Raw genomic sequence first — 68929 nt, 5'->3', positions numbered from 1 at the left:
CTTCTTCAGCACCTCATTAAATTCCCATAAATTCCACCCCCATTCCCTGTTCATTGATACATGCTCTCAGTTCTGCAGTCTGTCACTGCTCTGGCACTAGGTTTGAGAAGCCACAGCAGGTCAGGTCAGTACATCTCTGAACACAGTGAGTCCAGTGTTGGAGAACTTTTCAAGAACTTCAGTAACAGAGTTAAATTATGTTTCCCAGAATATCTTTGTGGACAGAGCTTTATGAGACCATTTATAATCATGGAAGACACATCTTGGGCATGAAAAGCCATACCCATGCTACAGAACTATCCCTACTTCCCCAGATGCCATACTCTTGTCCACAAGTGTGGAAGAATTCAAAAGGTAAGCTGGAAACGGTCACTGACACTAGTCCATTGCTGTTATGGCAAATTTAGGGAACCAGATCAATGGGTCTGGAGTTACCAGATCACCTCCTGACTGTTCTCTAGAACCACATAGTATTACACAGCCATTCCACAGTGCTGCAGTACTAGTAAGTTGAGTCTGCAATGGGAAACTGCATTTCAATGTACTCAGTATCAAGGGGTGGAAGCTACCTGGATTATTATGTCTCCTAAATTCATCATCATTGTTTTCATGGGAAGTTGAGGCAAAACAGCATTTTAAAGCTAAAAGGGGCCTGGATTAAAAAAAAAACAAAAAAAAAAAACCCAGCTCTTTTGATTGTAAATAGTTATGGAGCATTTTCCTATGCTGTATTTTCCTTCTAACAGCATAATTGCTTTTTATTTATGACAAATGAATGAAGCTTCACAGCACAGAACATGTAGCCCATGCTTAGAAGTGGCAGGGAAAAGCATATTAGAAAAGATAGACAGAGGACCCCATGATTTGAGCGATGTCACACTATTCCAGTAGCAGCTCATACAGCCTGCTGTGTGTAATAAAACCCACCAAGGTCACCTGCATGATTAATTTAGTGTGGGAATGAAGGTGACAGAAGCAGCAAAAAATCAGATAGTAACACACCTAGCTCAGATATTGGTGGAAAAAAAAAATCACAGCTCAAGTCCCCCATTATTTTGGCTGGAAGATCCTGTTGTTGCACAGTTTACTGATAAGGACAAGAGTGATAAAGAGTACATGTGCTGTGCCCTTCTGAAGAACCTAATGTGTTTTGACACCATCCCACACTTTCCTCAGAAGACATGCCACCCAATCATTATTAAATGCACCATATGGAGTTGCACTGTAGTTATTGCTTTTATGATTTTATTTTCTTTTTAACAAATGACATCTTTTCATTTCCTGACAACACAGATGGCAGCAGAAATACTTCAGCTATACTTGTATTTTTTAACTTAAGGCAGACAACAGAAATGATACATTTTACCTAACAATCCTAGCACTCCCAGAGTAGTCTTAAATGTTGTAGTAAGGAAAGATAAAGAAGGAATAAAACTAACCACAACTCTGCCCCCTCCCCTTTACATAAGGAAATTTCTTACCTCAGTTTTCAAAAGCTATAGCCCAGATTATCAATCTGTTCAAGTTTTACTCAGGGTGAAGCAGGCTCTTCCTAGCATAAATTAAAACCTTATCAGCCTGCTCTCAATCTTCCTACCCTGCTCTGGGCATCAGGGAACCATTGTGTCAACTGGACATTATCAGAATGCGATAAACCATACCCTTGTCTTTGACCTGCTAGCAGTTTTCCTGAGACCTGTGGATCACCTCAAAGGTTTTGTTTTTCATTTCTTAGCATTCAGTCTTCTGGCTCTTAGTAACCCACATGTGATTTAAGAGATCATAATACATTATGGCAACTGGTGACAGTGCAGTGCATTTAAAAGAAAATTGCTGTAATGGAAGCATACTGCTAAGTATGATGATACTTTTGATATTAAAGGAACAATAGTGGATTAAGTATTGCAAGACCAGCTGCTGTGCTTCTTTATTACTTTGCCTGAGCTGATCAAACTTTTTTAGCTCATGGGAAAAGATCTGAATTGAAAAGTCTATAGCTTTCTCCTAATACTCCTGCCTACTGCAACATATGAAGTCTGGGTTTGGTTTAAATAGCTGTTTGCCCTCACTTCATAGAAAAAGGCATCTTACCTTGTTTTTTAATTGGAAACCCACATGTTTATATGAAACTCTTTGGGGTCTTGGTGTTAGACCTCTGTAAGAAATGGCCAAACACTGATACGTGGTGAAATGGAGCCCCTAAAGCCAGTAGCAAGAAGATATGAGTTTGATAGTAACTACAGTTTTTGTACACAGAAGAATCAAGCTCAGATTACTTTAGGTGTAGGATGTCATCAAGTAAACATCCAGGTATGTCTTCTGGAAGGTGTTACACAGTCCAGCTGAATGGGATGTTCAGCTAAAGGTGTGGATGGGAGGAAAATTTTGTTTGAGGACAGCTTGTAACCATTCTGCACACGTGGATCACCTACCATAGGAGGATAGACTGAGAGATGCAGGGTTGTTGAGTCTGGAGAAGCCTTCCAGTACTTAAAACGGGCTTACAAGAAAGATGAAAAAGTTTACCAGGGAGTGTAGCGATAGGACAATGGGTAATGGCTTTAAACTGAGAGAAAGTAGATGTAGACTAGAGATTAGGAAGAAATTATTTACCTGAGAGTGGTGAGTACATAATGTGGTATATAATCATATATATCCACATCAGGATTTACTGTGCGAGATCTGTGGTTTACTCCCCATTCTGAGCAGTGCTTAGGTGTGACTCAGTCATGCATTCCTCTCTTTGGTCTTCATTTACATGCTGATTCCATTCCTAGGACAGTATTCTGTGTAGTCAAAGATGTGTGGGGACTTCCCTGCAGATATCCTTCTCCCCCAAAATGGATTCCTACAATTGAGCAGCAGAACACTACAGGAGTGTGTTACAAAGAACCATCCTGCTGTGGTTAAGGATGGAGAGACAAGAATCACAATGATTTTGTAATTATTGTGATGCTTCCAATCTGTATCAACACTCTACAGAACTGTCCTGAGATGCTGTATTACATGGCTCTCATGTACTGATAAAGCAGTTTGAACATAACCTTTATGATCAGTTATAAACCCTCTCACATGGATATTTTGTTCATTTACACTGCCGTACTTTGTTCCAATCATATTCCTTTCACTGAAGATTCGGTAAAGTTTAACATGGGAGACAATAACAAGAGCATGTAGATGATGATAACATGAAAGATGAAGTATGTCAGGCTTGCTCATAGAGCCTTTAGAGAGATGACAGCTAAGTGAAGCAGCCAGTATGCTCATTTAGCTTACTCGTCTCTTGAAGAAAAAAATTTTGCCAGAAAGGACTTTGTCTACGGATGAATTAAGAGCATTTAATGTTATCATGTTCTAATTTAAATAATTCTGGTTTATATTTCTATATGGAAAGAGCAAAATAAAGTGCTGTAGACATGAATTTCAAATACATACATGTCTTAATAAAAGTGATCAAGCTTGAATATACTGATTAACATCAGACTGCATCCTAGTCTTCACTTAGGTTGTGTACCAACCATATTATGCCTGTTTGAACAATGAAGATTTATGCTTGTAATAGTGAATTTCTTTGAAACTAATTTTGAACCAGGGAAAAAAATGTGATGTGTCAATTCTTCATTTACTCTTCCATTCCTCTTTTCAGTTATCCTCTGCCATTAATCAGATCTATACTCTGAATGCATATGCTACATTTCATTCAAGAATTACAAAGTGTTACAAAAACAATGATTCATGGAGATTCACAACCCTCGTCAAGTTGGGTAAATATTTATGTAAATGTCATGCAGATTGGCAAACTGAGTCAGAGAGAAGTGGTGCTTGTGAAAAAAAAATCCACTAACTTTGGATACATGTTATTTTTATTTTATTTTTTTTTTCCCTACTCAGTTGAAAAACTTACAACTTCTGTTTTTCAGATGTGTTGAGTGTGCACACAGATACAGAGAAGTCAAGGAAAACCAGGTAACAAGAGCAGCAAGTGTTGTGACCCAAGTAACTGGCCACATTTTCCTATAGAAATTTTTAACATATAAATGGCTATTCTTCTTCCAAAGCAGGTGAGTCTATTGTATGACCAACAGCTGAGACCTCCTGAGATGATGCTTAAAAAGAGATGAAAGGACGGAGTCTCAGACTAGGGAATACATTATAATAGTCTCTCCAGTCTCACTGAAGGCACTGCAGATCTCACAACAGTAGTTTAATATTTACTTCTCTATGCATAAGCAGCACCATGTCTTTAAAAATTACATTTTTCAGATTGTGTCTGCACTACAAGCACTGTATCCTTAAAATGTATTGATTGATGAAGCAGACAAACTAACTGTTTCTGGTATTCCTTGACTGTTCTTAAGATACATTTATACCCTGAAGTTGTAAATGTGAGAAACCAGGCATAAGCAGGAAGCAGATTGCCTGCTCAGTGTAGATCTCAGGGAGGATCCCTGTGTAGAGTTACACTGCTTTCTAAATGCCTACCAAACCTTAATTGTTTGTGACAGAACTGGGTTTTGTCAGGTTAGTGTAAGATTTTGACTATAGGGTCAGAAGAGAATAATACAATTCAACCAGTAATTTAAAAAAATAGCATTTCCTGCCTTGCCATGGAAAACAATCATAAAGAGCAAGAAGAGAGAGTAAAGTATGTGCAAGAAGTGAGAGTAAAGCATGAGAGTAAAGAAGAGATGATAATTTTCAGGAAAACAGAAATATTTTGTTTGAGTCTTCCTAACAATGTTGCTTTCAAGGCTAAACTAAATCATGTGGTGGTAGGTTCAGTGGTTGGAGAGAAATTAGTATTTTGCAAGGTTGTTTCAGTACTTCATATTCTTTTTTTCTGACGCTCTGAAAAGTGTATGAGACTGGTACAGGAAGATCTTCCCTAGATTCTGCCCATATTGCAGAGTAAGAGTCACGCAGGCAGTAAAAGCTGCAGTTCAGCAGCGAGCCAAGAGAGGATTCAGGAACTTTTTGGAGAAGTGTTTCCAGCAGTGACTTTCAGATATAATAATCTCCAAGCCTCTGGTAGATGGTGCATAGACTATTGTATTTTCAAATAAAACTGTGATGATAAAGGTGCATACAAAAATCTGACAGTGGCCCATTGCTCCAAAATGTACGACCCTTTCCTTATTCTATACAGTGGAAATGCCAGTAGTATTCTTCAGCAGAGAAAGCATGGTTTTGGAAAGATTTAAAGCTCTAAGTCTTATAGATTCTTTATGACCAGAGAAAATTTAGCAAATGAAAACTGAAGGCAAAATGATTGCCTGCAGTATATGATTTGCTTAGCATTGTTGCATGCAAAACTTAGAAGGCTGGGAACCATTCAGTGAGAGTTTTTATGTGAGCAGAAAAAGCTATCAAGAGATGGCACACCAGGAGCTGCTGAAAGAGGAAGCTGTATCAGGAATAGTGTGGTCAGTAGAAGTAGGTAAGTGGTCGCGCCCCTGTACTCAACACTGGCGAGGCCACATCCTGAATACTCTGTGTGGTTTTGGACCCCTCACTACAATAAGGCCATTGAATTGTTGGACTGTGTCCAGAGAAGGGCAATGAAGTTGGTGAAGGGCTTGGAGAACAGGGCTTACAGGGAATGGCTAAGAAAACTGGGTTTGTTTAGTCTGGAGATGAGTAAGCTGAGGGAAGACCCCATTGCTCTCTCAACTACCTGAAAAGAGGTTATAGTCAGGTGACAGTTTGTCTTTTATCCCTAGTATCAGCTGATAGAATGAGAGGAAATGGATGAAATTGCACTAGGGCAGGTTTAGATTGGATGTTAGGAAACATTTCTTCAATGAAGGAGCGGTCAAGCATTGGAATAGGCTGCCCAGGGAAGTGGTGGAGTCAGTGTCCCTGGAGGTGTTCAAGAGACATGTAGACATGGCACTTGGACATGACTTAATGGCCATGGTGGTGTTAAGTCAACAATTGGACTTGATGATCTTCGAGGTCTTTTCCAACCAAAACATTTCTATGATTCTATGACTTGATCTATAGCTGTCAACTGCAAAACTACAATGTGCCTGCTCACAAAAATGTGTGTTGTCGTGCTAAAGAAACTTGCTCCACAAGAGAACTGTACCCTTTACTGATGGAAGTGAACCTGCCAATAACTCTGCATTAGTGCCACCAAACCAGTGCTACCAAATCTTACAATTTTATCATGAGATTTATGCTACTTAATATATTTCTTAAAGTTTCAGTACCCTGAATCTAGAGATTACAGACAATCTCAGCTTTTGTTAAAGGGAAAATAATGTACTCCAAAGTCTTAAAAATAAAAGCTTAGAGGTGTGAACAGAGTGTAGCTCAAAGCTTAGAAGTCAGAAAGCATATTGATATTCTTTATTTCAGTCTCAGCATTTGAACATCCCATTGATCTTACCAGAGCCTTGATTTCACATGTCTCTTTTTAGTCTTATACAACTGCTGTAACATTCTTAAACTTTTGGCTGTTTTTCTTTTTTTTTTTTTTTTTTGAAAGAAAAATTAAATCTTGCATTGAGCAGCAAAAAAGCAGAATCAAAATGACATGCAGCACAGAGCCAGCCTTGCTATCTTCTCAAAAAATATAAGCCTTTGGCATTGCAGAGGTTTGTTATGGACAATTTTACTATCGCAAGCAGCAGCAGTAGCACATTTTGAATTTAGGTCAACAGACATTTGTCAAAGTCCTTATCTATTACACGAATGTTATTCTAAAACAATTCATCTTGTGCCTCATCATTTACCGTGGTACTTCTCTAGTACTAGACATGGGTGATTTTGAGATGGATTTTGTGCTAAGAGGTTTCTTCTTATTTCTGTAATGAAGTGCTCCCCCAGAACGTATCCTATTTGTCATGATTCTTAAACTGCAATTTCTTAAACCAAGAGATTTGATATATCAAATCCTAGTATCTCCCAGTGGGTTTCTTGTAATTGGGTTTGAAAGTGATGGAAATTGAGTACGACCACATTAGGGTCTGTTATGTTATAAATGGGAGTAAGGTTGTCTTCCCATCTACGAACCAGTAACCTCTTGTTTTTTGCAAGAAACAGAAGTGTTTACTTAGTATCATATGAAGTGGCTTTCCAGGGACTGACAAGTGTCTTGACTCTCCCTGGGAATGTGACAGAGATAAAAAAAGCTAACAGCACTGTGAATATTGTAAATTGCTCCTGGGAGGGATCGACAGCATTTTATTTCTCACCCATGAGTAAATAGGAGCATGACATTCTGTTCTAGAAGACATGTTTCCTGGTTATCAATTAAAAAAAAAATAGAGCTAGAGTCCACATTTTCTGACAGAACTTTTTTTTTTTCCTCTTAAGAAAATGATGCAAAAGGAATTTCAAACTAGAATGTTTGCTGTATTCTAAAATTAAAATGTTATAATAAAAAAATATTGGATTTTAAAAAAAGAAACATTGAGATTTCTGCCAGAGTACTTTAATCAGGGATTATGCTAACATCTAATGTAAACATATTTGAGTCCTCACTTCTGTGAACTATTTTGTGGGTCAGTTAGTGACACTGCTGCTAACCATAGGGAGATGTGTCTTCACTTGTGGTCAGTAAGCACTGTGATATATCTGCAAGGGTTGTCTGTACCTGTTATCTAGCATAAGAAGAACCAGGGCTTAAATTATAAACAGAGTAACAGTTCTAGTCTGACCAAAATAAGCTTGCATTAAAGTCCCTGCAATCAGCCTTTAACTGCGTTCCTTTTAATTGGTGGAATTTCCTGTCTGTGCTACCATAATACCTTGCCACTCGCTGCGTGGGTCAAAGACGTAGTGAGATGTAATGCCACAGGATGCGGTGGAAGGACAGAATGGGGAGCACCTTTCTGACTGAAGACTACCTTCAGAGGCTGGTTAGATAGATGTGCCTGATCAGCCTTATATCCTTAGTGTGTGCTTGTAACTCCTGCCTATGGCATAGCTGTGTGGTGCATAGTATATGCTCCAAAAGAAAGAGATTTCTTCCCCCCCTTTCTCTGGGTAAGCACAGCCCTACCTAACAGCATAGGTAGACTCCTCCAGAGTGTGAATCTGGGACAGAGTTAAGGAGCTGGTGTCTAACTGCAGGTTTACAGGCTCACCAGTCACCTTACATACCACCCACCTGGGAATCCCGCATCTAATTGATCTTGAGAAAGGTTAAATACTCACAGGGGGCTGAGGGAAGGAAAAAACCCTAATCTTGGTATTTAGAGAGAAAAAAATCTGGATGAAAAAGAGGAAAAGCGCTATACATAGTGGCGTTGTTTGAAGCTTGGTTAGTCTACGACAGCAGAAAAAAATAAAGGGAAGACTTGCACACTGTATCTTTAAGGGATGACTGGTGTGGAAGTCAGCAAGTCGTGGAGGTGCTTCCTTTCAAGCAAGCTGCTCTCTCCATAACATGGGTTTACTAAGCAGCTTAGCGAGGGCACAAGAGAACTAAAGGGGTGTGGGGGAAGACGTGCGTCCAACTAGCGGCTTAGTCTTCGCGTGGCCTTGGACGCATAGTTTTGTATTCCGCCGTCCCTAGCGTTGGACATGCCAAAGGCAATGCGATCAGTGCTGGCTGTGAACGTGGCTTGCCAGAGTACGGGCTCCTCGGCTGAGTGCCTTTGTCTGAAGGAACCTGTCTTCAGCGGCTGCTGCGGATGCGGCTCCCACCGCCTGTTTTCCGATCTCCCACCGCTAGAGGTCCGTGCCCCAGACTGCAGCCAGTGAAGGAGCACAGCCTGGTGATGTGTTCGAGCACTGCTGTTTTTCTGTTGTGTGCGCTGGGTAAGGCTTTACTGATGGCAAACAGGATGACAAGGAGCTGTCTGCAGTAGAGAGAAAAAGTGTCACGGAGAGGGTGTGCAGGCAAGGGAAGCTTGGGCAGCACAGCGGGAGGAGAACTATGGAATGGCAGTAAGCGTGTGCCTAAAGCAGGAGGCTGCTGACGGCCGCTCTCAGCTCATGCACTGGCACATTCCCTCAGTGTTCAGAGCACGGGCCCTGAACCCACCCACGCACAGCCGTCCCTCCTCCGAGCGCATGTCTGACAGCTGCCGCATGCTCCGGGGAAATCCCTCCTAGGTCATCAGGAAATCCTGGCGCAGAGCACCAGCTGGTGTCAGAGCGACTCGGCTGCATTTGCCGCGGGGCAGACGCCGTGGCTCGCTAAAGCTCCCCGGGGAACTCGCACTCTGCCCAGCGCCAAAGTCCCACCCGCTCGGGGCGCGGCGCGGCGCCGCCGTGACGGAGGCCTGCAGGCGGAGCTTGCCCGCCCCAACATGGCTGCTTCCACCCAGGTAACGTGCGGCGCCGGCCCAGCTCGGGGAGTACCTCGCCTGGCTCCCGGTGGAAGGAGAGGGAGCAGGCGGGGTGCAGCGGGAGCGGGGGCTGCCCCTACTGCGGGATTACCTCCCCGCCTTGCCAGCGGCTAGGGGGCAGCCCAGGCTGCCGCGGCCTAACCCTGGCCGTGCAAGGTGGTATGAGTGGGCTTGAGGCCAGGCCTGACAGCTTTTATAGTCCCGGTTCCGTTATTCTTATTATCGTTAGGATTTTTAACGTGTGCCTAGAGCCCATGAATCTCGGAGGTGTCGGTGGCAAGTGTAAGTGCCGGCTGCCTGGCAGAGATGAGCTGAGCATAGCAGCAGGGTGGTACCGAAACCTTCAGACTTGCTTGGCCAAGGATGGAGCTCTCAGAGCTGCCCAGCGGGGCGCTTGAATTTCGTTTTTTTCCCCCCAGTTTTGATGTCTTGTGCGTACACGGTGTATACGTGTATGTGTACATGTCTGCTGCACAAAATTGGCTATCAGACTGCCAGACTTCATAACTGAGCGTGGTGCTCCCTCTGCAGATAGTTGCTGTTGAGCTCCAGTAACCATGCACTTGCCAGAAGTGCAGGTGCTTCACAAACCTTTGTAGTAATTCCAGGCCAGTTGTGTGATTTGCTATAACCTGAGTTAGTATTGCAGAGAGACCATTTCGATGTGTTTCCAGGAGCTTCTTTTTAATTACTTGTGCAAGGATGTGATCACAGAAGTGAATAATCCATGCTGTACACTTTTTCTTATGTGGTCATTCCAGCCTTGGTAAGGGGGGTGTGAGATACAATCATGGAATTGTTTTGATTGGAAAAGACTTTAAAGATCATCGAGGCTAGCACTTATCCAACTACCAGGTTCAGGGCTAAACCATGTCCCTTAGCACCACGTCTCTGTTTTTTAGACACCTTCTGGTATGGGGGTTCACACACTTCTCTGGGGAGCCTCTTCCACTGTTTGATAACCTTTTCAGTGGTTTCTTCTAATACTCAGTGTAAACCTCTCCTGGTGCATCTCGAGGCCATTTTCTCTCAATTTATCACTTCTTATTAGGGAGAAGAGACTGACAGCTGTCAGAGCAATGCAGGTGGTGCTGTTTGAGATGTCTTCAAGGACTAGAGGCACCTGGGTTATGTTGTCATATATGCTTGCAAAGTAGTATAGTATACTACTATATATATATATGACATAGCATGTAGGGACGATCTTCAGTTTCTTGGCCAGAAGGTAAGATTGCAGACATTGTGTGTTAGTCCATCTCTGCCAGTTTTAAATAGTGTTATTTAGTCAGCTGAGTCACACATCATTTGTCACTATTATGTAGTTCAGAGGTTATGAAAGGCTGCAAAGCAGTCTTTCAGCTTCAGTTTCTATGCTAATCTGCCAGATGTTGGGCCATAAGTTCTTGACTTTTACCTGGAGAATATGGTAGTTGGTGATGACCTAACTAAATGCTCAGATGCTTTCTGCTGAGATCAGTTGGTTTCCAGTGCACAGAAGTGTAGATGTTTTGGGAGGGGCCTTTTAGTTCTGCAGAGGCTGAATGACTGGTATGGATCATGTACGTGGCCTCCATGCTTTTCCAACTGAACTGGGTTTTCATGGTTCCATACAGTAAACCCATACCATTTTAGTCTCTTATCACCTTATCAAATTAAAGGCTTCTTTCCAGTACTTTCCCATGAAGTAGCCTGAGACTACCTGCCTTTCTGCTGAAGAGGTAAGAGCCTGCAGGTGGATAGCCTGTAAAGCTGTTTGCTTTGGTTTGCCTGTGTATTGCAAATAAAGTTGGGAAGGTGAAGCCTTTTGGACCAAATCTAATAACACCTTGGTCATGGTAAGCTTGGTAAAGAAGCCTGCAAATCAGGTAAATCCTGCTAAGAGTAACCCATTAGATGCACTTAGGGTAGTATACTTAATGTAAACATTTTGTGTATCTTATAATTACACTGTTTCCTTCTCAGGTACCTTTGCTTCAGTTTATCTTTTGTTATTTTGATTGGGTTTTTTTTGTTTGTTTGTGTTTGTTTGTGTGTTTTTTGATTGATTGTGGTGTGGGGTTTTTGTTTCACTCTCCTTTATTCTTGCAAAAATATTTCAGATTTCTTAATTGTTATTTAATTAGTGAAGATTCAGAGGATCATTACTTTCTGCTTATTTAATACTATTTGGAGATTAAGCAAAGAATTCTCAATAAGAAAACGAAATTTTTAACTATTCATATATAGTGGTTTTGTCAAAGAATGAACTGTGTCCTGTGTGCAGGTCTGCCATCAAGAAATGAAAATATCTATTTAATGAAATACCAAGAGATTCAGGGAGGAGAGACAATCAGACAATATTGTATGCAGTGAGCAACACTGAGCACTGTTGCTTTGAAAGGAATGGGAGGCAGTTATTCACAAATCTCTCATAAATATAACCTTACTGAAGTGAGTCTCTATAGCCTGTTGATGTTTTCAGCCTCTACACTTCGTGTTTCTGAACCACACAAAGTAATTATTTTGGTAGTCTCCTTTTTCTGAAACTGCGTCACTTGTCAGATTTCCTTCTTACACATAGAATCACAGAATCAACCAGGTTGGAAGAGACCTCCAAGATCATCCATTCCAACCCATGCCCCAGCCCTATCCAGTCAACTAGACCGTGGCACTAAGTACCCATTGAGTCTTCTCTTGAAGACCTCAAGGGACGGTGCCTCCACCACCTCCCTGGGTGGCCCATTCCAATGGCAAATCACTCTCTCTGTGAAGAACTTCCTGCTAACATCCAGCCTATACCTCCCCGGGCACAACTTGAGACTGTGTCCCCTTGTTCTATTGCTGGTTGCCTGGGAGAAGAGGCCACCCCCCACCTGGCTACAGTGTTCCTTCAGGTAGTTGTAGACAGCAATGAGGTCACCCCTGAGCCTCCTCCAGTCTAAACAACCCCAGCTCCCTCAGCCTCTCCTCATAGGGTTTGTGTTCTAGGTCTTTCACCAGCTTTGTTGCCCTTCTCTGGACACGTTCCAGCACCTCAACATCTCTCTTGAATTGAGGGGCCCAGAACATTTTGCCTCCATTGCATCCTAGCATGGTTATACTTGAATTAACTCTGAGTGAGAAACTCTAGGAACTGGCAAGAGTCCATTGGTGGTAGGGTGGGTCTTGGCACTAAGCAATTGCTGATTATTTTTTTGTCAAGTTCAGATGTAAATGTGACCTGTATATGGTCAGGATACATGTTAAAACTTGAATAGTGCTGTTTGGCTAGGAGGTAAGAGTTTAAACTGTTGGGGACATGCTATCTCAAATTTTATATCAGGCATCTGAAACTGTTTCAGAGTAGAATTACTGGAGCCTACCATGCCATTAACTTGCTGGGTTTGCTCAAAATTGTTGTTGCCAATTTACTTTCTTTGACAAATGTTTTAATTTATTGGAAACTGTTGTGAAATTGTGTTTAAGAGTGGAATAGCAAGAGTGAGAGGAAGAAGCAACAAATAGTAAAGTGGCAAAAGAATGAGTCTTCCCCAGCAACATTAATTCTGCTCCTTTTTTTGAGGATTAGAATCTGTTATTTCCATGAGGTACTTCTGTTATTCAGATTCCCTTTAAATATTTTTCTCTTTTGGTGCAGTTAATACCTATGCATGTTGATGATGATAATCCTGCAGCAGTTACAGGGAATATGTACTATTCCTATGCAACTCTTTAGTATTTAACCCTATAAGGAGAGGCTGAGGGAGCTGGGATTGTTTAGCCTGGAGAAGAGGAGGCTCGGGTGACCTCATTGCTGTCTACAACTACCTGAAGGGACATTGTAGCCAGGTGGGGGTTGGTCACTTCTCCCAGACAACCAGCAACAGAACAAGGGGCCACAGTCTCAAGTTGTGCCAGGGGAAGTATAGGCTGGATGTTAGGAGGAAGTTCTTCACAGAGAGAGTGATTTGCCATTGGAATGGGCTGCCCAGGGAGGTGGTGGAGGCACCGTCCCTGGAGGTGTTCAGGACAAGACTGGATGAGGCACTTAGTGCCATGGTCTAGTTGACTGGCTAGGGCTGGGTGCTAGGTTGGACTGGTGATCTTGGAGGTCTCTTCCAACCTGATTGATTCTATGATTTTCATACCAGTTTAGTGTATTTGCTTTTGTTTAAAGGAAAATATTTGTCAAGTCTTTTGAGTACCAAGTTGCATTAAATACTCATGTGAAATTAATTTTTTTTTACTGTTAACAATTTTCCTGTGGTACATAGTCATATATTATCATAATTATGCCCACAGTTCAGGCATTGGGAAGCCGCTACACATGCTTGTAAGCCAGAAGGTGTGCAATTAGATGACCAGTTGTTGGAGTTGATGCACTGTCATCCTTATGAGGAGAGACTGAGGGAGCTGGGACTTTTTAAGTTGGAGAGGAGACAACTAAGGGGTGACCTCATTCATATTTATAAATATGTACGGTGTGAGTACTAGGAGGACAGAGACAGCCTCTTTTCTGTTATGCCCAGTGACAGCACAAGGGGCAGTGGGTGGAAGCTGGGGCATAAGAGGTTCCAAGTGAACCTGAGAAGGAATTTTTTCACTGTGAGGGGGACAGAGCACTGGAACCAGCTGCCCAGGGAGGTTGTGGAGTCTGCCTCTCTAGGGATATTCAAGAACCCTCTGGGTGCATTCCAGTGTGATCTGCTCTAGGTGATCCTGCTCTGGTGGGGGGACTGGACCAGATAATCTTTTGAGGTCCCTAGCAGCCCCTGATATGATTCTGTGATTTAAATAAGTGAATGTAGTTGTGTTTCAGTGTGATTTTTTTTTTTTTTTTAAGAAAAAATATAACAAATGAACTCACAAAACGGGAAACAAAACCACTTTTTGAGGTGAAGAGAGGATGAGGTGGAAGGATTGGGCATCGAGTCAGTCATCAGCAAGTTTGCAGATGACACTAAGCTGGGGGCAGATGTGGCTGGGTTGGAGGGCAGAAGGGCTCTGCAGCGGGACCTTGACCGCCTGAACAGATGGGCAGAGGCCAATGGGATGGGGTTCAATAGCTCAAAGTGCAGGGTGCTGCACTTTGGCCACAACAACCCCATGCAGAGATACAGGCTGGGGTCGGAGTGGCTGGAGAGCAGCCAGACAGAGAGGGATCTGGGGGTACTGATTGATACCCGCCTGAACATGAGCCAGCAGTGTGCCCAGGTGGCCAAGAGAGCCAGTGGCATCCTGGCCTGCATCAGGGATGGTGTGGTCAGCAGGAGCAGGGAGGTCATTCTGCCCCTGTACTCTGCACTGGTCAGACCACACCTCGAGTACTGCGTTCAGTTCTGGGCCCCCCAGTTTAGGAAGGACACTGAGATGCTTGAGCGTGTCCAGAGAAGGGCGACGAGGCTGGTGAGAGGCCTCGAGCACAAGCCCTACGAGGAGAGGCTTAGGGAGCTGGGGTTGTTTAGCCTGGAGAAGAGGAGGCTCAGGGGTGACCTTATTGCTGTCTACAACTACCTGAAGGGTGGTTGTGGCCAGGAGGAGGTTGCTCTCTTCTCTCAGGTGGCCAGCTCCAGAACAAGAGGACACAGCCTCAGGCTGCGCCAGGGGAAATTTCGGCTCGAGGTGAGGAGAAAGTTCTTCACTGAGAGAGTCATTGGGCACTGGAATGGGCTGCCTGGGGAGGTGGTGGAGTCGTTGTCCCTGGGGCAGTTCAAGGCAAGGTTGGATGTGGCACTTGGTGCCATGGTCTAGCCTTGGGCACTGTGGTAAAGGGTTGGACTTGATGATCTGTGAGGTCTCTTCCAACCTTGGTGATACTGTGATACTGTGATTGTTGTCAGATCAATGATGATAAAAGAGTGGGAAAGGATAGACTGTGGTTATTTTGCCCAGCTGCACTTGTAGAAGGATTTTTGTGCAAAAATAAACCCGTAAAATATGGGTAAGAAATTATGATACAGAGAGAAAACAAGAGAAAGTTGAAGTCTAGTCACATGAATGTTTGGGAGCTTTGTCATTGTCTTATGTTAGCTCTGGACTCTTCCCTTGGATTTGAAGGAAGTGGGAAGGGAGAAAGGAATAGAAAGGAGGCTCAAATGGGTGTAGGAAGGTACTGTATTATCTCAGCATAGTGGTAGACCAGAAGTGGCAGAAGATGCAACAAAACCTGAAGACGACCAGCAACCCTTAAGTAACTCACTGGTGGGTGAATGCTGTGTTCCTACTAAATTCAGTAGTCAATTTGTACTCAGTTTTCTGTTACTTCTCATGACAGTAATGTGATCTGTGTGAAATTTGGCCATGGGAAATGTTCTAAATGATGTGTGGAGCATCCTGCTTGCTGATTTTTAGATATTAAAGAATTGAACAACTTCTTCTAGTCTCAAGACAAGCAATTTTTGCCAGATGTCATATAAACTTGAAAGTGGCAGTTAGGAAAAAGGAGCCTAATGGGAACAGTTCATCTCCAGATCAAGGATTTGGTGAGGCATGAATGACTTAGAAGCTGAGATGATACAAATCTTGTGGCAGTCCCACATAATTCTTTTTTTCTCTTGCTCTGCTCTGGAGACCCTGTGGATAAAAGGAAATGAACTGAAATTGTGGTATGAAAACAGGTGAGGCAGGCAAGTTAAAAACTGCAAACGGTTATAGTGTGAATAAAGGAGTGAAGAGAAAAAGGAAAATCTTGGAAAATTTAATCATGACAATCCTTATGAAGCTTTATTTTTGAGAGAAATCCTTTTAATAAAAGACAATTTAATAACAGAACTGCAAGGATGTTGAAAATTGTGCTGTTGACTGAAAAACAACATACTTCTCAGAATTGGTTTTGTCCCACTCAAAATAATGAATGACATCTGGGATTACGTATGTCCCAGTGATGACATATGAGAAGAGGAGGCTATCTCTCTAGGGCAGACTAAAGTATTTAATTTTTCAAGCAGAAGGCTTACTCAGTGTTGTTACTGCTGTTTTCTAGACGACCAGCATGGAAGTTAAAACCACTGAAGATCATTTGAAAGTCCATAAAGTGAAGAAAAAAGTATTGAGGAAGCAAGTCAGAGCTCAGCGTACACTAATGAGACATGAGGGCATTGAATGTGTCTCCCATGCCACACAGGTAACTTGTAGTTCTGTTTTTATGGTAGTGTGAAAATGCTGCTTATCTGTGTTCTGTTCTCACATATGCTTTGTCTAAAAGAGGATTGAGTTTCTGTACCTTTTTGAAGTAGAACTGTACTTTGGCAGTTTAATGTCTGTGAAGAGACTTTGATGGCCTTTGGATAAGGTTGGTTTTTTTTAATATTTTAAAAAAATCTGGAACAGGACTTCCTTGGGTTGGGGAGGAGGAAGAAGTATAGGAAGAAGTACACCCCACCTGGAGTACTGTGTCCAGATCTGGAGCCCCCATTACAAGAAGGATGTGGATGTGCTGGAGCGTGTCCAGAGAAGGGCCATGAGGATGATCAGAGGACAGACTGAAAGAGTTAGGGCTGTGGAGTCTGGAGAAGAGAAGGCTTCCAGGTGACCTTATGTTTTGGGATCTGAAGGGAGCCTACAAAAAAAGCTGGGGAAGGACTTTTCAGGATATGAGGGAGTGACAGGACTAGGGGGAATGGAGCAAAGCTGAAGATGGGTAGGTTCAGGCTGGACGTGAGGAGGAAGTTGTTCAGCATGGGAGTGGTGAGAGCCCGGAATGGGTTGCCCAGGGAGGTGGTTGAGGCCCCATCCCTGGAGGTGTTTAAGGCCAGGCTGGATGGGGCTTTGGGCAGCCTGCTGTAGGGTAGAGTGTCCCTGCCCATGGCAGGGGGATTTGAACTAGATGATCCTTGTGGTCCCTTCCAACCCTGACTGATTCTATGATTCTAAGTATGTTACCTTGTTGAACCTTTTTTTTTTTTAATTTCTTCTGTCTGATTTCTTGTCTTTTCTGGCTTTTGTGTCTGTCTTTCCTCTGCACTTCTCTACCAAGAACAATTTGTCTCATCTAAACTCTCTGTTAAAAACATGTCTATCTTGGAAATCTTTCTTCCCGCATTGTTTTCTTCATATAAACTGATTTAGTCTGTGGTTCGGGGGGAGTCAAAATGATTGACTGACAAGCAGCTGTTTGAAAAGGGGACAACTTTTCCCTTGAACGAAAGAGGACAAGATAGGAGAGAATACTTCTTTCTTATGATGCTCAATGGACTTTACCATAAACCAGTTTATTCCCTAACGTAACTGAAAGCTGCTCAGCTTTTGGTTTGTAGTTTTCTGTGACAGCACAGAATTACAGCAGATCAGAGGGAGACCTTGCAGATAGTACTGTAGCAAAAAGTGACAGGAACTTGGAGACAGAGAGGAAGAGAGAGTTTATAATCTCCCTCTATCAGTTGTAAGGAGATGCCAATGGCTTGAAACATTGTGGAGCAGCACCACTTACTCTACCTAGCCTTGACCCTGTGAATTCTTCCCATTTAAATATGGCATCATCGATTAGATCTCATACTTTTTTGGCTTAGTTTTCACTCAGATTTTACACCATGTGAACATATGTTAGAAGACCCAGAAATCTTGTGTACATTGTAAGCTTTTTGGAGTAGCTGCTGTTTTTCTGGTTTTCCTTGGAAATTAGTCTGTAATCCAGGATTTTTTGCTCTGACACTGTCCTGGATACCAAATTATTAATATAATCTATTTAAAGAGTAATTTTGGGGTCCAGCAGGGTATTAATTGATGACAAGAGTGTTTGAATAAGTGATACATGAAACAAAATCATAATGCTAGTGATAAACTTCTCTCAAGAATTTAGCAAATGCTATCAGGCCTTGCACAAGAACCTGATTATATTAAAATGGGACAGTTAGGGGAGTGTGATCAGTTGCTATGCATGATGCTGCTGTGTAGTGATAGACATTGTAGCCAGGTGGGGGGTGGCCTCTTCTCCCAGGCAACTAGCAATAGAACAAGGGGACACAGTCTCAAGTTGTGCCAGGGAAAGTATAGGCTGGATGTTAGGAGGGAGATCTTCACAGAGAGAGTGATTTGCCATTGGAATGGGCTGCCCAGGGAGGTGGTGGAGGCACCATCCCTGGAGGTCTTCAAGAAAAGACTGGATGAGGCACTAGTGCCATGGTCTAGTTGACTGGCTAGGGCTGGATGCTAGGTTGGACTGGATGATCTTGGAGGTCTCTTCCAACCTGGTTGATTCTATGATTCTTGTAGGTGCAGTGCCTACAGCCAGTGAAGGGACGGATTTGAGTCTCTGCATGTTATCTACACACATAGGCCTCTCCACTGATAATATTCTAGGAAATATCAATAATATGGTAGTATGTGAAAAATGTCATGAGTAGTGGATACCCTAATGCAGAGCTAAGAACAAGTGTTATCAAAGCTGGTCCACTAGGCATAATGACATCAGTACTCACTATATAATTTGAAACAGTTGAACACTTTACCTTCAGAAAAGGTCATAGAACATTTATAGACTTCAAAGAAAAAATTGACTGAAAATCTTCTGTAAAGATATTACATGGAGTTAATCTGAGAATATTGTTGCTAGCTGTTTGGAGTTGCCAGAGTGCAATCAAAACTTTAAGACTGCATCCTAATTTGGCCTTTAAAAAGAGACTTAAACTTCCTTTAACTACCATTAGATTAGATTGAACATCCAGTTATGGCATGTAGCTGTTCAGATGTCAGAAGAACTTGTTAGTTTATTTTGAAAAGACCTATGTATTTTCAAAGGATATTTCTTGAATAATAGTCCTTTGAAAAGTTCTGTTTTGTTGTTTCTTCTGATATTTGGCAAACTGGCAGCAATCCTCATGAACTGCATGCTCCTTGATAATTTTAAACATAAACTGCTATGAAAGCATAGAATTAAGGAATGCAGCACTGTGAATAAAATAATCTGTATTAACTAAGGATGGGATGTAAATATTCTGTTTATAAAAACAAAAGAGAGAGTTTTCAGATAACAGTGTTGGAGTGCAACTAGATGCTTTATTTCTAGAGGCAGCCCCTTTTTTGGTGAAACCCATGTATGAGGGTGGAAACAGGTGGAAATGGGAAATTCAGCCTATATTCTTGAGGAGACTCTTTGGCAAAGATGAGAAAACATTTGTTAAAAAAATTAAATCAATCTTCTGAGATTTTCCTCTTTGTGTATATTAGTGATAGCAGATGCCTTGGAAAAAAAATCCACTTCAGAAACCTTCAAAACTGTGTCCCAGTGTCACTGCTTGCAGTATACTTGATGCACACATGACACTTTGAAGCTTAGCTGCAATTGAAATAGTAACTACATGTGTTCATAGAGGATGTCTCTCTGATAGAGACTGCAAGACTTTCTGCCAGAATATGTGCTGGACAAACAAGGGTTGCCTTAGCCTCATATACCTCATTGAAACATAAATATCTTGTGTGGAATACACAGAACAGTACATATGGGCTTAATTTTTCTTTGTAGAGCTGCTTTCCTGGTAGAGAATTAGTTTTAAGTGAACTAACAGTAATTGCTAATTCTGCCATTTTTTTAATTCCTCTTCAATTAGAGCCTGGTTATTGCCAATGCAGGTCTTGGCAATGGAATGAATCGACATCAACTGCTCAAAATAGTAGAAGAATATGGATTGGTGGAAACACTCTTAATGCCACCAAATAAACCATATTCGTTTGTGAAATATGGGACAACAGAAGAAGCTAAGAAAGCCTTTGATACCCTTAATGGAAAAGAAGTAACACTGGAAGACTGTGGCCAAAACATTGTTCTTTATATTAATTTTGTGGAAAAAGGTACTGTTTTCCTTCTCTCCTACATATCAAACTTCCTGCTTCCCTTTGCTTTTACTTCATAAATTGTAAATATAGCTAAAAGCACACTAGTCTTTTTAAGTAGACAGAGAATGAAATCCAGAGTCAAAGACTGAGGACATAAAATAATCTTTGCTTCTTATATTTAGCGATAGGATACTCTAATTTGAACTCCTTTACTTGGAGGATAAAGGATTTAGGTAGTTTCTGGACTGTTCATTATTACACATGAAGGATTTGTGATTAAGGTACTTAGTTTATCTCTGAACATTTCATTGGACTTCTTGTATGAACTTAACCTTGCAATCTCTGTCTCGGTTCCAAGAAGGAAAATGGGCATGGTTAAGGTTTCTGGCTCTTTTTTCTCCTTGTGTCCAGGGGAGATGGCTCACTATAAGTTATTTAGGTCAAGAGCTGTTCCTCTTCCTGTGTTTTTTTTATAATGCCTAGTGAAAAGGGCTTGGGGTGCTACTTGGTGCATTATGCTGATAATAACTTTTTTAAGCTGTTAGGATGGCAAACTGAATGTCCTTGCATTTATTTATGCAAGTATTGCATTATACTCCTCTGTATTTGTTTTACTAGTTGGTTCTTGGGACAGAGAGTAAGCTTGCAAATTCAACAAAATTCTAGACAATTAAAGTGAACTGCAGTTAGAATCCTGATGTGATTGAGAAGTTCTATTTACCATTATTTTGACAGGAAAATCACAAGTGATTTTTGCATTTGAATTGTTGGTCTTGTGCCGTAAAATGTTTAGAAATTGCTTTGCATACTGCAGAATTTTGTCATGCCGAAAAGGGATTCTTCATTCACTAAATAAGATCCCCATGAGGGCTCCATTGTAGTGTTAAGATAAATATTTCTACAGCTATGCCATATCCCTGTAGATAATACAATTTTGTTTTCTCTAAACAGTGACAATTTTCTCTTTTTCCATACATCTTAGTTTTCTGGCAGGATGCTGTTCCCAAAAACTTGCCTCCAGGCCTAATGGTCATCGAAAAGATTATTTCTCCAGAGGAAGAAAGGCACATGTTGGAAAGTATTGACTGGATAGGAAATGAAGATACTCAGAATGGTGAGCAGAACCACAGAAATACAGACCTTCCGTGTTTTTATACTGTTTTTTCCTACAGCATCAGTTCACAAGAAATTGGCAGCCTAAATGTATTGTTTGAAATCACTGTGTATTTGGTCTTAGTATTTTAGAAGTGGAGTCTTATACTGCCAATGATAAACTCCTGAGGGCAAGTACTCTGAAGTGATATACCTGGTATGCATTTACTTGAAGAATATTTCTGCATCCAGAAAGAACTAAAGTGTTTTTTAGGTTTCTTAAGCCAAGCAGAAGACTGTTCTTGTAATTTGTTGTCTGAGGAGCTGTGTTCTCTCTTAGACTGAAAAGAAGTCAGTGAGGTGCTGAGGTCTCTTCCAATCGGATACATATTCCGTGATTCACTTGAGCTCTGTGGAGTTAAATCTCTCAATAAATTAATTGTCTTGGAGTTCACTTAAAAGCTTTTGAGTACATTTTCTTCATTGGAACAGTACAAGGGGTTATATTTACCTTGCCGAACGTGTAACTTAATGATTGGTAACTTAGTGATCCTGCTGTATCCACAGGATATTAATCAAGTGCAAGTTCAGCAATCAGGGCAAAATTAAAGATATGTTAAACATGGCTCATTAAAACTGATACTCTGCTTCTTGCATCTCTTTGACTTTTGTCAGCAATGAATGTGATGCTTCAGGAACTACAAAAGATAGTAAGGTGGAAGAAGTGTGTGTCATGAAGGGTTTTTACTGTTAGAGAAGTGCCAAGGAGAAGTATGTACCAAGGGTTTTAACTGTTAATTAAAGAGTGTATACGAGGTCAGATGGATTAGAGAAGCATAGCAAAGTGCCTGTACTTCTGTGTGCTCTAATCTTGAAACTTCCGTGTTTTTACAGCCCAGAAGACTTTAAAGCATAGAAGAGTAAAACATTTTGGATACGAGTTTTGCTATAACAACAACAATGTTGATAAAGACAAACCTTTACCTGGAGGTGGGAATTTCCCTATTAAATCATACTTACTTTGCATTGATGTTTGAACCATAGTACAAAGTCTTTAACCCTTCCTGAGATTCTAATCAAAGGAGAGTTGATATTCTAATAAAAGGGGAGCCTTCACTGTATCTTAAGCACACACAGCACTTAAAAAGCAGTACTTCTGAATAAGATGTATTCCAAATTACAGCGAGTGCTTGAAACTTCTTTTCCAATCGGTTACAGCCAGGGGTTGCTACCCTTTGTTAAGGTTCATTCAAATGAAGCTTTTGAGATTTTAATCATCTTTCTTATTTTAGCTTTTGTTTCCTAAACCAGCTATATGTTACAAATTATAAATTTGTTTATTTGGGAGTTGTGATATATGTTGCTTTGCATGTTTATCTCTGCTAGCTCGAAGGCAGACCAAAATGCTAGCAGAGGCAAACTGAATACTTTTCTTTGGAGTGAAAGCAATTTTGAAGAGATTTGAGAGTTTAGTGCTGTGAGTCAGAGAAAAGTGAGCGAGTCATCTTACAGTCTGAGATTTAAAAGTAGTGAAAAAAGGGAGTTAAATTCTATAAAACTTGAAGGTGTTTAAGGTGTTGTAAGTATGTTGGGATATATCTAGCTTCTAATGGAAAGACTCATGTTAAATTGTAATTTTAACAGTGAAGCTAAATGAAAGGACTGATGTTTGGGTTGTTTTATAGTCTCACAGCTAGCCTATTTGTGCAAGAGAAATGCATAATCAATAGATTCATGGAGGGGCTGTTACTAACCTCTTTGTGGCTGTTACCTCCGATAGAATTTTACACTGAAGTTCTTGAGTAAAATGGCAAACCAAAGCTTCAGTAAAGGACTGTAATTTTCACTCTTACTTCAAAGCCAGTTTAACATCAGCAGATATTTTGGGTGAGATTTAGTTCAGTAACAGGGGTTACATTTTTTAAAGGGGTACATTTTTTTTAAAGAGCTCTCTGCACAACTTCTGATTTTGTAGAATCACAGGAACATCCAGGCTGGAAAAGAACCCCAGGATCATCAAGTCCAACTGTTGTCCCTACTCTAAAAAGCTCACCATTAAACCATATCCTTAAGCACCGTATCCACATGACTTTTAAACATATCCAGGGTTGGTGACCCAACCACCTCCCTAGGCAGCCCATTCCAATGCCTGACCACGCTTTCTGTGAAAAAAATGTTTCCAAGTGTCCATTCTAAATGTACCCAATCACAGCTTGAGGCCATTCTCGCGTGTTTTATCACTGTTTACCTGTGAGAAGAGACCAGCAGCAGCCTCTCCACAGCATCCTTTCAGGTATCTGTAGAGACTGATGAGGTCTTCCCTCAGCCTCTTCTTCAAACTAACCAGCCCCAGCTCCTTCAGTTGCTTTTCATAAGATTTATTCTTCAGGCCCTTCACCAGCTTTGTTGCCTTCCTCTACACTTGGCCAACACCTCCACATCTCTCTTGTTATGAGGTGCCCAAAACTGAACACAGTACTTGAGGTGTGGCCTCACCAGAGCCGAGTACAAGGTGGCAGAACCTCCCTGCTCCTGCTGGACACGGCATTTCTAATACAAGTCAGAATGCCATTGGCTTTCTGGACCAGCTGGGCACACGGCTTGCTCACATTGACTTGTTTATTACAACCCTCAGGTCACTTTCTGCTGGGCAGCTTTCCGCCATACCTCCCCAAGCCTGTAGCATTGTCTGGGGTTGTTGTGACCCAAGTGCAGGACCTGGCATTCGGCCTTATTGAAGCTCATGCCACTGACACTGGCCCGTTAATCCAATCTATCCAAGTCCCTCTGTAGAGCATAATAATTTTGCTTCTTGACTAAAATGTTTTTACTGTAATTGGTGGAAATTTTGCTGCTGATTTAATCAGCTTATTTATGTGTAGGAGGATAGGTTAGTTTGCATTTGTAGGAGTGATCCGCTTCTGAATGCAGAGGTCTTGAGGGAATGGCCTTTCTAATAGCAAAGCGTTATGAGTGTATCAGACTTGCAGATCAGGTCTTTTACAACAAATACAGAGTGATCATTGTTAAAGATGGACTTGCATATCTGTGAAGCTGTATCTATGTATTTTGTCAGCTATTATAGTTAGTGTAAAAAGGAAAGAAAAAAATATTAAAAACTATTCTGGCTTACATATAGTTTTGTTTCTATAACTAGGTATTCCTGAAGTTTGTGACCTGTTCTTGGAGAAGTGCTTGAAGCAGGGATACATCAAACATAAACCTGATCAACTGACTGTAAATCAGTATGAACCTGGACAAGGTATGTTTGTGTCCTTCAAAAATTTTGAGCTCTTTCTCTAGTGTAACATTTGTAGGCAACTTAGCACCACATGCCCACTTGCTTACTCCCCCTCATTGAGACCAAGGAGAGAATAAAAAAGATAAAAGTGAGAAAACTTGTGGGTTGAGATAATGAAACTTTAAGGCTTTAAAAAAAAAAAAAAAAAGGGAAAGGAACAAAAAGAAAATCCAAGCAATTTTAAATAAACAACAAACAACCAAACAACTGTTCACTACTTGCCAAGCAGTGTCAGTGCACAAATAATGGCATCCCTGCTAAAATTCTCATTCTCACCTAACTTTGTTGTTGAGCACAGTATCATATGGTATGGAATATCCTTTTGGTCAGATGAGGTCAGTTGTGCCATCTCTGCCCCCTCCCAACCCCCAGCCTACTCACATGTAGAGTGGTAAAAGGAGAAGAAAAGTTCTTGTCTTTGTGTAAGCACTGTTTAGCAGTAACTAAAATATCTCTATATTATCAATACTGCTTTCATTACAGAAGCAAAATGCGGTATCATACAAGCAAAATACTGTGAGGAAAGTTAACTTTATTCTAGCAAAACCAGTACAGCTTAAGTGAAAATCAGTAGAAAGTAGCATCTAAATGTGACATGGTGTGGGGACAGGATTTGAGGACCTGTTTAGGATATTTCTTCTGTGACCAGAAACACGTAGAACTGAAGTCTTCATACTGGTTTCTGAACCTGGGAGTTTGTCTTTAGAAGTACAGTTTCTGATACCACCGTTAGGAAAATTGGTGGTGTTTTCAGAGTCCAAGGCTGTAACATGGAAACTAACCACGAAAAGATAGAAGAATAAATAGCCATGTAATAGTCGAGTGCATTTGGTCACTTCAGACTCTTCTTGCTCCTTACACTGTGCATACAGTCTACAGGAAATGTCTCTTGGTGTTCGTACGTATAATGTTAGTGGAAGTGATATATGAATTCTTAAGTGGTGCAATATGCTGCTTGCCCTCTAGGGGGCGCAAGAGACTACTTTCTGCTGATGCAGGCGGCACAATTAGATTAAACAGAACCAAAGCGAAGAGCTCTAATTACAAAGAGGCTGGACTTGATGATCTGTGAGGTCTCTTCCAACCTTGATGATGATACTGTGTGATACGATATTCACTCACAAATTAGTATTTCCGGATTTCTGGGGCTGCATTATAGTCCAGACAGTACCCAAAACACTTGAGGGGGTGCTGTCAGTGGTATGGTAACCGTTGGAAGCTTTTAGTTTCCCAAGACATTCACAGGATGTCTGGGGCTTGCATGGTCTTCTGTCCTGGTCTTAGTCTGTTTTCAAGCAGATGGTTATCCTTCCTGGGGCTCTGGGCTTGGCACGGGGGTTCAGAGGTGTGCAGGCAGACAGGATGTCTTACTGTCTGGCAGTAAGCTGCTTTTTCTCAAAACACAAACTGGTGAGATCTGTGTAAGCGAGCTCTCAAACTAGGAGCGGCTTTCAGTAGCTGTAACTGCTAGTGGCAGTAATGCAGCTTGCTTGGGGGCACTTGACTGTCCTGGTCTTACCCCTTCTGCACAGTCTAGGCTGTCATTACCTGCCGGTGTGATTGTTCATGCTACTGCTGGCCAGTTTCAGGCAGTTTTCAGCAATGACTCTTGCCTATGGCGTGGGTGCTTATGCTTCTCCTTGGTAAACTGAGGCATGACAAAGTTTCCAGGAAACAAGGTTTGTTATGAAGCAGCAAAGGTTGTTATTAAGCAGCAAGGCTGGTCTTGAAGCAGCAAGGCAGGGTATAGAAAGGCAAGGATTGGTAAGGTAAGGCAAGTTGTTTACAACTTCTGGCTTACTTTTATCAATTGCTTGAGTCTTAATTGCTCCATTGGGCAACTGAGATTAACCAATCAGAATGGCACTTTGCCAGAACTAACCATATTAGGTGAAGTCATGGGCTTGCTTTACCCAAATTGGGGAAAACATAGGCCTTGCACGAGGCAGGCACAAGCCAAGTGTATATACCTTGTTTACCACAAGATGTAAACAGGAGCAAAACAAGTGTGAGCAAGCACTGATCCCTAGACTCAGTGGCTCCTTCTCTGTACTTTTTCTCCGAGTCTCTTCCCACTTCAGAAGGGGGTGGGGGAGCGGGGAACCATGCCCAGACTCAGAGTGGGTCTGTTTTGGCCTACCACCACACTGGTCTAGTGAGAGGTGTCTCTGCCTGTGGCAGAAGGGGCTGTAACTAGATGATCTTTAAGGTCCCTTGCAGTCCAAACTATTCTATGAACTGTCTGGGTGATATTGAAGAGAGCAGTTAATGTTCTGTTGCACAGTGAATTACACTGACTTCAGTGTGCATCTGAAGGCAGAATTTCAGTGATTTGCACTAAGGCAGAGTTATGAGCAAGCACAAACAGATGTGCATCCTTCATTTTCAAGTCTCGATGGTTTTCTATCAGATTAAATGCTGACCTCATGAAACATTTGTATTACTTTTACAGACAATAATGGAATGCAGAATATTTACATACAGAGGTAATAATTTACATACAGAGGTAATAAGGATGCTTTATAGGCCTGACTGACACTCTTGAAAAGTGTTTTCAGCTCCAGAATTTGATAGCATCCAACGTGGACATTTGCTTTTAATTAGCAAACGTAGCTGCTTTTGTTTGGATCACACAGGAGTTGCTCTGCCTGTCTGGGCCTGCGATGGTGGCCAAGGCAGGTGCAGCTGCTGTTCTCCCCAACTGCCCGCTAGCTTTTTTCCACCCTGACTACAGTTCCCCACCATGTGGTGAGATCTTGCTGTTGCATGCACAGTGCTTTTTCAGGACTTGGGTGTTAAAACTGTGGCATGAGCTGCAGAGAATGGCAGTTTCTTTCTGGTTAGCAGATCTGAAATAAAAATGTTAAAGAAATAATTTTAAATTGCTGTCCTTTGGGCTGGTCTCAGCTATGTGTGTTTCCTTATGCACACACAAACAGATGTGCTACTGGGGGGCTGGCCTGGCAATGGTGTCTAGAGTTCTGTAAACTACAATGCAGGGACAGGATTTGACGCTAGCAGTGCCTGAGTTCATGGTAGCAGGTCCTAATTCTGCAGCTGAGACCCTTATTACAGTCACTTGGTTAGCAATAGAGGCTCCCTTGGGGTGATTTCTTCTCTGTGAGGAAGAAATAATCATGGAGAAACTAAGGCCCAAAGTCAACTAGTGTAGTGTGACTGTTGGTGTTAAGTGCTAAACTGCCTAAGATGACTGGATGGTGATTTCAGGTGCTCTGTGCAGCAAGGAAAGCATTTGGTGTCTTCAGAGGGTGAGTGAGCCCTTTGGGTGCCCTGAACTGCCTTCTGGATATTTTCACTGATTATACAGAGTGCTTGTGTTAAGTGTCTGCATGTGATCTGGGCATAGAAGTCAGATAGTGGTCCTCAAATTTTTATAAGGCAGGTTTTGTTTGTTCAGTTATACATCCCATTCTACACAGACATGCATGGAAATAGAACTTGTTAACAGGGATGGCACTCTATACTGACTTCTTGTTTGGTTTTTTGTTTGTCTTTTTCTGATGCAGGAATTCCTCCTCATATTGATACACATTCTGCTTTTGAGGATGAAATAATCTCTCTCAGTTTAGGAGCTGAGGTATATTTAATGTTTGTATATTTTTTTGATGATGCTTTGCTGACTAGTGTAATTTTTATGTTGTTTAAACATTTGATTTTTCCATAGTGCCTGTTCACACTTGTCTGAGTTTAGTATCAGGCATGTGAGGCAGTGGGATATGCTGATTAAATAAGTAACTGCAATGAGATGTTGTCACTGGAAGATTTGACAGTGATACTCAGCTTCTAAATCTTAGCATCCAGTTCTCTGTTGATTTTCCTTCATTTTGTATTAACAGAGTCACTGTGGTTGGAAAAGACCTTTAAGATCATCAAGTCCAACCATCTGTTTATGTTGCTGCTTCCATTTTCCCTGTGTCATCCTCATTCCCTCTGGTCTGCATAAAAGTCCCATTATTTTTGTATTCAGTACATACACAGTAAGCTGATATGTTACAGGCAAAGGATCCTGCCAGATCTGAACCCTACTGAGATAATTGTGGTGTAGACAGGGTTAGACTTTAGTCTCAAGAGCTTCTAACATACAGAGATGCACTCAAAGAGTAGGAAGGGAAATGGAAAAGCAGTAGACTGCTGAATTGGTTGTGGCAGATAATGAGGCAGGAATTATAAAATACATAGTTATTTTTATTTCTGGAAAGCCCTTCCCACAGCTATATACAAATGAGTTAATTTTGGGTTCTAATTCGTTCAGGAAAATCTTCACAAGGATGCTTATAGGCAATTCATTCATTTAGGAGAATCACAAAGTTGGAAAAGTTTAGTCACAAAATGGCTTTGCCCCTGGAGCCCTAGGGAAAGCCTGTTCTACTCATGGTGGAGTAGAAAGTTCGAGGTAGTCCCTGGCTCCTTCGTGGCAGTGCGGAACTGCTCAGCATCTTGATAGATGGTGAGAGGCTTCTGGATCTTCTCAGGATCTAGCAGGATGCTGGGAAAGAGGCAGATGATCTCTGAGCTGATCTTGATTCCTCATGGCATGGGGGTTTGCAGAGGTGCAGGCAAGATCTCTTCCAGATGTGCAGAGAGCACAATGTCGGTGGCACTTCTCACCACGTTGTGAGGTACTTTATGCCTTCTCCAGGTAAACTTGAGGCACTTAAGTTTCCAGATAGTTCAAGCCCAAAACATCAGGGGTAACTGGTCTGAAGCACGAGGCAGAGCAGAACACATTGTCCAAGCCCAGAGCAGTGAAGCAGAGCAGAACACATAGAGCATCTTAGCTCAGTTGATATTTGCCTGAGTGTAATGGCTCCTTGGGCCACAGAGATTCACCAATCAAAATGGCATTTGCAAAATTCACCATATTAGGTGAAACCAGGGCTTGCTTACCCTTATTTGGGCAAGACATTAATAAGTTTTTAAACACCTGTGGGTACCTGTTTATCACTTTGGGAGGGGACATAATGGCCCAAGTCTTTGTTTTCCTCCCACCTTTGCTTCCCCCATCAGCAGAAGGGTGGGGAAAGCCAGGACATGTTTTAGGCCTATTATCCTTCCATGACACTCTTTTAATATACCCCAGAATGGCATTGGCCCTCCTGGCCACAAGAGCACATTACTGGGTTATGGCCAACCTCCCATCAGCTAGGACCCCCAGATGCTTTTCCCCTTTGCTGCCTTTGAACAGGTCAGTCCCCAACTTACACTGAACCCTGGGATTGTTCTTTCCCAGGTGCAAGACTGCACTTGCCCTCATTGAATTTTATTACATTTCTTCCTGCCCAGCCCTCCAGGCTGTTTAAGTCTTGCTGAATGGCTGCACAGCCTTCTGGGGTAGCAGCCACTACACCCAGTTTGGTGTCATCAGGAAATTTGCTGGCTGTGCATTCTGCCCTCATCCAAGTCATTGATGAATATATTGAACAGAACTGGTGACAGTACTGACCCCAGTGGGACTCCACTAGTTACAGGCCTCCAACTAGACTCCATCCCACTGACCACAACTCTGTGACTTCTTCAGCCAGTTCCCAATCCACCTCTGTAGTTATTTAGGTCGCATAGGCAGTGCATTTCTAGTTGTGGCATGCCTTTGCGATGGTCTCGCAGATACCCAAAAGCAGAGTGATTTTAATCACCTGAGAAATGCAAACCTTTCTGGAAAGCAAACTGCCTGAAGCATTATGATGCTGTTAAAAGTTGGAATGTGTACATTTCAATCATGGAAGCAGAGCTGGGCTGTTTCTAAATATTTTAGGTGTAGGAATTGAATATAGGCTTGGGTAGCTCCTGAGTTTCAGTGGCTTTTCCTAAGAGATCATTAATGCACTTTACAGGTGCAGACAATCAAAGCATACTTGTAGTAAAATAAGCCAGTGGCCTATGAAATGCTGCATTGTTTAATGGCTTTTCTTTTACAACTTTTGATAATTTGTTTAATGTGTTTTCATGCACTTAGTTTTTTACCTGATCATGAAACATAAATACTAGTTGCTGAAATGTGTGAGCTAATCAGTCTTTGATCTCTCAGCATCTCTTTGCATAAAGACACTCCTCGATCATCTTTATGGCACTATGCTATGCTGGACTCACAGTGGGAAGCCAAGTCCAGTCCCAGTGCTGCACACAGTGCTCTAGATGCATTCTCACTGGTGATGAGTAGAGAGGAAGGATCACCTCCCTCGATGTGCTGTCATTGTTTTTATTAATGTAACCCAGAAGGCAGTTGGACTTTTTTCCTGCAGGAGTACGTTGGTGGCTCATTTTCAGCTTCTTGTCCAGTAGATCCTCTTTGGCAAAACTGCTGGCTGTCTGATAAGCTCCCAGTGTGTAGTGATGTATAGACCAGACCAGGTACACTTCTCTTTACTGAACTTGAATGAGATTCCTTTTGGCACCAATTCTGCAGCCTGTCCAGGCCCCTGTGAAATGTGGCACAACTATCTGCTGTGTCAGCCTTTTCTCCTGGCTTTCTATTGTTTGTAAACTTGCCCAAAGGTGCACTCTGCCCCATTGTCTACATCGGTGATGACTGGTTTAAGGCAGTCCACTCACAAGCAAGTCCCCAACATGGGAGGGAAAGCTGTGGGAATCCAGTGTAAGAGAGAATAATAACAAGCAGTGTATAAGCACTTGACCTTCATTCCCGCAGCGTCAGGGTGCCTCCTATGAGGGAGGAAAGATAATGGGAGACCTGGCCCAGGGGAAGAACAAGACATAACGTATGTTAAAAACTGGGCTGTACTCACCAAATTGTGTTGAAGTGGTGTTTGTAGGATGGGATAAAAGGAGTCACCACGAGGGTGATGGGAGCCTTTCTGGTATTTTGCTTTTGGCCCTTTGTCCTGCACGAGTCCTGTGCTTGCCTGGCCTGGAATAAAGAGGGCCTGCTTTAATCTAAACTGTGTTGTTGCATTTGTCAGATTACTGGCAGCAACAGAAAGTAATGTAAAAAAGCCTTGGGTTAAGAGGAGGAGTTTAATGAGATGATACAATAGCAAATTACCTTAGCCTGTTTCACAGAAAACCACAGCAGAAGCAGCAGCAGAAGGCAGCAATAAAATGTCTGCCCCATCCTTCAAGCCCTCAGCCAGCACAGCAGAACAGACCCACACCACAAAACTGGGAGCAGCAAGCAGTGACTAGAAACCGAAAGTCTCTCGTGCTACACTCTGAACTTCAAGTCCCATGATACTTTGCTTCAGTCAGCACTTCCATGGTAAAGCTGACATGACATCGGCATGGTATTGAATACTCTCAGTAGATTCTGTTGGCTGAGTCCCTGGCAGTGTTAAGTAGTGCTTGCCTTATTACCAACCTCTGAGGTTCTCACTAGTGACATGTCTCAAACTGCCCTTTGTGCCATTGCCATCTTCAGTGATACCTTGCAAACTAAAACATGTTAATGAGAAATCAGTCTTTTCCTTGGTGGTGAGTGAGTTTATACAGTGACAAAGCACTCTGTGATATTTTGGTAGAGGAATCATTTTAAGTCTAATTTGTTTCCTCAAACTTGAGAAAAGAATAGATATTGCCATATGGCATATGTTCATTTTAAATATAAACTTTCTTGAGAAGAAAATAAGGACATGTTTCTCCACAATATAGCGTTTACCTGGCATCAGATAATGTATGACAACCCAAGTTCTTATGCTTGTGTGCAATGAGGTGGAAATGTAGGTGTGAGACTCTCTTTCCTGTCTGAGTCATGTGGAACAATTTTGTCAAGAGACATAGAGAAACCAAATGGCCCAACTTTGTTCTAGTTGGTGCAGTACATTGTGTTTTAGGGAGTTTACAAGACAGATGACACTTTTGAAGTACAAAAATCATGCTATTATTTTGTACTTCTACCTAGCAGTGCCATAAATGATGTGTGTTGTCTCATAATACTCTAGGAAAAAATGATTTTGTCCTAATCTGGTTTTGATTTATTTCTTTGACATCTCCTGGGAAGCTGGAGAATAAAGTGAGATTTTCAGAATGCCCTGTGGGAGTGTAATAACATTTTATAAACCACTCCATCCTTTTCTTACAAGATCTGATGCACTGAAATATTAATGAATATCAATTTCACTGTTGTGTTATTCAATACAACTTTCTTTAATCCAGAAGTTGTCACTGTAGAAGTGATTATTTTTTTTTTTTGTTAAGCTTGATGGCAAACCATATGTCCTGTGTCCACGACTTTGAAAAACATACTGCAAACCAGGGAATAGTGCTTTCTTGTTGGGAGTTCTGTTTTTATTTGAGTTAGGTGCTATTTTCAGAGCCTCCATTTGGTGTCTCTAAAGACATGTAATTTGGCAGTATTTCATCTTAGCCTAAGTTTGCAGCTATCTCAAAAAATCCTAGTTAAATCCTGTGTCAGAATTATTTTTTTAGGTTTGCAGCAGGAGCTTGATCACTATTTCTCTTTTCCTGATTTGCCATTGTAGATACTGTCATGTATGCCCTGACTTATTAGCATTTTAGAAGTTCAGAGGTGTTGTTTCTACAATGAGCTTAGTAGTGCTATGAGCATATCCAACCTGTAAAAGAATTTTCCCTTTCTGGCTGCAGATCTTCCCCCAAGAAAACAGCCAGCAACACCACTCAGTCCCTCCTTGTCAGCTTCTGCCCAAGTCTGCTAGGGTCCACCCACTGCTCAGTGCAGTGTCAGAGGGTGAAGTGCAGTCATGACTTTTGTGAAGGGTGAGTTGTGTTGGCACTATGCTATAATTTATGTTTTTCTGTCCCATCTTCCTAATATCCAGGCCTGATGTGGAAGCCTCAAGCTTTTTCCTCTCAAGTGTCTTACTCTGCTTCCTGTGTGATCTGGTGTAGGAGATCCTGCTCTGGCAAGGGGGGTTGAATTAAATGATCTTTTGAAGTCTCTTCCAGCTCCTGACATTCTGTGATTGTGCCTTGACCTGACAGAAGGCTGGTATAATCACCAGGAACTGTTGCGGTGCTCTGGCTGGGCCCTTGGTCTAACATCTGTGAAAGGCAAGCTTCAGGGGTTTGAGTTAATTTGTGACTCGGGTTTAAACAGTGGGGCCATGTATTGCTCATCTTTGTCCTCTACGTAACTTTAGTTGCTTGTGCTTTAGCCTGCAGGTATTACTGCCTTGATCTATATTAAAAAAAGGCCTTGATTCTCTTAAGCATTGGAAGTATAGCAATGTTACAAAGAAAAACTCTGATAAACCTTTTGAAGTATGGCTGATGGTTGTCCTAGAACTGAAAGGGTTGGACTTGATGATCTGTGAGGTCTCTTCCAACCTTGGTGATACTGTGATACTGTGATACTGTGATAGAATGAGGTAGACCACTGCTGCTCATCTATCAAGATGATAATTGACCAATTACCCTGCACCACCTCTTACCTGTCGATCTATTTCTAGTCCTGGTCAACAAACAGAAACCAATAGCTGCAGCTGTTCTGTAACAGCTGCTTGAGGAATTTTATCAGAAGCCCTTAGAAGGTCTATATTGTACCCAGCCTTTGACAGTTATCTCCAGTTTCATGTCTTCCATGATTTCTAACAAGATAGGCAGGCACTGCATATTGTTAGTTTTGTGGCCGTGCTCTTCCTTTGCTTATCAGAGGCAAAAATAGTTGCTGAGTCATAGATTCATAGAGTCAGTTCTATTTACTGTCTGCATTTACATATAGTTCTCTTCTGTGGGAAGGCATTTTACCTATTTAAGGAATTACTCCTCTAGTGACTATACCAAAGTTTTTCCTCTGTTCATACTAGCAGCATGATTGTACTAGTAGTAATAGTGATCAAAATGCCTCTTAACCTAAATGGAAGACGTTAATTTTAATCATTCCAGCCTAGTGATGACTTCAGAAGTTTGTTCAAGTGAGTCTGGTAGGACTGGAAGTTTGATGTGCTGTTCAGCTCTGTTAGACACGTTTCATGAGCTGTACCTTCTTACAGTCACGGATGTTATCAGTTCTCAAAGAACAGCAATTTGCAGTAGTGTCTGTATCATTTAGCTGGAGACCCATAGGGACTATATGTATAATTGTATACTAGATTTACTTGGTTTCTTCCGTTTAAAACACTGTTTAATGTTTGAAAACTGCTGAAGAGTTTCCCCATGTGAAAAGTATCCTTAGCACCACAAGTTAAAGGCATCAGGCTTCATAAATCTTCCTCTCCTGTTTATGTTGTTTACTCTCTATAAAGATGTTCTCTGTGTTTCCTTCTGTCTCTGTCATACCATAACATACTGTCATTGAGCTTGGCAAAAGCTATCACAATCAAGGGAGAACTTCCTGTTCATGTAATAGAACATAGAATTGTGTCCTCTGAGATAAGCAGCAAAACCTGCAACCCTTCATGGGACTATTTCTGAAAGTTTTGCTGTTATGTTTTGAGAAAGGTGAATATTGAGTCAACATATTGTGAGTTTTTATTTCTGTGCTGGATGTGTCTTCCCTGTTTATCAGATTCTGTTCACAGATGCCAGTGTGTCCTGTTGATATTTCTACCTGATGAGTTACTTTAATGTTTGTAAAGATCTTGAAAACTCAATGTTCGTGTAAATTATTCAGAGGGAACCTTTCCTGCAATACATAATCACCTCCTTCCATAGCCTTGGTTGTTTATAAGTAAACTCCTGTTTTAGCCAAAGGTAGCAACAGCAAGGCATTCTCTGTGTGCAACTAATGCAGGCAAATGTTTGTTTCTCAAGTGCTGTAGATCTGCTGGCCAGCCTTGATATGTACTGAGATAATACAAGAACAACACTTGAACAAACTTGCCTGAGAGCAATGACCCTTGCATTTCTGCTCTGGAAGCTCTGTGGCAGTAATTTTTTGAGAAACAAGACAGCAGCTTGGAGATCTCACCTTCTCCACTACTTCCTCAGCCACATGAGGAACAGAATTAAAGCTAAGTTGTGATGCAACCTGTATTATAAAATTTTGTATCTTAAAAATATTCTTTTTTTCCCCCTTCTCTTTCATATTGGTGAGAGATTATAGTTCCAGATGTCGCTTTTTTGTGAGTTGTCCCTGTGGTGAGTCTCCAAGTCTGGCATTTACTACTAGTGAGCCAATACTAGGCAGATAACTGCAAAGCTTTGTGTCCTGTTCTCCTTTCGTTGGATACATAGCAGCCTTCCTTCATCTCCACAGAACAAAGAAACTTGTCATCTGCTGTGCCTTCCCATTAAGCTATTCCCTACTATGTAGGACCTAATAAGTCCTAAATTGGCTAGAATCCTGCTTCAGTGCTGAGGAAGGAAGTTTGTAGTTTGATTGCCTTGGGATCTCTGATCTGCAGAATATTCTGTAACTTGCTGAAATATTTCTCCTGGGTCTGCTAGTGTGGGAAGTTACTCCATTCTGTATAGCAGTTTTATGTTTCTTGAAACTTTGTCTGTTAATTTGGCTGCTGAGAGGGAAGGCAGAACTGTAGCTCCTTCTGGTTCATACTACATTGCCTTCTTCCCAGTCAACTGGTTACTTTTTTTAGCATCCTGTGGTTTCTTTGGGTTGCTGGTGTTGAGAAAGGGAAGTGGGAAGAATGTTATTGTCTCTTAAACTTCTCTGGGCAGTTGCATCACCAGTGCATCTGAGGTGAATGTGGTAAGAGAAAAATGAAGTTGCAATTAGGAAGAATTTGAAAATGAAATCCACCACCTGGAGATGCTATGAAAAATGTCATACAGTTCCAGTTAGCTTTCTCACAACTGCACCATAATCCTCCTGTGAGTGAAACACTTTCTAAAATGTTTGAAGTCTGCAGTAAGGCTTATGATTTTCTGACCTGTGGTCATAGCTGCTGAATAATGCAGGGAGACTTCTGCATCATTCCCATACCAAGTTGATTCTGTTTGAACAGAACCTGTTGTCTCCAGGCTATTTGCTGTTTCTGCACTGTGCTTATTTTGTATGCTGAGGCAGCATCAATTCGTTTCCAATTCTCCGACGTCTGGCTGTTGCGGCTTTACTGTGACGCACATGCAGACAGGGAATTTTACGGTGCAAGCAAACATTTTCTAGGAAGGGTCTTGCAATTGCATAGCTACTGCTAGATTTCTAATTGCTTTTCATGTGGGAAGAAATATGTAGATGGGTAAAAATCTTGAAAAAATTGTAATGATGCTGCACCATGTTGCTCTTTTTAAACCGGAACCTATTTTTTAACCCCTTTTTATCCACTTCACTCTCCCTGTGTACCTTATGAACTACTTTTCAGGGCTGGTGTGTGATGGTTTGGGTGTTCCCCGCCCCCCCACACTTTGGAAATCACCCAGACTGGACTCAGCCTGCTCTGGAGATAGGAATGAAGCTTATATTTACAGCTTAGCACAATATACAAACAGATATTTACAGTATATACAGTTATATACAGAAATATACAAGGTAAAAGGTAATACAGAAACACAACTCCCCTCCCAGAAACCTGAGTCCCCAGGAGGGGCTCTCAACCACCCCTTCACCTTCCCCTATCTATCTCAGCCTTACCCCAGTCCCAGGGAAGAATGGAGGTTCGGCCAAGGGGTTAGGAAGCAAAATGGATTAGTCCAAAATGGTGGGTGAGGTTAGAGAGTAAAAAACAGCTCAGCCAACAGCACCAGTGAGAGTAGTTACCTATGTTTTTATTTCTTCTTCCTGTACATCTCAGCAAGCCTATGAGTGAAGCAGACATCACCACTGTTTTCCTTCCACAGCCTGTAATCTAGTTCTTCTCACCAAAACATTCTAGCTTGCTTCAAACTAGCACATGGTGAAACAGATTAGCTGTTTAAATATGAAATTATTATTTATTCCTGTGAAAAATGTAATCATTGTAATGGAAGCAAACTAAAGGAGAATTTAAGTTTAGATTAAAATCAATAGTTATACAGATGAAATTATTTTGAGTTAGAGTCTGAATTGTCATTCCTGAAATACAGTTAATTGTTTTTTTATAGAAACCTCTGTATTGTTTGAGTAATTATAACTTCTTTATTCTTAAAGAAGATCTTTTTAATTTCTGTAAGAAGTTTATCAATGTAAGTTATTTCTATTCCCCATGTTATTTTTAGAAGATCAGTTCATGAAGTGGAATCCTGGTGTCTGCCGCAAATAAAGAGCAACCAGGCTGAACTCTGGGGCATTAAAAACTCATTATCTTTAGCTGTTGCTTTTCAGCTGTACTTCAGTTCTAGAATGTAATTAAGAAATCTGATTTCATTTAGCCCATGATGTCATCATTATTGTCATAGGAACCTATTTTAAGACTGTGGCAAATTATTTGTAAAAGTTGAAACTAGTCAATAATAATAATAGTCAGAAGTAGTCTATAAGCAAAGAAACAAGCTTAACTTGTTAGAGCTCCTGTTGTGGTACAGCTCTCTTGACTTTTAACTGGACCTTAAGTGTAGCAAATAAGGTTTGGAGTCTGTCTACATTTATCCTGTTTTTCCAAATCTCAGCATTTTGCGTACTGCAACGTTCTGTTTCTGTTTTTCTTACCAGCTTGGTTAAGTGTTTCAGGAGTTTCTCCACAGAACTCTTGTTTCGTAGAATTGACTCTGGAAATTCTCATTGATTAGCTGACAATTTAGAGAAATTAAAAGTGTGCTGGAACCAGAGCTATCAAACCTGTGATGCTAATAGACTTGACAGGAAGATTCTGATTGAAGGCGTGGAGAGAGGTGTGCTGTTAGCAGAGAAGCAGGTAGGCAGGCAGTGGCTTAGTGCAGGTGAAGCTCTGGTCTGTTTGCTGTAGCAACAGCAGGACGGTTGGAAGGAACCAGTGTTGATGATATGGCTGAAACCACTGAAAATTGAGCATTTAGCAGTCCCTTGTGAGATGTTTTTGTTCCTCCTTTGCCCTGTTACTGCACACATGTCTCTGGAGTGCACATTCCTGCAAACTGTAAATTCAGGGCTAAATGCTGAGGCCCTGGTAGAGCATTTTGTGTAACTTCGGGCTGCAGTTTGTGAAGATGCTCATTGGACTAATGAAGCAGATGGAGGGAATGAGAGAAGAAAGAAATGATGTTGCTTGTGATGAGACTCAGCAATGCTGGCATACTGCCTGTCCCAACTTTTAAAATATCTGCTTCCATTTTGAATTTTTTACCTGCTTCAAATGAATATGAAATTACTATGTCTATGTCAGGTGTATTGTACTTTGAGAGGTGAAACGTAACAACTATGTGTATTGATAAAATTGTTTTCTTCAAATGATATTAAGACCTTCTCTGTTGTGCTATGTTTTGAGTTATACTTGCAGCCCTAGGAGACATCATTAACCAAGAAGGTAGCTTTGGTTCATTGTTTGGTGCTGATTTTGATTTTGTTTGGATTTTTTTTCAGAGGGTGCTATTTATTTGAGAGTTAGATGCTTTTATCTGTTAAATGAATTACTTATCTTTATGTATTTAAGCCTTTTCTTTAAATTAGTGCCCAGATCTTTGTTCCTCAGCAGATTTCTCTTTTACAGTGACAATGTGGAGGATTAAGAAACAGGCCATATGGTAGTTTCTATAGCAATAGATTAAAAGCTCTGTCTTGTCAGATCTTGTAAGGTATGATGCATGAACTAGTTTGAGAAGGCACAGTTTGCATGTCTTGTGTTTTGGCAGTGCTGTTATGACAGTGGTATCTGGGACAATAACAACTGTGTTATGGGAAGGACTAGCTGACCTTTATTTCAAAATCAGGCTGAGTAAGCTCATTGTTTCGTCCTTTTCGATTACAGATACTCAGCAATGGACTATTTCCATATAACTTTCTCAGTATGTAAGGGGCAAGAAGCTTTAATTAAGGCAGGACTGTTTCAGGCAGTGGAGGCATCTGCTGAATCCATACCTGGGTGCCTTGTTAAATAACTTCTTGTCAGTCCAGAATTAAGACACCACAGTTTTACTGTTGACAGATGGGTGCATACATGTGCATTGTATGCCTGAGCTCCTCTGTAACAAAGGGGAGTTGAGTCTGTCCAACCTAGAAGGTGATTCAGCTCATGCTAACCTAGACATCTAGTCTCTGGTTTCCCAGGTTTCAGTTTTCTAATAGGACTTTTATAAATGTATGCCCAAAAGTAGATGTCTTAATCTTACACTGAATTGACTATTCCCACTCTATGATTTATAGTTAGCTTGGATTCTTGCAGTACAACATTACAAGCAGAAAGCTGAAATCAAAGCATAGTGAAGTAAGTTTTCACTATATAGGGTAATGAACATGCAGCATGCTTTACTTGTGCTTTGAAATACCCTGGTATGGGCTATTACACAAGAGCTGGTTGGTGTGTGTCCCCACCAGTGCAGGGTGCACATTCAGCATACATCCTGAATGTCAGTATTTCAGGCCCACTTTTTGTAAATGTCTCTCTCATTTTTCATGTGTGAAAGAATTAGATATGCTGCAGCATCACATGTACAGATGTGCATAACAGAGTCCTGTAAATACCATCGTGTCTGTGTTCAAGGTTGTACTTCTTACAACTGTGTCTATGTTGTAAAGGCACAGCTTTGCAACTGCTTTTGTTCAGTACTTTCTAACTAGACATTTGGTATAGCATTAAACAAGTTAAATGAAAAAACTCTTTTCAGGACTCTGAGTAATACAGTAAGTGAAAGTCTGAGGAGATGTATTTGAAGATGAAGAACTGCTTTTTTGTGATGCCTGGCCATTAGGTCTTGAGCAGATTGAGCCTTCTGGAGGCCTCCAGGATCAGGATGTCTGAGAGCCCTCTTGTGCTCTTCCATAGAACTGTACTTCCGTTAGAGAGCAAGTTCTATAAAATCTTGGAACTTTCCTTTCCTTTGGAAATGAAAATGAATGTTTTCATGCATTTGGGACACATTCTGCCTTGGTGTAGGTGGAGGCAATTTCACGTATGTCAGTGTAGTAGCACCTATGGATGTGAGGGAAGAAATGCGACTGCAAGAACAGAAAATATTACAGAGGAGGCTAAGGCCATGGAAGAAATTAAGTAAGGACTAACAGAACTAGCCTTTGGCTTTCTGTGTCCTAAAAGATTAAGCTAAGAGCAAGGGAGGCAGTTTGATAAAGGATCAAAATGGAATGTTGTCTGAATTGAATAAACTGGTTGTTGTTGAGAACTGGGATGAGCCTTTATCTCTAGATTAAAAAGAGGACATTAAGGAAAATGTTGACACCTTATACTGACGTCAAATTGCATTTTCTGGAAAATAGAAATGTATATCTGTGGTGACAGAGAGGAGGAAGCAGTGGTAATGCAGTTATTGCTTTTTACTGTAAAGATTGAAAGTCTTTTAAGAGTCTAGTGACTTTTAACTCGGGTAATGTCTTGAAAAGATGCCAAGACCACATGTGACATCCTAACATGCAAAAGAAACTTGATACTTTTAGTAGGAACTGGCATGTTTGAGGGGTAGGATTTGATAAATTAGACTTCTTGTGTCCTTATAGTTTGGCTGTTCAATCAGCAAGATTAAGTAGTAATGATGGATTTACAGAGAGGCTTTCAAAACAAAACAGAGTCAGCCTGAGAAGACATACCAGTGAAGCAAAAAATTTGTAGCAACAGGGAGAGAACTTGGAGTGGGAACAGCAGCAGTTGAAAGTCAATGCGATGTTGCCAGAGGTAACACTGGCATCGCGACCTCTGCGAGGCAGGGTAGAGCAGCCACTGCACTGGACACCATGAAGAGATACCATATGGCTAGTGGAATAGTAACTTCTAGTGACTTGAGGAAATTTAGGCTCGAGGTGAGGAGAAAGTTCTTCACTGAGAGAGTCATTGGGCACTGGAATGGGCTGCCCAGGGAGGTGGTGGAGTCACCGTCCCTGGGGCTGTTCAAGTCAAGATTGGACGTGGCACTTGGTGCCATGGTCTAGACTTAAGAATTGTGGTAAAGGGTTGGACTTGATGATCTATGAGGTCTCTTCCAACTTTGTTGATACTGTGAAGAGATGCATCCCTGGGTACAAAAGGCACAAGGTGTATAATCCAGTTAGCTGTGACAAGGCCTGCAGAGGGTTGGAAGCTTCTATGTCCAAAAGGAGTTAGCTTAAAAATTTCCAGAGTTTCCCTCTTCTTGTGCACTTCCTGAGTCTTGTAGAGTACAGATGAGAGAATTTGTGTTATGCAGTCAGTAGCGTGTGTAATAGCAAGGAGCAATGGGTGTAAGTTGCAGCACGAGAGGTTCCGCCTCAACACAAGGAGGGACTTCTTTACTGTAAGGGTCACAGAGCATTGGAACAGGCTCACCAGGGAGATTGTGGAGTGTCCTTCCCTGGAGACTTTAAAGTCCTGTCTGGATGTGGTCCTCTAATCTGTGTCAGATAGTATTGTCTTGCTCTGGCAGGGGGATGGGACTCAATGATCTCCTTGGGTCTGCTCCAACCTGTAACAACCTGTGAAATGCTTCAGTGCTGTGGATACGCTCTTCTCCTTGGAGTTATCAAGAAAATTTTAACAAGATGACAGCTCATAGAGAAAAGAATTAATTACCATCTCCGTATTGAAGTTGGTTTTAAACATTCATATGCTAGACTTCAGTTGAGAGGAAGAAAAATGACCCAGAAAATTCAGGAAAATGGTAACTTATTGCATGGATGTAAAATAAAGTACAATTTCTGAAGAAAGAAAAGCTAGTATGTGTTATTGTATTAATTTAAAAATGTATTAAGCATCTGACTAACATCACCATAGTGTCTAAGCAGATAAAGAAGGCTTAGCAGGAGATGGTGTGCTTTATCTTAAATCCGATACAGGGGAGGCCTGTGCATGCATTGAAAGAATTTTGAGGTAGGCAGTGCTGAACTGTTTCATCATCATGATTGCCACTGTTACACTCGTTTTTCAAAGTATGGCTAGAGACCATGATACAGGATGTAAATATCAGCATAAATTAATGTAAGATAAATTTCATGTGGTCATGGATTATTTGGAGAAGATAATCCCATTCTCTTTACCCTTAAAATTGTCATCATTTTTCTGAATGCCAGATTTTGGGATGTGGCATGTGTTTTGCCATGAAAGGCACTGTGTGTTACTGATTGATTACCTCAGTCCTGCGTAAGCCAGCAGGATCTTGCCTCTGCATAGAGCCTTACTGTGTTGTTCAAGCTCTGTGTGGGCTTTAAATCTCTCAGCTGTCTTCGAAGTAGACATTTTTTTTTCATCTGTTTTACATGTGGGAAAACTGCTGTGTAGGTTGATAATGTGTCTCTGCTCTCTGAAAATTCAGTAAATAATGTCAGAGACTTGAGAAGCATTCCACATGTTGCTGTTTTTAGCTTCAAAGTATGTTTCATCTAAGGTAGTCTGTTAACATCAAATATAAATCGCAGCAGAGACAAAGCTTAGAAAAACAATGTTGTCGTTCCACGCTGTAGCAGTGAAATCCTTATTGACATTGTCCTTATAGCCCCATTGTGTTGTTTCTGTTTTGTCTTTGAATTGTTGCTTATTTGGTATACCAGTCATTCATCTGCGTCCTTCTGCTCTTTCATGAAGTGCAGCACCATTGCACTGAGAAGTGTTGAAGACTTATTGTTGTCTGAGGAGTTAAGAAAAATGTCCTTTCTTCCCTTTTGTGCTGGATTCTTTCCCAGGTTTTGTGTTCTGCTCTACTTTGTGCCACAGAAACAATGTTCCTGATGCGGGTGTCCCTTTGTTTTGATGTTTAGCCATCCTTGAAGGCTGTTTACTGCTTCATGTGCTCTCTCTCCTTGTGGATGCTCTCTTAAATCGCCTGGCATCATGACAAGTTATTTAAAACCACAAGTAGGTACTAGCTGTTTGGCTTTTAAGTTTTTTGGGTAAATTCAGAGACACACATTTTCCATAGTGTAAGGAAAGAAGGTACAAGTTGTATAAGATCAAAGCATCCAGTATTTATACTTTCTGAAAGTAATCTTAGCATGATTCATCGCGGGCTAGCTGGAAATTCGGTCTTTATTGACTCTGCCATCTAAGAGAAAAAAGAAAATAGGTAAAAACTAAAATAGTAATTGGAAATAGCTCCTGTGGAGCAAAGCTATTGTGAAGCAGATTGATTCAGCAGTGGCAGAGTTGCTTTATTGATTGTGAGTCCTTAGTAAATTAAAAAGAGGACCAAATGCATTAATCTTCTGCATGCATGTGTATGCGTGACAGTGACAGTTTAGAATGTTCTGCCAGGATAAAGATACATATAGCAGTGTGGGAATATTACCTACCCCAGTCAGTAGTAGGTTTGTCAGAAAAGAGCAGAGTTCTTCAACGTCTCTTCTGCGTTAAACATTCTTCACTTCGATGTAAAAGGGTTAGCAGTTCTCCTACTTGGTTTTTTTTAAGCATTTGGGTGCAGTTACTCTAGATAAAGGAATGAAGTATGGGCATTGCACTAATTCTTTTCAGGTGTTTGCAGTGTATTCCTTATATTTGATTCTCTGTCTGAATTGCAGTGTCAAATTTGTTGTTAATGGAAAAAGTGTAAAATGTATTCTAGCTGGCAATCTCTGCTTCATAAGCAAAAGTCAGTTTTGGATTTGGATTTTTGGTTCTTCCAATTACTGCTAATTACTTAATGTCGTTGTCCATTTGCGAGTAAATTATTTTTACTTTCCTCCTCAGATCATTACAGATTGTCATAAGGAAAAAAATAATTTAGAGGGGGGGCAGCCACACTGTATGAGATGATAGTATAGAAGGTTTTCCTCCACAGATAGTAAGAAGCACGGGCAGAGCTGGGATCCTGTGCTGGTGAGGGCTAGGCTTGCCAGATGTCATGTAGATAATCTGGTTTTCAGCCTCAAATTTTGCACCATCAGAAATTTTGTTTCACGTATTTGTTGTTGAATTAACATAGCTGAAGTTTGTTGAGGAGAACGTGGTCTTATCTTTTACTGTTTTCCTGCTACTTCTGCCTGAAAATTGGGCTACTAGGGGTAGTTTTGTGGTCTGACGTTACCAACATACTATCTGTTCAGAGCTGTCTGAGCCTCTGCTATTTTGGATGCATAGCTGTTAACAGGGCAGAGGCTGAGGAGCATCTTCTGTGAGGAGACTCTGGGGACATGCTGTTGGTAGGGTAAAATTCATTGGAGATGCATGAGGTAAAGAAGCAGAGAAGGCAGGAAGCTGGAAGAATTGTTTCCCACTAGTTCATACAGTCCCCAGCGTGGCACATTGGAAGTGAAAGGGAATGAGGTCCTCTTCTGGGCCCTGGAGGCACATGAGAGCTAGAAGTGTAGAGGACTCCACAGAAGTCCCCTTGACTCTTGGAGGAAGTGCATTTTTTGAACATCATCTGCAGTATCAGAGATTTGTGGCTAGTACTGACTGAGAAAGAGGCACATTGAGGATTGAGTCTCCAGGGAGGAATCTGGACAGTCTCACGCTCAGTTTATTCTGCTGTGCTTCTGAGGAACCCAGTCTCATTCATTCACACCTGTCCCTCTAGCAGTGAGCTAGAGGCAAAAGACCAATTTAGATAGCTTCTCTCCCATTTGTCCAACCACTTTATTTTCCTTACTTGCTGGTCACGATTAGTTACCCTCTGGTTTCTTTGCCTTGTCAGGTAGGTGCATCTTTTTGCAGAGACCTGCACTTGCATACTGCATGGGACACCTTCCCGTCAGATTGTGTGTTCTCCCTGTGCTTCTTTGAGGACATCTAGAAGAAAATGCTAACTGTGTGGGAAGTAGTATATTAGCAAGTAGCTGCCACTTGTGTAGCTGCTCAAGTGTTTCATACTGTGTGTGTGTGGAGTCAGTCAAAACCTAATAGCTGATAGCTATTAAGGCAAGTATTGCTTTTATTAGCAGCACCAGATGTGAAGGGGTAGCCCTCCCAGTTTGCATAACCAAAGATACTTTCCACATATTTTATATACCCTTGCAGTAATACATATTCATTAAATTTCTGGGAAATTGTTTACATATGCATGAAATAATTTAAATAGATTAAGTCTTTTTACTTCTCGGTCTGTGCTGTCACACTCTGACCCTCCAAGAACATTATAGTCTCTTGTTGATATTCTGGCCAACTTCTTAGTGTGTGAATATCATACTCCCTTTGTTCTCTGCAGCAGTGTCTTGTCTTTGTTCTAGCCAACTCAAGGCCTCACTGCTATTTATGCCTAGAAGTCTAGAGGCTGCACTCTCTTAACTAGTGGGGAAGTTTCTAACTGTAAGAAAAACAATTAGTAAGTCTCCCTGCTTCAATAGTCATTTATTCAGAGTTTACAGGTAGGCTTTATTCCTGTTCCCCCATATCTCTCTTCCCCTTTTAACCCCACTTTGTTACTCTCATCATTTCCTACCTTAAATTTAGATAACTCAACAGGAGAAGCTGCGTCACTCCATGTGGGTGGTACTACAGCATGCATTTTTTCCCTATAAATGTAAATGCCATTGTAGCTTGCTTCAGTGTGCACAACATTAAATAATAAATCTTGCAAGTGGTAATTTGTAGTGTTTAAAAGTCTTGCTTATTCAGTCTCTGTCTTGCTGGGTTTTTGTGCTGAATGACTGATCATTGTGCCACTGTTTTCTTTGTCAAGTGCATCTGTATGCAGAAGCAGAACTGTTTAATTTGTTTCGATCTGGCAAACTGTAGTAAGTCTGCTTTTAAGTTGCATTCTTGGGAGGTTACAAATCAGGTGGCAGCACTTTCATGGTGCTAATTCTCCAGTGTAGCTGGAGCTGCTGACTTGAATAGTTTTTGACTGCTTGTATTTTTTGGTAAGGGTTCTGTAACTTGTTTGGCTTGCTTAAATGACCTCCTCCTTATTTTCCACAGCAAGAGTTTCTCTCTTTTGGGAAATGTAAAAGGATAACATTCCTAGCCCAAGCAGAAGCAAAATGTAGTACTGCCATCTGGGCTGTGAAATTGAAATAAATATAGAAGCATTGTCTCAATGTATTGTCATGGCTAGAAGCCAGGTGGTGAATAATGAAAAGATGGTCTGGTAGTTGGCATGTTAGTCAGGATCTTGGGAGGACTGCATGTGCTCCTTGTGCTGCAAGCCTCCAAGAGTGCTCCTGAGTGCTACCTGGAAGTCCTTGTTTCGTCTCAATCTGCTGTGAATGGATAGGCATTTCCAGAGGGCATAGGGTCATTGCACATCACATAGCTCTACATTTTAGACTAGGGTGAATCGTTCTTTGCAGATGCTTGCCTCTGTCGGCATAGACTTCACAAAAAGACAGTAGCAGACTGCCTTAGCCCTGGTTAGCCCAGACCTAACATTCAGAAGTCTGAATTACAGCAAATGAGTTGTGTTAGTTGAGGGGTAGTAATCCTTTCTTAGCTCACAGGTGCACAAAGGTATGGAGCAGTGCTGCTATGTTCTTGCACCAAAAGTTACTACTGTGGGAAAAATGTATTTTGTATTTTAGTTTATATACACCACATATATTTGTGACTGCCTCAGATTTTTTGAACACGACACTGAAAGGAGGAATCTTAAGGACAGAGACCTACAGGCAGCTGTTTTCATGGTGGTGTTATGATGAACACATTGAAGAGGCAAACAAAGCTAGCACATGAAAATGCATGTATATAATGCTCTCTAAGTCATGCTCATTCATAGTGGCTGGTTGTGTTTCTTTGTAGATTGTGATGGATTTCAAACACCCTGATGGCCACACAGTGGCAGTTATGCTGCCCCGATGCAGTTTATTGGTGATGGCTGGAGAATCCCGATACCTGTGGACACATGGGTATGTTCACTGCTGATAACAGAAGCTAATACCTATATGTTGTTTGTTTGCATTAAGAACATTATGTATTTAAAATTTCTCTCAATGAAATAAAGTAAAATGTTATAATTAATACACAAATTCACTCCTTTGCTCAGATGCTGGTCAGATTAAATTGAAAAAAAGAGAGGATTTTAGGAAGCTAATTTACAGTCCCTGAGCTGCAGTTTTCTGCTGCTGTCACAAGTGAAGTTTTGCACAGAAACTGCTCCCAGTTACATCTGTGATGTCAAAGTCTTCAGTGACTCTGAGCTGGCAAAAGAATTGATTGCAGTACAATTAGTTTCACAGTTTCCTTTATCTTTTTTCAGCCCTCAGCTTTTCCCATTGGCTCCCATGTGCTGAAAGCTTTAGAGAAGGGCTGACTTGAAGACAGTGACTTCTGCTGCGCATAGAGCATACGGGTGACAAAGGGGAGACTTCCTGAGCTCTTCCTGGCTGCTTTAGGGACATTTTTAAATACTGATAAGGCTGCATTTTACTGAGTTGGTTTGGGATCTTGGTAAAGAGATTTCTGTAATTATGCCTTGAAGGTTTTCTTATTGTAGAGTTTAAGTACATGCTTTTAAAATCATGCAGCACTGGGAGATAGTTGCAATAGGGAACGCTGAAATTGGTGAAAAGGCAAAAACCTTTGTGGGTTTCAAAAGTGACAGTGATTCACTTCAGGAGAATCTAGAAACCCTCATACTGGGCCGAAATGCCCCTGGTAAAAATTTCTTCCTTTGACCCAAGCCACCACAAGTTAGAGCACTGAGTTGGAGACACTGATTACGTTGTGTAAATTTAAACATCAAATCTTTTTACTGGCAGAAGTTTTTCCTGCCTTTTAATTTTACTGGCAGCTCCATGAGACTGGGCTGAGGCCAGGTTGAGATATCAGCCTGGGAGTCAAAGCCCAGATCAGTAGTTCAGTCCTCATGCACAGACAGAGCTGGGATGTGTCTGGGACAAGTCTCCCAGGGGAAGGAGAGGTGGCCTTTGCAGAGGCTTCTAGCTGTCTTTCTGACAGCTTTCTCCAAGGCCACCAGCTCTGCTTTTCCCAAGCTGGCTCTGGGCAGCCAGGCTTGCAAGAAAGTGACACAGGGTGCTTGCAGTATTTGCTAAGAGTCATTCAAGTTCGAGTAGTTACCTGCCTGGAAGAGCTAAGAACTGGGATGAGATTATTCCTTAACTCATTTGTACTTTTAATTGATGGTTGTATTTTGAGAACCAATGACATAAACTACATTTAAAATTACTATCCTAGATCTTTCTACTCCTGTATGAGTTATTCTCATCCCTGTGCTTGTCTGCACTAAAAATAGGTTTTCTATATATTTTTAAAAGTAGTAGTGGGTCAGGTTACTCAAATGAAGTAGTAAGCTTCCATCATGCTAGTGGAGCATACTCTTGTAATCAACAAGATTAATCATCCATTAAGCAACTGTAGTTAATTCACTTGCATGCATAAGTCAGGATATATTAAAGATCATTTGTGATGCCTTTTGTTTGCTCCTCAGAAGTCACATTAGAGAGCAAAAGGTTCCATTTGACAGTATTTCCAGGATAGTTTCAAATGTGCATATTTGGATGCCAAGGAAATTAGAGACTTTATCTGACCCTTTTAACAAAGTGCACGGGAAAAAGATTCTTGTTCTGTTCTCTCTGAAAGAGAAATATATGGTTAAGAAATAAGCTCTGTGGTGTCATCAACTAAAGCAAAAGATAATGTACTATTTTTGTCTCCTATGTGAAAGTAAAATTACTGTTTTTTTTCTGATGAGGTTCATTTGTGGTGAGGTTCGGTTGTATGAGGTTTTTTTGTTTGTTGTTTAGTTGTTGTTTTTTTTTTAATAAGTTCATTTTTGCATGGATAACCTGCCAAGCACAGAGCAGCATTGTATTTTTGACTTTGAGTATCATGTTTTAAGCCCAGCCTTTATCTGGAGGTCTTGCTTGTAGTACAGGCAAAAAGAAATTACAGAGGGAGATTGAAATTGCAACCTTGAAAAAGATGGTATTTCTGTTCCTGTGCAGGTACAAAAGAAATCAAATAGAAAATCTACAATCTCAGGATTCAAACTTTTCCCATTGAAGGAGTCTTAGAAATCCTCAGCTGATCATTTAATCATAGCTTCATTATCTGCTATGATCCCATCCTTTCTTTGGCTGCCTTCAGGAGATTTCCATTCTCTGGGCTGCTCCATGTCTCTTTTTGGCAACATCTTTATGGAGACCTGCATTGTGCTCTTGTGGCCAGGAGGGCCAATGCCATTCTGGGGTGTATTAAAAGGGGTGTGGCTAGTAGGTCGAGAGAGGTTCTCTTGCCCCTCTACTCTGCCCTGGTGAGGCTGCATCTGGAGTCCTGTGTCCAGTTCTGAGTCCCTTGGTTCAAGAAGGCCATAGCTGCTTGAGGGAGCCACAAGCATGATTTAGGGAATGAAACATCTCTCTTACGAGGAGAGACTGAGGGAGCTGGGGCTCTTTAGCTTGGAGAAGAGGAGACTGAGGGGTGATTTCAGTGTTTATAAGTGTATAAAGGGTGAGTGCTGAGAAGATGGAGCCAGGCTTTTCTTTGTGATGCCAAATGGCAGGACAAGGGGCAAAGGGTGGAAGTTGAGGCATAGGAAGTTCCCTGGAAACATAAGGAAGAAGTTTTTCCCTGTGAGGGTGACAGAACACTGGAACAGGCTACCCAGGGGAGTTGTGGAGTCTCCCTTTCTGGAGATATTTGAAACCCTCCTGGATGCATTCCTGTGTGGTCTCGTATAGGTGATCCTTCTCTGGCTGGGGGCTTGGGCTAGATGATCTTTTGAGGTCCCTTCCAGCCCCTGACATCCTGTGATTCTGTGGAACATCAATGTACTGCTTCCTGATTTCTGAGCAGAAAGGATCTGCACTCTTTTTCCCTGTGACTGGGTTAGAGATCAGCTTCCACATAGTAGGAAAGATGGCATACAGCAGAATATGGGAATGCTGATCGGGCTGCAGGTTGCCTTATCAGCATTTGAATTGTTCTTTTTTGTTTAACTACAGGCACTGATCAGCAGTTTCTGTCATGTGCAAAAGATTCCAGGAGAAATCTGAGATGAGACCAAGTGCTCTGTTTTATTAAATTTTAAACCAAGTCCCCTCTCTTGGTGCAGCCTGTGAGGGTTAAACCTGGCAAACCAGTATGAACATCAGTTTTATACTGAGAGTTTGTTGTGCTGGGAGTAAAGTACTTTGAAGTAGCATCACTAAAAGACCAATTCCCTAGAGATGTTTTTTGTTGGCTTCGGTTTAGTGTTGTTTCTTTTTAGTCATTTGTGTGGTGGGGTTTTTTTTTTGTTTGCTTGGTTTGGGTTGATTTTGTTTAGTTTTTGAGGAAATTTCTGCATTAATCTCCTTGATGAGTAAATACAGGAAGCGTTTCAGAGTGAGAGTAACAGCTTTGAAGCTATTTCCCTAAAGAGCTTCCATTTGGATCTGAGAGTATCTACTTTTTCCCACGTGTGAGTGATGGGAAACTACATATGGGTGCAGCTGTTTCTCTTCTTTCATGTTTCACATTTTGCTTTCTCATTTCCTCTTAACTTTGAGAGAGTTCCATTGTAGAAATATTAAAACTAGTTTTAGTATTTTTTTGTAGTATAAACCTGTTGATAAAATTGAGACTTCTGTCACCCCAGGACAGTTACTGAATCGCGTTGATTTTTGTGAATTTTGTCCTTGTGAAAATATTTTTGTGTTCTATTTATGTGTCAAATCCAGAAGTATCTTAAGAAGCTGTTTTCCCAGTTTGTTTGCTCGATAGGTAGATTTTGGTCAAGAAAGATACACAGAAGAGTTTTTCCTCTTTAGACATTTTGGCAAATCTCCTAAGTGCTACAATCTTTGTGCATTCTATTGTCAATAAATAGAAAAGCAATTCTGTTGGAAACCAAAATTCATTGGAAAGGCCCTTTTGTAACAAACTTCAAGCTGCTAATGTAGAACTCAGCCAGTTCTATGCTTTTATACCCATAGGCACCATATTTAGTAGTGTATTTTAACAGACACATTATTTAATATACAATAAATACATTTATTTTAAAAGTCCTAGAAACTAAACAATCAAACTTCATGAAAGGAAAAAAAAGGGATGGAAGGGAAATGTAATTATTTGCAATAAAACAACACTTTAACATAATTAGTTTGTGTCAGCTCTTCTTTGTTTCTCTGAAATTAAATAGCATGTTGTAATCACGCTTGTCACAGTATGTAAGAATTGCTGTCTTATAAAGATGGATTTTTTTTTTTCTGATGTAAATTGAATTATTCTTTAATTTTGTCTTATTTTAAGGATTACACCCCGAAAATATGATGTCATTCAAGCATCTGAGCTTGGGCAGAAAGTTGGAACAATCACTCCTGATGCTGGAGATTTAACACTGAATCGAAGAGAAACGAGGACATCATTTACATTCAGGAAAGTGAGGAGAAGCCCTTGCAATTGCAGTATGTGTCTTGAGGTGATCTTCCAGTAAAAATTACTGTTTGCCACCAATATGTAAGCCTATTTTTCTAGCAGACTGCTTTAGCCTTCTGGGTAGTTTCAGCAGTCCTGGTATCCATTACAGAATGGCTCAGGGTGAGGCACGCTGTATGGCTTGAATTAGTTGCATTCGTGTGGTTACCGCAGTTTCTTTATACAGGAAGGTGTTTGACTTGCTCCAGAGCCAAGCAGCTAATCTGGAATCTTGCATTTCATTGGCACCTCAACTGCCAGAATAATGTGACAGAATAGAAGTAGCTACTGTTCTTCAGCCTTCTGTCAGTTTTGTTTGTTTCTTATTTGAAGGGGACTGTAAGTTATGAAAATAAGTACGTTAGAGAAAGAGAAGCAGTCACATTTGCAGTGATAGAGGTGTGTAAGTGCCTTAGGGCAGTACAGATAGTAGTGGATTGGCGGCTCAGTGATTACATGGAATTGAAGTACATTTGTGCTATCAGAACAGAATTTTAGAGGCTGAATTGCAAAGATGCCATGATCTTTGGTTCTAGGGGCACTGTCTCAGTTTTGAAAATGACAACCTTGTTAACAGAGCAAGATGAATCATTGCCACAAACAGCTTCAGGTATAATGTGTGCAGGTTGCTTGGTTTTAGGTCATCAAACACTTCTGCAACTTGACCTCCTTTTCATTTTTTAAAAGGCAAAGGATGAATGAAGCATTTTTTGCATTTTAATATTCCACTTTAATTTTTTTTTGCTAAATTGAGTGTAACAAACAGGAATTATTAATTTTTTTTCTTTTTATCTGTTGCCATGTCTAGTTTATCCGTCTGTGTGTGACAGCCAGAGAGAACAGCAAAGACAGATACTACAACCTTCATTTCCCCACAATGAGATGGAGGCCTCCAAGCTGGAGCAAGAGTGTGTACACAAGGTCTATGAAGAGATTGCCACACACTTCAGCAGTACCCGGCATAGCCCTTGGCCCCGAATTGTTGAGTTTCTCAGGTCTCTACCAAAAGGATCAATAGTGGCCGATGTTGGCTGTGGTAATGGGAAATATCTGGGCATCAACGAGGATTTGTACATGGTAAGTAGTAGCTTCTGTCTTTTGTTTTCACTGGTGCTAGTGATTATTTCATCATGCAGTTTACAATGTTGGAACTTGAGTTGTGGGAAGAGTGCCAAGAACAAAGAGCTATTTCCTGATCCAATATCAGTTACAAGTTGTGTTAGGCTTCCAAATCCATTCACTGCGTGCTGTATCCTTTTCTTTTTTCAAAGCCACTTTTGCTTTGCAAGGCCAAAAAAAGCCAGTAATGGGGGCAGTGGATTGAAAATTTTGTCATGAATGCTTTAGCCTTTTTAGATTTTGTTGTCGGGTAAGCTTATTAAAAGGGAAAATCATTGGGTAATTTGAACACTTCCAATTTTTTTCACTTGGCTATTGGGTGAGCAATGCAATGTATGGGTCCCTGAAAACTCCATCGGCAGCACTATTCCTATATCTTCTCCAGTTCCCTTGGGCTTGGTGTCATGGCTCATTTGTGAGTGATATTTTGTTTGGCGGTCCCACTGTAACCCTCCGCATAATCCCAGTAAATATGACAACATAAAATTCATGGGGGAGTGTGGGAATGCAAAGCAAAGAAGGATAATAACAGGCGGATGCTAACCTTGGTTCCCACCAGCTGCTGGCTACCTCATCTCGGAAAGGATAGATAGTGGACATCTTGTTAATGAGAGAAACAAGGTGGAGTTTGCGCAGAGGACTGGGTTGTCCTTGCCTAATTGTGGTAATGTGTAGGTGTATGCTCTATGCTCAAAGACTATATGAGAGAACAATCAATAAAGAGTCTCTTGCATAATTCACATTGAATTGTCTGGAGTCCATGTGGCATTGCTTTGGATCACACTGATCTGCAAGGCCCTTGACCATGTCTCCTGTGGCAGTTAACAGGTAGCTGCAACAGGGGAGTATCAGCTTTGGCACATGTTTTTGGCCTTTCATTTCCTCTTCTTCATTTCTGGTCAGTTCTGACATAATTTTTGTGTTGTTCTTATCACCTTCACTATCTCAATGTACACATAGCCTAGTTTTACTTCCCTTCCTATCCTGTCCCAAGACATGAAGCACACACAAATATGAATCAAGAGATAGTTATTGTTGCAAATATTTCAAAGACATTTTTGCAAGAGCCAAACTTCCTGTTTGTTTTTTTTTTTCTCAAAAGAAATCTTCCTGAGAGGTGTGCTTTATGGTATCTGCCCCTCTCTGTTCCAGAATTGTCTGATTCTTCCATGTGTTTGTACTGTGAAACACTTTGAAATCTGTCAGTCTTGAAAATATCTATGGAAGGCAAAAATTCATTATTAATAATAAAAGTCACACTTGTATGTCTGTTTCAGGACTTTTTGTCCTGCTATTTATATTTGACTAGAAAACATAAGTTGCTATTTGCAGCCGTCTTTATGAGTAATGGATGTATTTCCGTTCTGTTCTAATAAGCTATAACAAACCCAACTGATTTATAAGCAGGCATGTTTATGCCTGACTGCTGTTGTCTGAAATAATTATTAATGTTCAGTACATTTCAGACATTTGGCTGCTGTAAGAAAAATCACCAAACCTAACTAGAGGAGGAGTAAAATTCATGAGGATACCATGAAAGTTATCTGGTCATAGAAAGAATTTGGTAAATCACTGTTGTGTAGGTTTTTGGTAGACTTCTAAGGTGAAATGCCTGCAAGATGCTACATTCAGAAATGGCCAGCACTGGCCTGTTTTCTGGAGTCCACAGTTAATAAAGGGAAAGAAAGATGACATGTCTGCTTGCAGTCAGATGAAAGCCAGTCTCTCATTGTTACTTGACGAGTTGCCTCAGTTTGTATGTGCCTGCAGGACAAATTCAAAACGTGAAAAATAACAGTGAAAAGGAGGAAACTTTTAAAGAAACAGTTGAGACAGTTGCTTCATTTGGTTGACCTTCCTTGACATTTTATTTTATCCTGGTGACAGCTAGTTGTTCTTGGCTGGAACTAGACTCTACACTTGGCATTTGCTTGTTTTCATCTGCAAGGCAGCACAGAGTCTCAAGAGGATGGATGTGACTCCTTCTTTCTGCTATATTTATTTACATGCGTCAGCCAAAGTGTGGTAGAAGAACAAACAGTGCGTATTGTATTTACAGCTTAAAAACCAAAAAGTACAATATATCTCAAAGAGACTAAAATAACTACCTTGTCATAGGTGAGAGGAACTATGTGGTCTTACACCGATTTGGACACAAAGGAAAATAGGACTGTGGTGGATGTCATTCTGTAGCAATGAAGAGTTATCTGTTAGCATTGCTTGGATTACCTGGCATGGATATGAGTAGTTGCTGCTAGTGAGGACAGTTAGGTGATCCAAAGTGGTTTAAGAGCAGGTTAAACTGCAGCAAACTGTCTTCTTCAGAGAAAACAAGATACTCTGGGCACATTTGGTGCCATTTATCAGATGCAACTTAAAGTCACAAAATGTGAGAGAGCCAAGCACTGCATAGCAGTCATGAGGATCAGGCCAGATTCTTCTACAAGACACAAAATCACTTTGTTCATAAGTAATGCAAGCTAGGCCTGGAGGAAAGTGTAGTAGAAAGGGTTTAGGTAGACTTTTTTTCTGATGGTCAAGTGTTTAGAGAGTGGACTGTCCTGATGTTATTTTTTTGTTTTGGTGCATCTTCCTGTAAAGCAGCTGGTAATGGCTATTATTTGAAACAAGGTGCTGCTTTCTATACTTTGCTGTATCTGTGATTGCAGAATGGGTAGATGCCAGGGGGGGTTTATTTTGTGGATTCTGATCTATGGGCAGTCAGTACTCACATGTTCATTAATGTGAAATGAGTATTTGTATATTCCTTACTGGGATTCAACCTCTGTTTTCTTGCCGTACTAGGAATTACTGTAGAATAAGTGTCGGCAATGTATCAGTATTATCGCTGGTGGCCACTCTTCTTGATATAGTGACTGTGTTGGGTGAATCAGCCTATTCAACCGTGGTTTTTATCTAAGGGAGAAAGAAGCAGCCTTTTCTGCTCTCTTTTTGCTTGTTTTCTTTTTCTTTGTCTTTTTTTTCTTCCCTCCTGGATTCTTATTTGGGCTCAGCAGAATGGTCTGATTAGACAGGGCTGTTTCTCACACTGTTTTACTTCCATTTAACTGGCTGAGCATGGAGCCAAGGCTGAGGTGTTACAGAATATGCTTCATATATCAAGTGCATTTTTGGGGTATGGGGAATGCTCTCCAGATGCAGAGCACCAGTTTCCTCTCTTGTTTTACTGAGTTTGTGGCATAAAATCCAGGCAGATACTTAATCAATTGCTGCAACCTTTCCTTCAGAACAATTGCTGTGACTTGCTAAGTATTTATGCATAGTACACTGAAGCTCTTGTCTTAGGTCTTAGAATCATGAGTTGGAAGCAGTATTAAAATTTGTCTAGTTCCCGTCCCCCTGACATAGGAAGGAGTAATTTCCACTAGACCAGATTGTGCAAAGCCTCATCCAGTCTGACCTTGAACACTTCCAGGAAGGGGGCATCTGCAGCCTCTCTGCACAATCTGTTCCAGTGTCTCACCACCCGTGCAGTGAAGAGCTTCTTCCTACTACCTGTTCTAAATCCGATCTCTTTCAGTTTAAAGCCATTACTCCTTTCCTGCCACTATGTGTCCTTGTAAAAGGTGCCTTTCCAGCTTTCTTGTATACCTCCTTTAGGTAATGGAAGACTGTTATAAGCTCTCTAGAACCTTCTCCAGGCTGACCAAACCCAGTTCTCTCAGGCTGTTAGCAGGAGAGGTTTCCATTCCCTCTGATCATTTATGTGGCCCTTCTCTGGACCATCTCCAACAGTTCTGTGTGGGGAGGTGGTGGAGTCGTCGTCCCTGGGGCAGTTCAAGGCAAGGTTGGATGTGGCACTTGGTGCCATGGTCTAGCCTTGGGCACTGTGGTAAAGGGTTGGACTTGATGATCTGTGAGGTCTCTTCCAACCTTGGTGATACTGTGATACTGTGATACTCTGGGGGCCTCAACTGGATGTAGCACTCCAGATGGGGCCTCACCAGAGTGGAGTAGAATGACAGAATCACCTCCCTTGACCTGCCTAGGATATGGCTGGCAAAGATTCTGTTGGGAAAGAGCCAATAAAGCTGTGAAATTAGGACTTACTTAGGGGTTGAACCGTTAGTTCAACTACGTAGCTTGGAGTGTTTGAACTCAGAAGTACAGAAAACCTGAGACAAGGCAGTGTGCTCTAAAGTTTACTGTATGATTTTAGATAGGGTACTTTAGGTAGCAGCACTGCTTTCTTGATTTGAATCTTGAGGCATTGTTTCCAGTGTTCAGGTAGTTGTGGTGGCGTGTAAATGTTCGGCATCGTTATACGACTAGGGTGTGAGTGAAAGTCACTGAAACTTTTCAGCCTAGGGGCTTACATTTTTGATTGAACTGATAAAGCTAGTCAAAAGTCCAGTTAGAAACAATTGGAAATGTTATTGGGTAGATATTTTTTTCTTTATATATAAAGCAATTAATCTCTGCCAGAATACTGATTTTAGGAAGAAAGTGATGGAAAAGCAGGAGCTCAGAAGGTTTGCTTTAATATAGGCATTGCATTTTTTTGTACTGTGTCTTTCAAAGGTAATCAGTAACGTAGCTCATATTTCACATGACCTTCTAAGAAACCTTTTTCCTGTGAGATCCACATCTCTCTTTCACAGTATCACAGTATCACAGTATCACCAAGGTTGGAAGAGACCTCACAGATCATCAAGTCCAACCCTTTACCACAGTGCCCAAGGCTAGACCATGGCACCAAGTGCCACATTTTTTCCTGCGTTAGTGTCCCAGACTGGGACCCACTGAAACTGTGTTTAAGTTTAATTTTTGCCAGGGTGTGGGGAAGAGAAAATGTGAATATTTGGGGTGGTATAGTTGCATAATGGGGGGTGAGTTTTAGTTGCACTGAGTCTGTGTTAATTCAGAACAGGTTCCTATCCAAAGGTCTTAGTAGTAATAGATAAAAGCAGGAAGGAAAAGAACTGGTAAAGGTATACCAGGTATAGCAGTCAGGGGGTGAGGCAGAGAAATCTTTCCTGCCCTTTCTCACAAAGAATGGGAGTCATTAAAATGATGTGAGACCTGAGAAGGCAGCCCAGAAGTCATCAGCAGCACAAAACCAGAATGAGCACTGAATTGCTCTGCTTGGTTCTGTCTCTGTCATTGAGAAATGAACTCCACGTTGTAGACATAGCACTTTTTCCACAGACGCCCTGACTGTATGCAACAGAAGACCAAAACACTACGTGAAGAGAATGCTAAAGACCTGGCTCAGACCGACAGGAGCAAGGAGATTTGTCTGTCTTGCTGTGGCTGTGCTGGTGTCTCTTTTTCTACGTGCGTGTGTGTGTTTGCTGGAATGTAATTTGGTTTCTTGAGGCTCTTGTGCTATTAGTTATAGCTGAGGTGTTTCTCCAGGGAGCCACATAATTCTGTGTGGCAGCTGGATCTCAGAATTAGGTGTAGTTTTCTTGATCACTTTCTAATGTGCTGAGTCAATCAGGTTTCCAGATACTTAAACTACTTCTACCAAGTAGTTAGTTTTAATGAGGTTATGTAGAAAGGAAATATATAAAGGGAGGCAACATCAACCTGACTTCACCCATCTTTATTTAAGCTTACAAGAGAATTTATCTCTTGCAGATTTGCAGCACCATTACAAAGCAAGCCATTTATTTATTTTGCCCCTTGGTGATCTGTTCCAAACCACTGCATGAGGTAGATTTTATGAAACTGGTTGAAATGGTGGAGCTACCTGCTATCATGAAGGAGTGAGATAGCATATCAGTCTGTTATCCCATTCCCAAGAAGCTAGTACAGAGCTGCTGCAAACTCAGACAAATCACAGGTGTTGGTCAGATGTATTTTCCCCTTCCCTTACCCTCCTTTATGTTAGTCTTTTGCAATACTTCCCTTAGTCTAAAGGTTTGCATTACCCAGCATGCCCTAAAGAAGGGTGCTATGTGCTAGAAAGGCAGCTCACTTTTGCCTCTTTCTGTGTTTGCTGGGGTTCCAGTTGCAGTTACTAATACAACATTTCCTGGATTAAAATGAGAGTTGGATGCAATTAGTGTTTAAACAGACACAGTGAAAATCAGCACCTGAAATCCCTGTTAAAAATGCGAGTGGATTCTGAGCCCCAGTATGTAGGTGTCATTAGCTGTTCTGGGGCTCTTGTGAGCCACTGTCCACATCACAGAGAATGGTGAAAAAAGGGTTGGAGGGGGTGTGATGGTTTGGGTGTACCCCGCCCCCCCACACTTTAGAAATCACCCAGACTAGGCTCAGCCGGCTCTGGGAATATAAATGAAGCTTATATTTACAGCTAGCACAACATACAAGCAGATATTTACAGTACATACAGTTATAGACAGAAATATACAAGGTAAAAGTAATGCAGAAACACAACTCCCCTCCCAGAAACCTGAGTCCCCAGGAGGGGCTCTCAACCACCCTGCACCTTCCCCCTGCCCCTCTCAACCTTACCCCAGTCCTTAAGAAGAATAGAGGTTCAGCCAAGAGGTTATGAAACAAAGGTGAGTGGATGGTGAGGTTAGGGAGATGCAGCTCAGTCAGAAGCCCAAAGCAGAGTGCCACAAAATGGCGAGAGTGTTATCTAATGTTTTCGTTTCTTCTTCAGCAAGATTCTGAGGGGAGCAGACATCACCATCGTTTTCCTTTCACAGCCTATGATCTATTTTCTCTCACCAAAGCATTCTACCCTGCTTCAAACTAGCACAGGGGGGTTGGACTAGATGATCTCCTTGGGTCCCTTCCATCCCCTAATATCCTGTGATCCTGTGAAAGGCAGGGTTCTGGGAATGGTAGTCTGGAATAAAATCTGAGAAGCCAGTATCCTTTGGGTAAATATTTTAAAGATGTAGAACAACTTACTGAGAGTGCACTCCACTAAAAGGTGGAGTCAGTTGAATAGTCAGCTGTGCATTTGAGGTATATATGGCAAACTGGAGGGAGTTGGGGGCAAGGTACTTGGTTTGAAAAACTGGGAAAAACAGGTATAAGAAATGCTTGAGAAGTCTGTCAGAGTGATAGGAACCCTTAAGAATGTCGGTCCCTGAGAGATGCACTAGATTCTCTTTTCTACCACTGAATTAATTGACCTGTTTTTCTTCACTCTTCTGGAAGAGATGTGAGCAAGGACAATATCCTGTGCTGATCATCAAAACTAGAGATATGAACTGCAAAAGTTAAAGCATTCCAATTATGTTGTGAGTTTGGGTTTTTTTTTTTTTTTTGATGTTATGATTACATATTTAATTAGAGAAAAATAAACCCATTTAAAATTTAAGCATTCCTTTGAACTGTTTTCCATAAATGAAGCTTCATCACATCAAAGCTTCTCTGTGCTTCAGAATGTAGAAATTAGTTAGTAACAGAATTGAGCAAAGTTGGGTTTGGGGTCTCTGTCCCTTTTTTTCTGTACTCATAAAGAATCACAGGTTTATTTTCCAGTTGTAGGTTGACATTGCACCAATGAAATTAGTGCTTTTTGCTAGCTTGTTCTTTTCTAAGCTGTTAAAGCCACCCTATTTTGGTGTTTGAATGCATGTTCCCTGTAAGCTAGAACGTGCAGGAATGTGCTGATTATGATTCTTGTAAAATACCATGCAGAGATAATTCTAGTAAGGATGCTAAATTTGCTTGGCTTCAGCACCAGCCATATCTGTGGTGACTCTGTGTCCAGCCTTTATGTGTATATGCATAGCACCTATTGTAATGTTTACCTTTCAAGCCATTGTGCTGCTATGAGGCTAATTAGAATATTTTCTTGAGAGAAATCAAATCCTTAGCTGTGAGAAGAAAGAAACACAAGAGTTACTTATATCCCTCGTTTTTCTGCTGAGAAACACAACTAATAAAAAGTTGTGATGCTCCCTTCTCAGGTCTCAGTTCTTTTCCTTCTTTCTAGCAGTCTGGTCTCTGTGGTTGCCTCTGCCTTAGCTCTTTAATCCGACCTAACCTTTTTTCCTCTAACCTCCTTGTTGTCTTTTTTTGACATCTCACTTCAGATCTCTCCAGATATATCACATGAGATATATGTGGTTTGATCTGGCTATTTCTGAAGGGAGGGACAGAGGGGAGAGTGGGTGGAGGACGTTTGGGTTGGGAGCCCTCCTGGCTATCTGATTTCTGGGCAGGGTATTGTGTTTCTGTATTGCTTTTAACTTGTATATAACTGTATGTGTGTGTGTATATTTACAGCTTAGCACAATTTACAAGCATATATATATATAGCGCTTCATTCTTTAACTTCCAGCCAGCTGAGTCTAGTCTGGGGGGGTTCATTGTGTGTGGGGGTGGGTAACTCCCAAACCATCATAGTCATGTAAATTTTTAGCCTAATACACCAATTTTCTGTGCCCTCAAAGTGATCTATTTCAAGATACCCGTTTTCATTGCGAAACAGACTTTTTTTGCCTTGAATGTAGATTTGCTTTAATAAGTATGACAATAGAAGCAAGCTTGACTTTGTAATTATTTGATACAATTTAGATGCAAATGAGACTTCACATTCTGGCACTCAGGCCTTTGTTCGCATTCCCAGTTCATTGGATTTCATCAGCATACAGTGTAGTCCTTTTCAAGGTCATTTTGGGAGGGAGGATTGAGTTCCATTATCCAGCCTGCTTTTCCTAAAGTGCAGGGCCAAGGCAATTCTTTTTGGGAAAGCTTGTTGTCAGTGGAAGTTACAAGTACTCTCCCTCTTTCTGCCAGCAGTGAATTTGGTCCTTTGAGTTTTATTAAATACCGCATGCTAATGTCTTAATTGCAAAAGTCGATGAAGGCACTGGTAATGAGGCGTAGAATCTCTAACACGCAGGTTGTCTGCTAAATCCATTCCATGATGAGAGTAATTTAAAGACACTTCAGTTGGCTCCCAGTGTGAAATTATGGGGATTTATGTTTACTTCCAAGTAAACAAGAGTTTCTTTTTTTTTGTGTTCATAAGTAACACTATTCAGTCAGTGCTTCATGCACTGAGTAAATGCAGAGATGAGGCCAAGGAATAAATGGGAAGGAATGCTAGGATTCATCTTTTCAGGACTGTGTAGAGCTAATTGGCAGGAAAATATGTACATATTCACAGCACTGTTTTTGTGGAGGATTATCTTGGTTTGTCAGGTTGGCATTTTCACAGCCATTTCATTTATTTTAGACCAAAAGTCATGGACCTGACTAGAAAGCAGTTTACTTGGAAGCTTTCAGGAGTAACGACGAACACAATTCTAGTTTTCTTCAAAATTGTGATAGTAGATTGAAAGCTAAAATTATTTGAACTGATAGAATCATAGAATCAACCAGGTTGGAAGAGATCTCCAAGATCATCCAGTCCAACCTAGTACCCAGCCCTAACCAATCAACTAGACCATGGCACTAAGTGCCTCATCCAGTCTTTTCTTGAAGACCCCCAGGGACGGTGCCTCCACCACCTCCCTGGGCAGCCCATTCCAATGGGAAATCACTCTCTCTGTGAAGAACTTCTTCCTAATATCCAGCCTATACCTCCCCTGGCACAACTTGAGGCTGTGTCCCCTTGTTGAAGTTGAAAATTATAATGGAAAATAAATACATTTTCATTAATCATGGCAAAAGAGGTTTTAAATTCTAAAAGTACTGTTGTCTCCAGTTTGATTAAGCAGAACAAGTTATTTGCTTTTCTTATTGCATCAAAGATGGTTTAGTATTCTTTCTGTGTCAAATGCAATTAAATACTGTTAACAGTAATTATTTAGTGTTCTGAATCCATTCGTTGTTATCTTCTTGTTGCTGAGCATTGAGAACAAAAAAATAAATGTAATATTTTTATGCAAGCTGAGTTTGATGTGTGACTTGGTAGTGTGGCTCTGGCTTGAGTATGCAGTGTATGGTACACATGAAAATGAGGGTGCTGCATGCCTCAGTTTGTTCTTTAATAAGCATCTTTCTGGTTTTATTGGTTTTGTGCAAGCGTGTAAAAGACGTCTTCTAGATGCTTTTTCTTGCCGTCTCTGACCTGGGCACTGAGCAAGGTTCAAAGAGGAAAAACAGAAACATTTTATAAGGTGTCCAGAAATGGTTCCTAGGGTTCACTTCATTTGGACTGTACAGAACCTTGGAAAATTAATTTTCTGTGGGCTGTGTTACCAAGGGCAAAGAAGGCTGTAGCTGAGCATTTTCTTAGTTGTACTGAGGTGATGAAACCTGTGTGATTAATGAAGCTTTGTGACATACTTTTATCATACCACCAAAGTCACCAGGTTCTCATTTACAGATTCAGCTGCTGTGAGTTCAGTATCTGTCTGCTTCAAATATTTTTGGGTACAAATAGCCATTGAAAGCAAAATACTGAGATGTGGCCATTTCTCGTTTTGCTGGCTTCAAGATACTTAAAAGCCATTTTTAAAGGAAAAGTTAGATTGAAACCTCTTCTGTCTTAAGCTGGTTGAAAATCAAGGTGCTATAATGAGCTGTCTAATACTCAATCTGCTATCTTTATTTTAAATAAGTGTGCTAGTTTGAAGCAAGCTAGAATGTTTTGGTAACAGAACTAGATAACAGGCAGTGAAATCAAAACAATTGATGTCAACTTCTCTCACAGTTACGCTGAGAACTCTGGGAAGAAGAAAGACTTTTTCTCCATTTTGTCTCTCACTCTTGCTTTGGCCTTAGACCTGGTCACATCTCATTAACCCTGCTCCTACTAACCTTGCTCCCTAACCTCTTGGCTGCACCTCTCTTCTTCCTGAGAACTGGGGTAAGGTTGAGAGGGCCGGGGGGAGGTGTTGGGGTGGTTTGAGAGCCCCTCCTGGGGACTCAGGTTTCTGGGAGGGGAGTTGTGCTTTTGTATTGTTTATCCTTTGTATATTTCTGTATATAATTGTATATAACTGTAAATATTGTAAATAGCTGCTTGTAAATTCTGCTAGCTGTAAATAAATTGCTTCATCTATATTCCCAGAGGCCGTCTGAGTTAGCTGGGGCAAATACAAAGTGTGGGAGGGGCGGGGTAACCCCCAAACCATCACAATAAGCATCAAAGTTTTTCTGTCTATGCCTAGGAACATACATTCCTCCTGTTTAAGGCTATTTTCCTCTTGTTTTTCTTTTAAACTGAAATGTATTGCCTCAGTAGGAGATTATGATGATACTATTACTGTAAGCATCAAGTGAAAATCATTTCCAGTTTTGTAATTATCCACTCACGAAAAGCCTAATGAATCACTTTCTGTTATAGGTTGGCTGTGATCGCAGCAGAAACCTGGTGGATATTTGTGGTGAAAAAAATTTCCAGGCTTTTGTCTGTGATGCCTTGTCAGTGCCAATCCGCAGCGGTTCTTGTGATGCCTGCATCTCCATTGCTGTAATCCACCATTTCTCAACAACAGTAAGTCTCTCTCTGCTCCTCTCTACTGTTGTGTTGCTCATGAAGGAAAGAACAAAATGGGGAGAAATTGAAGGCTTATATTCAGTGTAAGCAGTTATCAGAGCAGACCAAAGCTGTTGTGCTGCTGCCACTTCTTAGACTTTCTCTTCACATTCTCCCTCTGTTTATCAGATGCCCCTGCTCCTCCTGGCACTTTAATCTAGGTGTTTGTGTTTCATTTTTTATCTGCTTACACTTAATGACACTGTAGAAGAGGACTCAGCTTTGAAAGTCAAGAGATATGTTATTTTTTCAGCTTGCATCTTGAGCAGATCTCATATTTTTTTCCCTCTGTGTCTTCATTGTTCATTTCTAAATGACAGGGATGCTACTCATGAGTCTGCTGTATCTCTAGGCTGTGTAAACTTATCCTGGCAGGAACTCTGTGATTGTACCAAGCTTCTAGACCGTGGAGCTGTAATCTTAGATGGGGCCCCCTGGTCTGTTCATGCCAGAAACAGAGCAAATATTTCTGAACCAAATATAAAAAAGTAAGAAGTAGTGTTGGAGAAGGCTGAGATATCTTTGAATGGTCAGAGGACCTGTGTTTGAGCCATATATTTGACTCCTTCAGTTGCAGGTTTAAGTCGTTTATCAATCAGGTATGGTAGATATTTGAATATGGGATTTTAGATGCTGAACAATCTCATTGAAGAGGTGTGTGTCATTTGCAGATGGACTGATATGTCCAACATTTTCAGATAGAAAGAGAATCAGAGAGTCATTTAGATTGGAAAAAGACCTTTAAGATCATCGAACCAAACTATAAACACTCCTAAGTCCACCAATAAATCATGTCCCTGAGTGCTGCATAGAATGATTTAGGTTGGAAGTGACATCAAAGATCATCCAGTTCCAAACCCCCTGCCATAGGCAGGGACACCTCCCACTAGAACTGATTGCTCAATGCCTCATCCAATCCAGCCTTCAACACCTCCAGGGAGGGAGCATCCAGAGTCTCCCTGGGCAACCTGTGCCTGTGTTTCTCCACCCTCACTGTAAAGAACCCTTTCCTAACATCTAGTTTGAATCTCCCCTCTTTCAGTTTAAACCCATTACGCCTTGTCCTGTCATTACAAGACCTTGTCAATAGTCACTCCACAGCCTTCCTGTAGGCCCCCTTCAGATACTGGAAAGCATTATAAGGTCTCCTCAAAGCCTTCTCTTCTCTATGGCAGAGGTGCTCCAGCCCTCTGATCATCTTCATGGCCCTCATCTGGACTTGCTCCAACAGTTTGATGTCCTTCTTGTGTTGAGGGCTCCAGAACTGTACACAGTACTCTGAGTGGGGTCTGATGAGAACAGAATAAAGGAAGAGAATCCCCTCCATTGCCCTGCTGGCCATGCTTCTCTTGATGCAGCTCAGGACACGATTGGATGTCTGGGCTGCACACGCACACTGCTGGCTCATGTTGAGCTTTTCATCAACCCCGGCCCCCAAGTCCTTTTTCTCAGGGCTGTTCTCCAGCCATTCGCCACCCAGCCTGTATCTGTGCTTGGGATTGTGCCAACCCAGGTACAGGGCCTTACACTTGGCCTTGGTAAATGTCATGAGATTGGCCTGGGCCCACCTTTCCAGCCTGTCCAGGTCCCTCTAGGTGGTATCTCTGCCCTCTAGCAAGTCAACTGTGCCACACAGCTTGGTGTCATCTGTAAACTTGCTGAGGATGCACTTGATTCCTCTGTCCATAACACTGACAAAGGTGTTAAACAGCAGTGGTCCCAGCACTGACTGCTGAGGAACGCCACTTGACATCTACATGTCTTTTGTCACTTGACAAAGACATCTACATGTCTTTTAAATACCTCCAGGGATGGTGACTCCCTGGGCAGCTTGACAACCCTTTTGGTGAAGAAATTGTGTTTCACTGAAAATTGTGTTTAGGAAAATGCCTTGGTTTGCACGTAGTGATGGATAATATAATGAATGAGAGCAAGCAGTGGAAAAAAATCTCTGACTTCTATTGTATGCAGGGAGGGACAGTAAGGAGGAATTGCTGTCATTCCATACACCTGTCTTTCTGTTCATGTGCTAGCTTTGTATTTTTGCTTTTCTTTTATAGGAGAGGAGACTGGCTGCTATCCGTGAACTAGCTCGCCTTCTAAGACCTGGTGGAACAGCTCTCATTTATGTCTGGGCAATGGAACAGACATACAAAAACCAGAAGTCTAAATACCTTAAGGAAAAGAATGGTAGTAAAGACAAAGAGGAGCAAATCAGTACTGACATGTCTCAGAGACCACTTAGTGATCAAATGCCTGATAGCAGCAGCCAAGACTTGGCCTGTTCTAGACAAGTCCTTAGTGACTCAAAGGACAAAGGCTGTGATGCCAAACCAGTAGCAGACTCTAGACTGCCTGTTCACACTAACAGAACCTCCTTTCACACTCAAGATTTGCTGGTTCCCTGGCACCTGAAAGGCTGCACTAAGCAGAAGGAGGAAAAAATAGATAAAGTGCTGTTACCACCTGGCTCCAAGGGATCACAAGAACTCAGCCCTGTTTTCCACCGCTATTATCATGTATTCTGTGAAGGTGAACTGGAAGCAGCATGCAGATCCTTGGATTGTGTGAGAGTTCAAAAGAGTTACTATGATCAAGGAAACTGGTGTGTGATTCTAGAAAAGTTATAGTCTGTGGTGTTTGCTCCACTATTTCTGGTGTATTGTTTGATTTTTACATTGTGAAAGGTATTTTGAATGCAAGCTGCAGCTATTATCTCATTTGAAAGAAAAGAGTAAAGATTGTTTATTGAGTCAGCAACAGTAATTAGCACTATGTATGTGTTTACAAAACAATGGCCAAACTCGTATACAGCCTCTGCAGAGTGTTTATTTTACACAGGGAAGAGAATTAAATGGGAAAATACTGGCCATGAAAACCAACACGGCCAATGCTCTACAAAGGACCTGATTCTCCGTTTTGTTGCACCAGTTTGTGCTGGTGTAGTGGCTTCCCTGCAGCCCACAGCTAGTTGGAATGGAGCTCTGGGCAGGAAAGGCAAAGCTGTTTGCTGTATAAAACTATCTGGCAGGAGGGAATGAATGGTATGTGAAGCAGATTAGCTGAGGGGTCAAAATGCCTGGTTTGGTCCTGCCTGGTTTGGTGTCTAAGAGTCACAGATCTCTTTCAGTTTGGATTTTTATTTCTCAAGGGGAACTGAAAAGACAGTGGGAATGTCACAGAACTTTCTTTTCATTCACCCTCAGGTGCCCGCAGTTTATACTGCCACTCCCTAGGTTTCTCTAGCTCTTCATTGTAGTGTTGTCTGAAAGATTCTCTGGGGTGTGAGGTTACCCAGCTGGATTACCCTGACCAGCTCTGCTAAATGCTTGCCTTCGTGTGAGCACAAGGCTCTGTGCCTATAGCACCAGGACTCTAGGTGTGATGTGACAGATGACCCTAAAAAAAAAAAGATAAATAAGCAACCCCCTAAAAAACTCCAATGCACCAAGCAGGCATAAACCCTAAGCAGTTGAATGAAGACTTCACATAAGAAAGTGGTTTTCTCGGGTTCTGTGCCCTTCTGCTTAGCTCCCCTTCCCAGGCAGAGGCAGTGTCTGGTGTGTAGCATTAAGCATATCTTTACTACCAAGGCTGATTAACATAATTTCTTAACTGCTTTATAGATGAAGAGGTCAAATTCCCACTTCCCACCAAGTCTAGGATGAAGCACCTGGGGTGTCTGAGAGTCAGACTTTGCTATTAGCCTTCGACTGCCATTAGTATTCCTACTGTGAGCTGTTGCTTTCAGCCAGCTGCTTTTAGCTAAATCACGGCAGTGTTTCCCATCTGTTTCACCCTGACCCAGAGCAGAATGTGCCACTCTTTATCCCAGACAGCCTGATGGTGAAGGGTCTCATCTGGTCTCGGTTCTGGAAAGAAGTTCTGGTGTGGTGAGCACCAGCTAGGAACGTGCAATATGTAGCTTGTTACTAAAGAAGTCTTCTCAGCATTCCTGGTGTCTGAGAGCCAGAGGAGAGTCCCAGGAGCACATCAGCTCTTCAAAGACATTAGAAGAGTTGAAAGAACTCTGACATCCTCCGAGGCCTGAAAATGGTATGAAATATTTCTTTGATTAAAGTCTGTCGGTCTCTTCAGATGCTTGGAAAGGAATCAAGTGGTGAAGGAGAAGATGAGGAGGACAGTAGGTAGATGTTAACAAAACGTGTTGCAGAGGTCTATTGTGAAGCTCATAACAACACAGAATTACGTACCACCACAGCTGCCCTCTGCAGTACTTGCTTTTTACCTCCTGGAAATCTAATGAGCTCTAACTCTTTAAGGTCAACAGTTGGATTTAAGTGTTACAGGTTTCACAGTGCAGTGGTTTTCATAATAATTCCATTCCTTTTTTGGCCTTATGTAAACAACAAATATGTAAATATTTATTTTTTGCAGTCTGGAAGATAAAGGGAAAGTGGAGCTCCATGTGGGTATGACCTATGCTGTGAATGTTAATGCCTACTTGTGACAGTCCTCCCCCATGTCCCACTCATCCTCAAAGTGCCTCTGTGCACCCAGAGTAGAGAGGTGAGGATTTCTGCTCTGCACTAACCCCATGGTTTAGCTCTGGTCATATGCAGGCAAACATCTGGCAGTATGACCAGAGGTGGCCGTTTGCTTTGCAAGTTACTGTTCCTCTTGTTCTCAGCCTTCTGTCCGGGGACCGCCAGGCTGCTCCACCTGACCCTGCATCACACAGACCTGCCTGCTCATGTGTTGCAATGTCATGCCCTGACCAAGCATTTCAGAGTGCTTGTGGGCTTAAAGCTGAATGCAGAATGATGTTATCCTGGGGGCAGACATCAAATGAAACCTGTAAAGCACTGAG

The 68929-nt window shown here is 41.4% G+C and overlaps 1 protein-coding gene across 4 annotated transcripts; it reads left to right on the top strand.

Annotated features, from left to right (window-relative positions):
• Window positions 1-9096: 9096 nt before the first annotated feature.
• ALKBH8 (alkB homolog 8, tRNA methyltransferase) lies at window positions 9097-66912 on the top strand. 4 transcript variants are annotated; one of them, XM_064170978.1, is made up of 13 exons: window positions 9097-9281; window positions 10354-10527; window positions 16243-16383; window positions 19805-20045; window positions 21013-21144; window positions 22017-22112; window positions 24280-24384; window positions 27951-28021; window positions 46974-47080; window positions 51426-51580; window positions 52399-52667; window positions 63907-64056; window positions 66159-66912. In XM_064170978.1, exons 3-13 carry the CDS (start codon window positions 16252-16254, stop codon window positions 66726-66728), a joined length of 2028 nt encoding a protein of 675 aa, XP_064027048.1. In that variant the 5' UTR covers window positions 9097-9281; window positions 10354-10527; window positions 16243-16251; the 3' UTR covers window positions 66729-66912. The 4 variants fall into 4 exon arrangements, with proteins under 4 accessions (XP_064027048.1, XP_064027041.1, XP_064027057.1 ...); XM_064170971.1 differs by lacking the exon at window positions 10354-10527; XM_064170987.1 differs by lacking the exons at window positions 9097-9281; window positions 10354-10527 and adding an exon at window positions 10901-11020.
• Window positions 66913-68929: the final 2017 nt, after the last annotated feature.

Source organism: Pogoniulus pusillus, chromosome 3 (assembly GCF_015220805.1).
Source record: "Pogoniulus pusillus isolate bPogPus1 chromosome 3, bPogPus1.pri, whole genome shotgun sequence".
Lineage (NCBI taxonomy): Eukaryota > Metazoa > Chordata > Aves > Piciformes > Lybiidae > Pogoniulus > Pogoniulus pusillus.
Note: the sequence above shows the minus strand (reverse complement) of the source record. Positions and strands in the feature narration are given on the sequence as shown.

Excerpts from the sequence above, each read along its gene's own strand:
- ALKBH8 (XM_064170971.1), top strand. Across the intron at positions 16,384-19,804 it reads GTGTCTCCCATGCCACACAG|AGCCTGGTTATTGCCAATGC; the intron begins GTAACTTGTAGT and ends CTCTTCAATTAG. Across the intron at positions 51,581-52,398 it reads GAGAAGCCCTTGCAATTGCA|TTTATCCGTCTGTGTGTGAC; the intron begins GTATGTGTCTTG and ends TGCCATGTCTAG.